We start from the raw sequence: 70,995 nt of genomic DNA on the forward strand, positions 1-70,995 counted from the left end.
GGTCTGGGCCAGGGAGGAGGAGCTCTGGAGGGCCCTGGAGGGGTCTGGCCCATGGAAGAGGAGCTCTGGAGGACCCTGGAGGGCCATGGGCCAGGGAGGAGAAGCTCTGGAGGGTGCTGGAGGGGTGTGAGCCAGGTAGGAAGAGCTCTGGCGGGCCCTGGAGGGGAGTGGTACAAGGAGGAAGAGTTCTAGAGGACTCTTGGGGGGTCTGAGCCAGGGAGGTGGAGGTCTGGAGGGCCCTGGAGAGGTTCTAGGCCAGGGAGGAGGAGCTCTGGATGGCCTTGGAGGGGTGTGGGCCATTGTAGAGGAGCTCTGGAGGGCCCTGGAGGGGTCTGGGTCAGATTGGAGGAGCTCTGGAGGTCCCTGGATAGGTCTGGCTAGGGTAGAGTAGCCATGGAAGGCCCTGGAGGGGGTCTGGGCCAGGGGGGAGGAGCTGTGGAGGGCACTGGAGGCATCTGGGCCTGGGATGTGAAGCTCTGCAGGGCCCTAGAGAGGGTCTGGGCCAGGGAGGAGGAGCTCTGGAGGGCCCTGGAGTGGTCTGGGCCGGGTAGGAGGAGCTCTGGAGGACCCTGGAGGGGAGTGGGTCAGGGAAGGGGAGCTCTGGAGGGCGTTGGAGTGGTCTGGGCCGGGTAGGAGGAGCTCTGGAGGGCCCTGGAGGGGTGTGGGCCAGTGTGGAGGAGCTGTGGAGGACCCTGGAGGGGAGTGGGTCAGGGAAGGGGAGCTCTGGAGGGCGCTGGAGTGGTCTGAGCCTGGGTGGAGGAGCTCTGGAGGGCCCTGGAGGCGTCTCTGCCAGGGAGGAGGAACTCTGGAGAGCCATGGATGGGTCTTGGCCTGGGTGGAGAAGTCCTGGAAGGCCCTGGAGTTGTCTGGTCCAGGCTGGAGGAGCTCTGGAGGGCTCTGTAGTGGTCTGGGCCAGGGAGAAGTATCTCTGGAAGGCCCTGGAGAGGTTCTGGTCCAGGGAGGAGGAGTTCTGCTGGGTCCTGGAGTGTTGTGTGAGGGGAGGTAGAGTTCTGGAGGGCCCTGGAAGGGTGTGGACCAGGGTGAAGGAGCCTTGAAAGGCCCTGGAGGGGGTCTGGGCCAGGGTGGAGGAGCTCTGGAGGGCCCTGGAGGGGGTCTGGGCCAGGGTATAAGAATTCTGGAGGGCCCTGGAAGTGTGAGAGCCAGGTTGGAGTAGTTCTGGAGGGATCTGGTGGTGTCTGGGCCAGGGAGGAGTAACTCTGGAGGGTTCTGGAGAGGGTCTGGTCCAGGGTGGAGGAACTCTGAAGGGCCCTAGGGGGTCTGGGCCAGGGAGGAGGGGCTCTGGAGGGCCCTGAAGGGGTCTGGGCCAGGGAGGTGGAGCTCTGGAGGGCCCTGGATGGGTCTGTGCCAGGGAGGAGGAACTCTGGAGGGCTCTGGAAGAACTTGGGCCAGGGAGGAGGAGCTCTGGAGGGCCTTGGAAGGGTCTGGACCAGGGTGGAGTAGCCTTGGAAGGCCCTTGAAGGTGTCTGAGTCATGGTGGAGGAGCTCTCGAGGGCCCTGGAAGGGTCTGGGCAGCCTGGCCCAGCTATGGAGGGCCCTGGAGGGGTCTGGGCCAGGGAGGAGGTGCTCTGGAGGGCCCTAGAGGGATTTGGGCTAGGAAGCAAGAGCTCTGGAGGGCCCTGGAGGGGGTCTGGGCCAGTATGGAGGGGCTCTGGAGGGCCACGGAGTGGTGTGAGCCAGGGAGGAGGAGCTCTGGAGGGCCCTGGGGTGGTCTGAGCCATGGAGGAGGAGATCTGCCTGGCCTTTGAGGGGTCTGGGCCAAGGAGGAGGAGCTAGGAGGGTGCTGGAGGAGTGTGAGCTAGGGGAGGAGGAGCTCTGGCAGGCCCTAGAGGGCTCTGGGCTAGGGAGGTGGAGCTCTGGAGGGCTCTGTTGGGGTCCGGGCCAGGTACGAGGAGATCTGAGGGCCCTGGAGAGGTTTTGGGCCACGGAGGAGGAGCTCTGGAGGGCCTTGGAGGGGTGTGGACCAGAGTGGAGGAGCTCTGGAGGTCCCTGGATAGGTCTGGGCTAGGGTGGAGTAGCTATGGAGGGCCCTTAATGGTCTGTGTCAGGGAGGAGGAGTTCTGGAGGGCTCTGGAAGAGTCTGGGCCAGGGAGAAGGAGCTCTGGAGGGCCTTGGAGGGGTGTGAGCCAGGGAGGAGGGACTCTGGAGGTCCCTGGAAGTGTCTGAGCCATGGAGGAGGAGCTCTGGAGGGTTCTGGAGAGGTCTGGTCCAGGGAGGAGGAGTTCTGGAGGTCCCTGTATTGGTGTGAGCCAGAGTGGAGGTGCTCTGGAGGGCCCTGGAGAGGTCTGGACCAGGGGGGAGCTCTGGAGGGTCCTGGAGGGGTCTGGGTGAGGGAGGAGGAGCTCTGGAGGGCCCTGGAGGGATCTGGACCAAGGAGGGGGAGCTCTGGAGGGCTCTGAAATGGGTTTGGGTCAGGGTGGAGGAGCTCCAGGGGCACTTGGAGGAGGACAGGCTTTCAAGGGGGCCTGGCAACTCAGTGCCTATGAGTCACTGTGGACAGTGACAGGCGTCTGGGCTTCCATAGTCAATGGACTTTATGGTAGGAATCTGCTCCCAGAGTCAGAGAAGCCTCTGGAGTGTGGCCCTTGGAAGGGTGTGGGAGGTAGCAGGGCATCCCCAGGAGTCCTTCTTATCCAGCAGAGACTCTCCAGCTGTCTGAGCTGCGCTGCCCTGTGCGTGCCCTGCCTGCATCACCTTCAGCTCCTCTCTTTCTCCAAGTCCTTTCTGTCAGTGAATCTGTGGGTGTCACTATCTCCACCTACTCTCTCCCACCCTGCTCCCCAAGCCTCCGACCTCATTCTGGGTGTCATTCATGGGCCCCAATGCTCAGTCTTCCCAACAGCCAACTGTGCTGATGGGCTACCTCATCCATACCCACTGGCCATCCCCAGTTCTCACGCCCCTGGGGGTTCCTCTCTTTCCGTTGCCCTAATGCACTCTATCTACCCACCTAGGAGGTGTCCTTGCACAGTGATATCTCAGTCTGTTCCTGCTCTATTGGAAGTGCTTTCGTAGCTCCCACCTCCTGCAGGAGGATGTGAAATTAGCCCTGGGGTCAGGAGGAATGCCAGCCAGCCATGTGTCCTAGGTCTTATACTTAAGGAGGAGTTCTGCTGCCTGGCTCCTGTCCTGCTGTCCTGTAGGACCCCACTCCTGCTGGGACTGACTCACAGATGCCTCCCTGTCTCCAGAACACCATGTCCCTCCTGGAGCAGGTCTTGTACCCCCACACCCTGTGTCCTGTGCCCTTACACCCTGTGCCTGGCAGACCTCACTGTGAGCAGACCTTGTGCCCTATGCCCTCTGTTCTGTGCCCCCACATCCTGTGCCTGGCAGACCGCCCTGTGGGCAGGTCCTGTGCCCTATGCCCTCTGTCCTGTGCCTCCATGGCCTGTGCCTGGTAGACCTCACTGTCTGCAGGTCCTGTGCCCTATGCCATTGGTCCTGTGCCCTGTGCCCTCTGTCCTGTGCCTCCATGCCCTGTGCCTGGTAGACCTCACTGTGGGCAGGTCCTATGCCCTGCACCCCCTGTCCTGTGCCTCCATGTTCTGTCCCTGGTAGACCTCGCTCTGGGCAGGTCATGCGCCCCCATGCCCTGTGCCTGGCAGACCTCACTGTAGGCAGGTTACATGAGCTCACGTTCTATGCCTGGCAGAACTCACTGTGGGAAGGTCCTGTGCCCCATGCCATGTGCCTGGCAGATCTCACTGTGGGCAGGTCCTGTGCCCCCATGACCTGTGTCTTGGTTCCCACATCCTGCGTCCTGTGCCCCAAGCCTGTGCCTGGCAGATTTCACGGTGGGCAGGTTCGGTGACCCCATGTCCAGTGTCCTGTGCCCCATTCTCTGTGCATGGAACACCAGGAAGTGGGCAGGTCCCGGGCCCTGCGCCCTGGGCCTGGTAGATCTCGCTGTGGGCAGGTCCTGTAGCCCTCATGCCTTATGCCTCGCAGAATTCACAGTGGGCAGGACCTGTGCCCCCACACTGTGTGTCGTATGCAGCCATGACATGTGCCTGGCAGACTTCACTGTGGGCAGATCCTGTGCCATCACACCCTCTTCCTGGCAGACTTCATTGTGGGCAGGTCCTGTGCCCTAATGCCCTGTGCCTGGCACACCTCACTGTGGGCAGGTCCTGTGCCCCATGCCCTGTGTCCTGGCTCCCACACCCTGTGTCCTGTGCCCCATGCCCTGTGCCTGGCACACCTCACTGTGGGCAGGTCCTGTGCCCCATGCCCTGTGTCCTGGCTCCCACACCCTGTGTCCTGTGCCCCATGCCCTGTGCCTGGCACACCTCACTGTGGGCAGGTCCTGTGCCCCCACACTGTGTGTCCTATACTCCCATGCCCTGTGCCTGGAGACCTCGCTGTGGGCAGGTCTTGTGCCCCCCACACTGTGTGTCCTATACTCCATGCCCTGTGCCTGGAGACCTCACTGTGGGCAGGACCTGTGCCCCCACACTGTGTGTCCTATACTCCCATGCCCTGTGCCTGGAGACCTCACTGTGGGCAGGTCCTGTGCCCCATGCCCTGTGTACTGGCTCCCACACCCTGTGTCCTGTGCCCCATGCCCTGTGCCTGGCACACCTCACTGTGGGCAGGTCCTGTGCCCCATGCCCTGTGTCCTGGCTCCCAAACCCTGTGTCCTGTGCCCCATGCCCTGTGCCTGGCACACCTCACTGTGGGCAGGTCCTGTGCCCCCACACTGTGTGTCCTATACTCCCATGCCCTGTGCCTGGAGACCTCACTGTGGGCAGGTCCTGTGCCCCCACACTGTGTGTCCTATTCTCCCATGCCCTGTGCCTGGAGACCTCACTGTGGGCAGGTCCTGTGCCCCCACACTGTGTGTCCTATACTCCATGCCCTGTGCCTGGAGACCTCACTGTGGGCAGGTCCTGTGCCCCCACACTGTGTGTCCTTTACTCCCATGCCCTGTGCCTGGAGACCTCACTGTGGGCAGGTCCTGTGCCCCCACACTGTGTGTCCTATACTCCATGCCCTGTGCCTGGAGACCTCACTGTGGGCAGGTCCTGTGCCCCCACACTGTGTGTCCTATACTCCATGCCCTGTGCCTGGAGACCTCACTGTGGGCAGGTCCTGTGCCCCCACACTGTGTGTCCTATACTCCCATGCCCTGTGCCTGGCACACCTCACTGTGGGCAGGTCCTGTGCCCCATGCCCTGTGTCCTGGCTCCCACACCCTGTGTCCTGTGCCCCATGCCCTGTGCCTGGCACACCTCACTGTGGGCAGGTCCTGTGCCCCATGCCCTGTGTCCTGGCTCCCACACCCTGTGTCCTATAGTCCCATGCCCTGTGCCTGGAGACCTCACTGTGGGCAGGACCTGTGCCCCCACACTGTGTGTCCTGTGCCCCATGCCCTGTGCCTGGCACACCTCACTGTGGGCAGGTCCTGTGCCCCCACACTGTGTGTCCTATACTCCCATGCCCTGTGCCTGGAGACCTCACTGTGGGCAGGTCCTGTGCCCCCACACTGTGTGTCCTATACTCCCATGCCCTGTGCCTGGAGACCTCACTGTGGGCAGGTCCTGTGCCCCCACACTGTGTGTCCTATACTCCATGCCCTGTGCCTGGAGACCTCACTGTGGGCAGGTCCTGTGCCCCCACACTGTGTGTCCTATACTCCATGCCCTGTGCCTGGAGACCTCACTGTGGGCAGGTCCTGTGCCCCCACACTGTGTGTCCTATACTCCATGCCCTGTGCCTGGAGACCTCACTGTGGGCAGGTCCTGTGCCCCCACACTGTGTGTCCTATTCTCCCATGCCCTGTGCCTGGAGACCTCACTGTGGGCAGGTCCTGTGCCCCCACACTGTGTGTCCTATACTCCCATGCCCTGTGCCTGGAGACCTCACTGTGGGCAGGTCCTGTGCCCCCACACTGTGTGTCCTTTACTCCCATGCCCTGTGCCTGGAGACCTCACTGTGGGCAGGTCCTGTGCCCCCAAAGTGTGTGTCCTATACTCCCATGCCCTGTGCCTGGAGACCTCACTGTGGGCAGGTCCTGTGCCCCCACACTGTGTGTCCTATACTCCCATGCCCTGTGCCTGGAGACGTCACTGTGGGCAGGTCCTGTGCCCCCACACTGTGTGTCCTATACTCCCATGCCCTGTGCCTGGAGACCTCACTGTGGGCAGGTCCTGTGCCCCCACACTGTGTGTCCTATACTCCCATGCCCTGTGCCTGGAGACCTCACTGTGGGCAGGTCCTGTGCCCCCACACTGTGTGTCCTATACTCCATGCCCTGTGCCTGGAGACCTCACTGTGGGCAGGTCCTGTGCCCCCACACTGTGTGTCCTATACTCCCATGCCCTGTGCCTGGAGACCTCACTGTCGGCAGGTCCTGTGCCCCCACACTGTGTGTCCTATACTCCCATGCCCTGTGCCTGGAGACCTCACTGTGGGCAGGTCCTGTGCCCCATGCCCTGTGTCCTGGCTCCCACACCCTGTGTCCTGTGCCCCATGCCCTGTGCCTGGCACACCTCACTGTGGGCAGGTCCTGTGCCCTAATGCCCTGTGCCTGGCTCCCACACCCTGTGTCCTGTGCCCCATGCCCTGTGCCTGGCACACCTCACTGTGGGCAGGTCCTGTGCCCCATGCCCTGTGTACTGGCTCCCACACCCTGTGTCCTGTGCCCCATGCCCTGTGCCTGGCACACCTCACTGTGGGCAGGTCCTGTGCCCCATGCCCTGTGTCCTGGCTCCCACACCCTGTGTCCTGTGCCCCATGCCCTGTGCCTGGCACACCTCACTGTGGGCAGGTCCTGTGCCCCCACACTGTGTGTCCTATACTCCCATGCCCTGTGCCTGGAGACCTCACTGTGGGCAGGTCCTGTGCCCCCACACTGTGTGTCCTATTCTCCCATGCCCTGTGCCTGGAGACCTCACTGTGGGCAGGTCCTGTGCCCCCACACTGTGTGTCCTATACTCCCATGCCCTGTGCCTGGAGACCTCACTGTGGGCAGGTCCTGTGCCCCCACACTGTGTGTCCTATACTCCCATGCCCTGTGCCTGGAGACCTCACTGTGGGCAGGTCCTGTGCCCCATGCCCTGTGTCCTGGCTCCCACACCCTGTGTCCTGTGCCCCATGCCCTGTGCCTGGCACACCTCACTGTGGGCAGGTCCTGTGCCCTAATGCCCTGTGCCTGGCACACCTCACTGTGGGCAGGTCCTGTGCCCTAATGCCCTGTGCCTGGCTCCCACACCCTGTGTCCTGTGCCCCATGCCCTGTGCCTGGCACACCTCACTGTGGGCAGGTCCTGTGCCCCCACACTGTGTGTCCTATACTCCCATGCCCTGTGCCTGGAGACCTCACTGTGGGCAGGTCCTGTGCCCCCACACTGTGTGTCCTATACTCCCATGCCCTGTTCCTGGAGACCTCACTGTGGGCAGGTCCTGTGCCCCCACACTGTGTGTCCTATACTCCCATGCCCTGTGCCTGGAGACCTCACTGTGGGCAGGTCCTGTGCCCCCACACTGTGTGTCCTATACTCCCATGCCCTGTGCCTGGAGACCTCACTGTGGGCAGGTCCTGTGCCCCCACACTGTGTGTCCTATACTCCCATGCCCTGTGCCTGGAGACCTCACTGTCGGCAGGTCCTGTGCCCCCACACTGTGTGTCCTTTACTCCCATGCCCTGTGCCTGGAGACCTCACTGTGGGCAGGTCCTGTGCCCCCACACTGTGTGTCTTATACTCCCATGCCCTGTGCCTGGAGACCTCACTGTGGGCAGGTCCTGTGCCCCCACACTGTGTGTCCTATTCTCCCATGCCCTGTGCCTGGAGACCTCACTGTGGGCAGGTCCTGTGCCCCCACACTGTGTGTCCTATACTCCATGCCCTGTGCCTGGAGACCTCACTGTGGGCAGGTCCTGTGCCCCATGCCCTGTGTCCTGGCTCCCACACCCTGTGTCCTGTGCCCCATGCCCTGTGCCTGGCACACCTCACTGTGGGCAGGTCCTGTGCCCCCACACTGTGTGTCCTATACTCCCATGCCCTGTGCCTGGAGACCTCACTGTGGGCAGGTCCTGTGCCCCCACACTGTGTGTCCTATACTCCCATGCCCTGTGCCTGGAGACCTCACTGTGGGCAGGTCCTGTGCCCCCACACTGTGTGTCCTATACTCCCATGCCCTGTGCCTGGAGACCTCACTGTGGGCAGGACCTGTGCCCCCACACTGTGTGTCCTATACTCCCATGCCCTGTGCCTGGAGACCTCACTGTGGGCAGGACCTGTGCCCCCACTCTGTGTGTCCTATACTCCCATGCCCTGTGCCTGGAGACCTCACTGTGGGCAGGTCCTGTGCCCCCACACTGTGTGTCCTATACTCCATGCCCTGTGCCTGGAGACCTCACTGTGGGCAGGTCCTGTGCCCCCACACTGTGTGTCCTATACTCCCATGCCCTGTGCCTGGAGACCTCACTGTGGGCAGGTCCTGTGCCCCCACACTGTGTGTCCTATACTCCCATGCCCTGTGCCTGGAGACCTCACTGTGGGCAGGACCTGTGCCCCCACACTGTGTGTCCTATACTCCCATGCCCTGTTCCTGGAGACCTCACTGTGGGCAGGTCCTGTGCCCCCACACTGTGTGTCCTATACTCCCATGCCCTGTGCCTGGAGACCTCACTGTGGGCAGGTCCTGTGCCCCCACACTGTGTGTCCTTTACTCCCATGCCCTGTGCCTGGAGACCTCACTGTGGGCAGGTCCTGTGCCCCCACACTGTGTGTCCTTTACTCCCATGCCCTGTGCCTGGAGACCTCACTGTGGGCAGGACCTGTGCCCCCACACTGTGTGTCCTATACTCCATATCCTGTGCCTGGAGACCTCACTGTGGGCAGGTCCTGTGCCCCCACACTGTGTGTCCTTTACTCCCATGCCCTGTGCCTGGAGACCTCACTGTGGGCAGGTCCTGTGCCCCCAAAGTGTGTGTCCTATACTCCCATGCTCTGTGCTTGGAGACCTCAATGTGGGCAGGACCTGTGTCCCTAGGTCCCATCCCTGGCAGACCTCAATGCAGGCACAGGGCTTCAGCTTTCAGTGATGATGCCAGGCTTTGGCCACCTGGTTAGCTGGTCTGTATAGTGTAGAACTAGGGCTGGCACTTCACATGTAATTTACTAATGAAAAGGTGCATGAGTGGAACATTTTTTTTTCTGTTTTGGTGATTGGATTGAAATCAGTGCACTCTACCACTGAGCCACATCCTCAGCCCTTTTTATTTTTTATTTTGAGACAGGATTTTCCATGTTCCCTGGGGCTGATCTTGAAATCCTCCTGCCTCAGCCATCTGGGTCACAGGATGACAGACATGTGCCACCCTGCCAGCTCCATTCTACTTTTTTAACAGATAGATTTACAGAAGTTTGATTTGGAAGTCCATCCATCTGGAAGAGAGAAGTGCTCATGATTTCTGAGTTAAGGCACCTGTGTTGGAACATTTGCTCCATTGTCAGGCTGCAGGGCCAGGCCCCCTGTGCTGGGCACATGGGGCAGTGCTCTGGGTCTCTCCTGATGCAGATGCAGAGGGGGTCCCTCAGGTCCAGCAGTGCCTGGAAGGAAGCCCTCAGGTGGTCTTGCCCAGAGTCCTGGCTGGAGTGCTTGGTTTGTTTGCCTTTGTTCCTCTCTGCCTCTGCCCTGCTCACATCTCCCCTGTTGACAAAAAGTACCCAGAGAGACCCTGAAGCCGCACACCACCCCTGGAACAGCTGGGACACCCTGGTGCATGTCCCTGCACCCCAGGCACATGTCTTGTGAGCCTCTGCTTCGGTTGGGGCCATGGTTTGCATGCTTAGGTCTGCTGTTGGTCAGCGAGGGGCCCATTCCACATAACCAAGCCCAGACTTGAGTGTCCAAGGAGGGCCCCTCCCTCTGCTGTGTGTGCTGTGAGGGTCCTGAGCACAGCACAGGACTGCCCAGTGTCCTTTGAAGGTGGATGCTCTCAAGTTTTGCCAGCACAGCTGGAATTTTCCTCTGAATCCAACATAGGCCTGGTGGCTTCTGACCACATGCAGTGTCTCTGGCTCTGGCTGGGCTGAGGGTGGCCCTGATCCTTGTGGAACCTGATTGCATGATGACATGGCTCTCACACAGCCCTCAAGCACTGGGAGGGGATCTGGAGTGTGGGCCTGATGTTGCTGCCTGAGCCTTCTTCTCGAGCCCTCAGGGGGAGCAGATGGAGGCTCCTCCAGGAGGCCGAGGGTCTGGGTTCCCCAGTCAGTCCTCTGAGCTGGGCCCAAGGTTGGCATGGGCACTGATGGTGGGTCTTGGCTGGGCTCAGGGCCCTCCGCAGATACCCACCCTTGAGTAGCTTTGAAGTATCTTTGATAGGGGACTGCTTAGGCCTCCAGGGGCTCCTCCTCTGTGCTGGTGAACAGCATGGGACGGGGGTAGGACAGGGACTGGAGAGTTGGGCTCTGGGTTTAGACCTTGGGGAGGACCTCCCAGCTCTGGCCAGTGTCCAGAGGGCTGGGTCCCAGGTACCATTTTCTGTCCCAGACTCCTTTCTTCCTCTGGCTCCTAACAGCTGGATATGGGCCATGGACAGGTCAGTCCCAGGTGGGTACTGGGTGGCTGAGCAGCTGCCATTGCTTGGTCATCCCTGTCCCACCTCCTCTGCCCTGCCCTGCTCTGAGCAGTGTGTTGCCTTCCTCAGATGTCCTCTCAAAGACCATCATGAGGCCCCAGAGGCCTGGTTGGAGGGCTGGAGGGGACTACACAGCACAGGCCCCAGGGTCCGGGTCAGTGGGGTGGGGACGGGCCTGCACTGTCTGCTGCACTCCCTGTGCAGGGTGTGCAGCCAGAAGATCTGTGCACTGAGGTTCCCACCTGCCACTTGGGGTTCCCTCTCCCCTTGGTGGGAAGGGGCTGTGATGTGTGTTGAACTCTGCCCTTGTGGGGCCCCTGGAGGGTCAGTGAGGGCTCCTGGGGTGCCTTCTGGGCATGGTGGAGGTAAAACACGTGGGGGCAGCCAGGACACAGGCCAGGGCATGAGGAGGTGCCCATACCCCTGCAGCCCCCACTGGCCCTGCTGTCTGCAGCGGCTGGGATCAAATGAAGGTGACGTGGGCCTGCCTAGGAGGGGTTCCCCAGGGCCTGGGTTGCCCTCTGCACCACCCTGCGCAGTGCCCACTTGACCTCCTGGTTCCGCAGGCAGTAGATGACTGGGTTGAGCAAAGGTGTGAGCACAGTGTACACCACGGACACCAGTTTGTTGTAGTCGAAGGAGTAGATGGCACGTGGCCGGGCATAGATAAAGAGGGAGGCTGAGTAGAAGATGACCACTACGGCCAGGTGTGAGCTGCAGGTGGAGAAGGCCTTCTGCCGGCCGCCAGGGGACGGGGTGCGCAGTACTGCACCCAGGATGGCTGAGTAGGAGAAGATGGTGAGCAGTAGTGGCCCCAGCAGGATGAGCAGTGCCAAGAGGAAGTCCACCAGCTCTGCCACGGACATGTCAGAGCAGGCAAGGTTTAGCAGCGGGGACACATCACAGAAGAAGTGGTTCATGACGTTGGGGCCGCAGAAGCCCAGCCGGGAGATGAAGAAGACCTTGCCCAGGGAGATGGTGAAGCCTGAGAGCCAGGAGCCTGCGGCCAGGAGGCTGCAGAGGCTAGGGCTCATGACGGCTGGGTAGCGCAGGGGGTTGCAGACGGCCACGTACCGGTCGTAGGCCATGACGCCCAGGAGTGTGCACTCAGTGCAGGCCAGCGCCAGGAAGAAGTACAGCTGCGCCATGCAGCCCGTGAAGGAGATGCGCCGGAACTCCGGTGCAGCCAGGCTGAACAGCATCTTGGGCACGGTGACAGAGATGTACCACACCTCCAGGAAGGACAGGTTGCTGAGAAAGAGGTACATGGGCTTGTGCAGCATGGGGCTGGTGCGGATCACGGCGATGATGACCAGGTTCTCCATGACAGTCAGCACGTAGGCCAGCAGGAACAGCAGCAGGAGGCACAGACGGAGCCCCACAGGGCCCGTGAAGCCCACCAGGATGAACTCCACCACCTCTGAGTGGTTGCCCCTTGCAGACATGGTGCCTACTGCCTCACCTGGGGGAGCAGAGATGGAGGGTAAGGGGCTAGGAGTGGTAAGAGGTTGAGCTCCCCTTGGGTGGGAGAAAGACTCATCCTTGATGTGCTCCAAGACTGGCCAAGCTCACCCTGGGCTCCGGGCCTGTTTCCTGCTGGACCGTGGAGGCCGACAGCCACCTAGCACAGACAACAGACAAGCGTCCAGGTACTGAGAGAACAGCTGAGAGAATGCCTGGCTGCAAGAACTTGCAAAAACAGTTGGACAACTGCACAGACCCCCCTCCCCGCCCCTGCCCCAGTTCCACCCCACCCCAGTCTGGCCCTCTTCCCCCTCCACATACAGCTCACACCCACTGCCCGTGGGGTGGGAGATACCTTGGCTGGGGTCATCCCAGGCCCAGGGGCTGGTGGGCAGGGCTGTCAGAATCAGGAAGGAGGACCTGGGGCTGTCTCAACACTATCAGGCAGACCCCAGGAAAGGTGGCAGGAAGGAGGCCTGGGGACGGCAGAGGAGTCGTGGGTTCAATGGGCAGGTGAGTGGCACTGGGCGAGATGGTAAGGGCCAGGGCCTACCCAGAGTCCTCGTCTGCAGAAGCTCCCCAGGGATTAAGAGGGTCCAACCCCACCCCTGGTGCTGCTGGCACCATAGGCTCTGCAGAGGGAGGTTGACCTTAAAGGAGTGGAGCCCAGAGCAGAGGTTGTCCTTGCCCCCATTGTGGAGGGAGCCTTGTCCCCAGCCAGGTCTCCCCAGACATGGCTGAGCTGCCCAGCTCAAAGTCAATCTGCCCTGTGGAGCGGGGTGGGGTTTTGCTGCTTACCTGGCGTCCTCAAGCCTAACCTCAGAGCAAAGCTCAGCAGTTTGCTGCACAAGCTGGTGTTTCCTGAACACACCTGGGCAGGCACAGCTGAGGAAACTCCAGACTTCTCCACCCTGCACTATCTGTGCTGCCCTCAGCTGAGGTGGCTGGCGACCCACCCAGAAGGCAGTGTCCACCGGCTCCACAGCTGTCCAGGAGTCCCAGGCTTCTCCTGTCCTAGGCTGTAGGGGCCTCTGATGCTGGTCAGTGAGCGGAGGAATCAATGGGTGCCTGCTCTGTGCTCCCTGGCCCCAGCAGCAACTTAGACCAAGATCCCTGTAGGGCAGCCCTCCTGTTTGGTGCCCATCCCGTGCCTGCTGTTGGCTGCCCAGATGCCCCCTCTCCCTCTCCAGGCCCTGTGTGTCCCCCCCAACCCCAGCATGCTGCTTGGGGCCTGGGAAGACCTACAGGAAAGGACTAGAGAGGCAGCAGAGCTCTGGGCATGGGCTCTGGGCAGCAGCTGGGTTCAAATTTCCCCCTGTCCTTAGCCTGTGATCTTGGATAGAACAGTCTGTGGCCGTGATGTGAGCCCTGGCAGGGCTCCACTTGGCTACAGGGACAGGCCACAGCCGGCTGCCCCGGCTGCTCACAGGGTCGGAGGGCAGGCCGTAAGGACAGGGCAGCCTGCAGGTGGCATTTCTTCTGCCCCATGGAGTGGGAGCAGTCTGGAAGCTCTGCAGGTGCCAAGCCCTGGGCGGACACGGCAGGATGTGCCCACTCTGAGCACCTGGGGACCGTTAGGGGTGCAGTGCTGCAAGAGGGTCTGGTTAGGCCTGAGTAGGGTCAGCCCTGGTGTGCCGAGGCCTCCCTTTGTACAGCCAGATCCTATGCTGCTATCTCTGAGTGGCCTGTCTAGGAGCTGGGCTGGGCATTGACATGGCTCTTGTGGCTCATGACAACCCGCTTCCACTCAGATCTGCCACCTGTCAGCTGAGGGCTTGGGACAAATACCTGCCTCCTCCAGTCGTCTCTGAAGGATGGAGGAAGTGTCACTTTGGTAGAGCTGTGGTTAGGGCTAGCAGCAGGTTGGCTCTCCTCATGCAAACTTGTGGACACAAACCAGAAGGTCCTGGCACTGCTGCCGGTGACCCCAGAGCGGCTGGGTCTGCTCCAGGGGAGTGTCACATCCTAAACTTGGAGACCCTGGGGACAAGCTCCAAGATACTCACACGCAGTACACACGCTGCACAAACCCCCAATATGCTCACCCAACATATGCACCCCAACTCAACACAGGGGTCAAATAACCTCATTCCCCACACTCAGATTCACTCACCATGTAGCCAGGTACCCACATAAGCATCATGCCCACATCCAGGCCACATACACTTGCCCTTGGCACCAGCCTCACGCAGGCAGCAGGCTCCTGCTGGGTAGACAAACAAGCTCCTCAAACAGAACCAGCCTGGGCACATGCGGGTGTCCCTGGACCCTGGTGCACAGGAGATACACACTGAGTTCAGCCTCTGGAGCCCCCACTCTTCCACAGAAGCAGGTAGGAAGATGCAGCTGTGGAACAGGGATAACCATGAAGCCACAGACACATCGACCTCTATGCTGACACCCGCCCAAGAGAAACATGCTTGCCAGCAGACCCCTACAGGCTGCCTGCCAGCAAAGCCACAGCACAGGCACACATGGGCGTGCTCAGGAGCATTGAGGTACATAGGAATGAGCAGGCTCACACAGGTATAGACACCTGTACAGGTGTGCAAACAGGTGAGCACACAGATGCACACTCAGACATACTTGGGCACATATGCAGGCATACACAGGTGCATACAAAAGCACATGGGCACACGCAGGCTCACGCAGGTGCACACAGTGCATGCAAATGCACACAGGTACATGCAGGTGCATGCACAGGTGCATACACAGATACACACATAGACACATGCACATGCAAGTGTGTACAGGTGCACGTAGGTGCATACACAGATGTGCCCACAGGCACTTGAAGGTGCATAAACAGGTGCACACACAAGTGTGCATACAGTCTCATGCAAGCACACACAGGTGTGCACACAAGCACACTCATGACACAAGCACTAGAACCCCTCATGTCTCACCTGTGCAGAGGCTGGTGAGGTTTTAGACGCGGATCTGGGTTTGAGCCCACCTGTGCCCCACTAGCTCTGCTCTGCCTGCCAGCTCACTTCTATACCTGTGAAGGGACTGGGGCTTAACTGTCCTTCCCGGGCTTTCCTTTCCATGCTGCTTGATGTTTAGGGACCCAGCAGACTTGCTTCCTCACCTTGACCTTGAGGACCTAGGGATTCAGTGTGAGAAGTGGTAGTGGTGGTTCTGAGGGAGTGAGGACCAGGGCTAGGCAAGGCTGACCAGGGGCCAACCACAGAGGACCTCTTACTCTCACTGAAGCCACCTGGATCTCCCCAGTCCACAGGAATCCCCAGAAAATGAGGAAAGTGGTGTTTGCTCTTGGATGTAGCACAGTCTCCCTGTGACCATCAGAGTCTGTTCCAAAAAGATCAGAGTTTGGGGAGTGCAGACCTAGAGGTGACTCCCCCCACAATAAAAGAGACTTGTCCATGTCAGATGAGGATGGACGGCAGAGACTGAAGCAGGTGCCTCTTCCTGTGTTCTGCTACTCCACACGTTGGGACTGGTACAAGAGTTCCTGTGCTGGGCAGGCCTGCAAACACTGTCCTCAGCCTGGAGAGGGCAGCCAGCCTGCCCCCCTCAGCCAGAGTGTGCATCCAAAGAATAAGCTGGCTGTGTACATGGAAAGCCCTCCTCTGCCCTGGCACAATCCCTTCCTCCAAGAACTCACAGGAGAGAGAAGCTGACTAGGCGGGGCTGGAGCTTGTGAAGGGAGTGGAGGCCACTCCTTACCCAATCCCCAGGTGACACATGGAAGGTCCTTCTTCCCTCTTCCCCTTCCCCTGTGACCATGTCTATTAGATTGGCTAGATCAGGGCAGATGGACACCTGCTCCCAATACTACTGTCCTGGCAGGACACAGCTGTGGGCCCCATCAGTCCTCTCATCCCCAGCAGGGGCCTGAGGAACAAACCCTTGGGTCCCTGGGCCCCCTGCCCACCCAGGCCCGGAGCTGTGGGTGCAGCTCCAGACTTATGCCGGCTTGTTCAGAGCAGTCCCACCTCATCCTCACCCTCCTATCCCTCCTTTCACTTTGAGGGACACGGGATGGGTTGAACTGTGAAGCGGGTACAGGTGCCAGGACTCTCTGTCCTAGGCACTGAGACTGCAGGAGGACCACAGTCCCGGGCTCTGTCCTTTTTTGTTGACTGTCTGCTGGAAGCCCAGGGCATCCAGGGTTAGCAGATGCCCTCTCTGAGTGCTCCCACTGGGTGGGCCTGGACTGATGCTCTGGGCTGGGGTGGTCCTTGGGTGGGGGAGAAAGTGTAGTTGGAGGTGAGGGAAAGGTGCAAGGGCCTAATAGGGATTCAGCTCCAAGTTGTGGCTGGTGGCTAGGACTGCTGACCAGTCCCTTGGAAGTGGGCAAGGGACTTGCAGTACACAGAGCTGAACTGGGTGCTGCCTTGCTGCAGCCCAGACCTTGGGGATACCTGGGGCCAGCACAGTGGTTTTATGATGTCCTGCTCCAGAATTACCTGACAAGTGCCAGACTCATCACTCCTCGGCCATGTCTGGGGGCTCCTCCTTTGTTGGGGTGGATACTGAACCCTGCCATGACCCCAGCTCTGCAGGGGCTCAGGTGTGGGAGGAGACACAGTGGGCTCATGAAGGGCAGCTCTGTGGCGCGTGAGGGGCAGACCCCATGCAGAGGTGCAGAGGGGCCTGCAGCACCACACCCACCGCTCGCTCTCCCACTAAGCTTCAGCCCCTTCTCAGAAGCAAGCCGCAGGGCAGGGTTCGACTTCCTGCTACACACCTCCTGGGCCTCCCCCAGCTGTGCTTTGCTCTGGGCTGTCCCCAACACCCAAGGAGGCTTCCTCTGGCCTCCAACCTCTTTCTCTCCTGGCTTCTGAAGTCAGTGAGGAAATGAATCTAGTCTCCTCTCCCATGAACTGAAGGCTGGGAGGCCCTGGTCTGTGCTGCCTTCTCCCTGTCTCCCTCTGCCCTGTGTCCTGTCCACATTCACAGGCCCACTCAACTCCACCACAGGGACCCCTCTTCCCCCGGGACGCAGGAACTGGCCTGCCTTCTGCTGCTGCCCATGTCCCCTTGGGCCACTCTCTGAGAAGTCCCCATGGGACTTCTATCCCCATGGGTCAGATAGGAGCAGCACCTCTGCCTCCAGCTCCTGTGTCCTGAGGGCTGCTCCTGTGGACCCCTCCTGCATTTGGATGTATGTCTTCTGGCTGGGTCTTCTGGCCCAAAGAGGTGCATTCCAGTCACTTCTGCCCTTCAGCATCTCTCGTTTTCTGCACGAAGGCCTTCCACATCTTTCATTGGTTAATTCCTAGATCTTTGACATTTTCGCTGCTTTTCTAAGTGGGACTACTTGAGAGAATTCATTTTCTGTTTGTTGCTGGGGTAGAAGCAGAATTGACTCTGGTCTATGGCTGCGTGTAGTAGATTTGCTGAGTGTCCTTGAGGTTCCTGCTTTTCAACCTCTGGCCTCTTTTGACTTATGTCCCTACCTGTCACCACCTCCACCGTGCAGTCACTCAGATGTGGTGAGGGGAGAAAGTAGGACATTTACTCATGTGTGTTGACTGATAAGCCTCAGGTGGAGGAAGTTCCCTCCTGTCTCTATTTTGCAAAGAGGTGGCTATTTATCTATTATCATAAATGGGCATTGCATTTTATACAGATGTTTTCCTTTTCATAAGATGGTGATGTGGTTTTTCATCCTTGGTTTATCCATGTGGCAGGTTAGATGGCCTCTTACATTAGGTTTTCCTAAGTGCAGCTTGGGACACTGGCCGTGGGCTGCACACATTGCTGGCTCTGCCTGTTCTGGGTATAGAGTTTTCTTTGTGGGAAGTCTCTCTTTAAAATGCTTTATGGAGGCCTATTTGACACACAATAAGCTGCATGTGCTCTGAGTGCACAATTTGATGAGTTTGGATATTTGAATACACCAGGAAACCACAGCAATCAAGATAGGGAGTTTCCCATCAGCCCAGCACTCCACATCCTGCCCTGCAGGAAGCCACCCTGTGCTTTCCGGCCTAGATCAGCTTGCATTTCCTAGAACCTGTGTAAGTGAGTCCCGGTGCACGCCCTGGGCCTGAGTCTGACAGGTGCTCTCCTTGCTCCTCCTGATCTGCATCCCTCTGCTGGGGCCCCTGAGCTGTCTGCACTTGCCTGCCATGGGCATTCGGGCTGTGCAGCTGTTGGGATGTTGAGCACTGAGAGTGGTCATGTATATGCCTTTTCATAAATAGATGTTTTAATTTCTGTAGGTACATGTCTGGGAGTAAAACCCCGAGTCCAGTGCGGTGTGTTTGGCTCACTGCCAGGTTCCAGACTGTTCCTAAGTGTCTTGGTATTGGAGTTGCAGCCGCCAGGCCCTCTCCATTCCTTGCTGTGTCAGCCTCCCCATTTTAGCCACTCAAAGAGGCGTGGAGTGGCTGTAATTCTCATTTCCCTAAAGACTAGTGGCATCTTCCCCATGTATTTGCCATCTGCACATCTTCTTTAATGAAGTAAAAACATTTTACCTATTATTTTATTGGGTTGTTGGTTTTTATATTGTTGAGTTTGAGTGTCCTCTATATCTTCTGAATATGCTTTGCAAATATTTTCCCCAGTCTAGAGCTGGTCTTTTTGTTTTCTTGACAGGCTATTTCAAGGAGAAAGCTTTAATTTTGATGAAGTTCAATTCCTTGATTTTTATTTCACATTTTTTGGTGCCATATCCAAGCAATCTTTGCATTATTCAAAGCCACGAAGATTTCCTCCCATACTTTCTTTGAGAAGTTTCATAATTCTAAGTTTTTACACGTAGGTTTATGAAGCTTGTGGAGTTAATTTTTGTACCTGGTGAGGTGTGGCTCAAAGCTGGGTGTTCTCTGACTGAATTGCCTTTGTGTCTTTCACAAAAATCAGTTTCCATGTTTCTGTGAGTCCTTTGGCCTGTTTAGTTACATTGGTCCATTTGCCTGTCTTGATATCAACTCCATACTTTCTTGGCAGATCTTTAACTGGTGGTGGAAGACCTTGAGGTTGGTTACTCTTATTCAGCTTCATTTTGGCTGCTCTAGGTCCTTTGAAGTTCCATGTGGATTTTGGGTTTTGGTTGTGATTGCATTAAATCTGTGGATGGGTTTGGTGAGAACTGGTGTTGGTAACAGGCCCTGGTGTGGGCGCCATCCTCTTGCTTGCCCAGGTCCTTCGCTGGCCCCATAATCCTGACATACTCAGGGTACAGACCTTTCACACCTTGTGGCAATGTATGTCCAAGTAGTTTGCATTTTGGTGATGGGAATGGTACTTTCAAATTTTAACTTGTGACTGTCTTTGCTCCTGGGTTAGAAGTAGGACTGATTCTGTAAGTTGACCTCATGCCACCTCATGCTGTTGAACACCTTCTTAGTTGGAAACATTAAGTGGGAACATAGAAGACAAAGAAAGATCTACAGCAAACTTCCAGAGCTGAATGTCCGAGATGAGGTTACTCAGGGTGGGAACATGTGCTTAGCAGATGCACTAAGTAATGACAAGAAAAGATGAACACAGTGGGCCAGGACAGGGAGGGCTTGGGAATTGAATCTAGAAAAGCACCAAGCAGAAATCTTAAAACTTTAAAAATAACATCTGCTATTAAAATTGTTGGACTGATTAATATGAGGAGGACATGAGCAGGAGGTGCATCATAAATGCTGTTGCTGAATTCCCAGCATATTGAGGTGAGTTAGGAATGTCTGTAATAAGGAAAGACAAGCAGTGGTCGCTGAAAAAAATACATGGTTAACCCAATGGGAGTAAGGAAGATAGGAGCAAAGAGCAGTCCTGCGCTGAACACACAACTGTGTGGCAGACCGAGAAGCGTAGACCCAGCCATGTCCACTAACAGGGGAGCAGGATTAGACAAAAGACATCCATGTTCATGGACTGGAAGAATTAATATCATTAAAATATCTACATCACCCCAAGTGATCTACAGGTTCAGTGAATCTCTATTAAAATACCAATGGTATTCTTCACACAAACAGAAAAGAGATTCCAATATGGAACCATAAGAGGCTGTAGATTGCCAAAGCAATCCTGAGCAAAAGGAACAAAGCTGGAGGCACCACACCACCTGCCTTCAAAATATATTACAAAGCAACAGTAACAGAACATCCTGGTATGGGCATGAAAACCGACACATCCTGGAGAACAGAGCAGCGATAAAGCCACATATTTGCAGCTAAGTGATCTTTGATGGAGGTGCCAAGGCCACATTTATTATTTCCTTTCAATAAATGATCTTGGGAAAACTGGATATCCACCTGCAGAAGAATGAATAAATGTAAGATCCCAAACTCTGAAACTCCTGAAGCAAACAGAGGGGAAATACTTCCTGGCCTTGTTTTGGACAATGATTTTTGGCTATGACCTCAAAGGAAAAGGCAACCAGATCTCAGACAGACAAATGGGAGTATACCAATTGACTTGGTCTGCCAACAGTAAGCTATCAACAGTGCAAAGAGACAATATTCAGAATTCAAAACATTATTTGTAAACTATATATTTAATAAGGGGTTAATGTCTAGAACTGGCAAGAAACTCAAGCATCTCAATATCAAGAAAACAAATAACTCTATTAGAAATTGGTAAAAGATCTGAATAGATGCTTCTCTAAAGAAGAAACACGAATGACCAAAAGTTACATATTAAAAAAGCTCAATATCATTAATTGTCAGGGGAATGCAAATCAAAACCACAATGAGATACCAATTGAAGTATGCTTATTTCAATTAATTCTGAATATTCTATCTTCTTTGCCATCTGATATAATTTTTAATTGTGTGATACTTCAATGCCTGCACACTCATGTGATGATAAGATCAAGGTTGTCAATATGTCACTCTCTTGAACATTTAGACTTTTCTGCTCTGTTCATAGTTGCTTATGTGCTTTGTGGTGGTGTAGCTCAATGCTTGTATGCAGTATGCAGTAATAAAATCAGGACAAGTGACATTTCTATCTCCTTAAAAATGCTACAATCAGCATGTCAGTGTCTACAGAGGATCTTCTGGAACCCGGACTGGATGACCCCGTCACCTGGGGAGAAGACATCATCTTCCCGTCTTTCAGCATGGGTCTTCTCACTTATGTAGACATTCCTTGATTGATTTCACCAATGATCTGTGGTTCTCAGTATGTAATCCTGCACTTGTGTTGTTAGATCTATCCCTCACTAGTAAATTTTTAACTAATATTGTGAATGATATTTAAAGAAATTGCTAAATTCCAATTATTCACTGCTAGTATACAGAAGTCCAATTTCTTTTTGTGTTTTTATTTTTGTATTCTGACCTTAATAAATTTAGTTATTAATTCCCAGGTCTTTTCTGTAGATTCCTTGATATTTTCCACCTAGATGATTATTTGACCTGGGAATAAAATGTTTTATTCCTTCCTTTTTAATCTATAATCTTTCTTCTTTTTTTTCCTGCCTATGCACTAAGACTTCCATTAAAATGTTGAGAAGAGCAAGGAGGAGACCCTTCCTGTGTTCCTTAGTTTGTGGGAGAAGCACTCAATCTCACCATTAAGGGTAATCTTGGCTGAGATGTTTAGTCCCTTGAAGGTAGCTATTCCCTTCTGTATCCAGGGTACCGACAGCTTTTATCTTCAATGGAAGACCCATTTATCAAGTGCGTTTCCAACACCCTGGAGATGATCATCTGCTGCTGCTTTTTCAGTCATGTGATCATTACATCAATTAATTTTCTGTGTTGTGCAGCTTCTCATTCCTGGGATAGATTTAACTTGGTTGTACTGTCATTTATTTACTTAGCAGACTTACTGCTCTGTAAGTTATACAGCATAAAAAAACCACCCAGTGAATGGCTTTAAAAACAAGTTTTTTTGAGTTGTAAATCTGCAACCTCAATCTAGTTTTAGAACATTTTCATCATGCCTGCATTTTTCATGTGTTGCTAAATTTGGTTAATATTTTGTCAAGATGTTTACGTCTTTGTGCAGGAGATAATATTGGTCTGCAATGTTTCTTGCAATATTTTTCCTTGTTTTAGTATCAGGTAATGATGACTCAGAGTATGCTGAGAATTGCTAAATTAGTTCCTCTTTCTAGAATACTCTGTATATTCTTAAAATCATTAAAATACTCTTAAGTATTTGGTGGAATTCCTCAGTAAGATGTTCTGGGCCATGAATTTTCAGTTTGGAAGTTTTTTTTAAAAAATATTTTTAGTTGTAGCTCGACACAATAACTTTATTTTGTTTATTTATTTTTATGTGGGCTGAGGATAAAACCCAGTGGCTCAAACATGCTAGGCAAGCACTGTACCACTGAGCCACAACTCCTTGCCCAGTTTGGAAGGTTTCAGACTAGGGATTCGAGTTCTCCAGTAGACACAGCATATTCGGGTACTTGGTGTCTTTGTCAGGGACTTTGGTCAGCTGCCTTTCAAGGACTTGGTCAGCTTCCTCTCCACTCACAGATTGATGGGCAGACGGCTGCGTCCATGTTTTCCTTATTATCTAGTAAGCATCCAGAGTCTTCAGTGGTTCCAGATCCTTGATTCTTGATGTTGGTGATTTGTGTCTTCTCTCTTCTTCCGTCCAACATTCTGGCTAAACTGTATATCCAGTTGGTTGATCTCAAAGAGCCCACTATCAGGATCATCAATTCTCTCCTTTCTATAATTTCTATTTTGCTGATTTCTGCTCTGATGTTTATTTTCTTCTGCTTCTTCTTTTCTCCAGTTCCCTAAGGGAAAACTTAAATTATTGATTTTAGAGCTTCCTTCTTTTTGAGTAGAAGAATTTAATGCTACTAGTTTCCCACTAATTCCAGTTTAGTTGCATCTCACAAATCTCCATATGCTGTATTTTCATTTTTATTTTGTTCAAAAGGTTTTCTGATTTCCCTTCAGGCTTTATTTTGTCCCATGGATTATTTTGAAATGTGTGGTTTAATTTTCAAATATTTGGGAACTACCTAAATAAATATGGTGTTGATTTTAAGTTCAATTATAATAGAATCAGAGAGCATATTTCATGTGATTTCTATTCTTTTAAGTTTCCCAAGACTTATTTTATGGCTTAGAGTCTGCTCTATACTTGTGTTTTTTCATGCTGAAAGAAGGGATATGAGGTCCTTTCAGGACACTTCATCCTCTTAGAAGGGACCCTTTGCCACATCCTCCTGCCCTGGCCTGTGTCTGCGGCTCCTGTTCTGGACTCCTCATGTGAATGGGAGTGGTCCCTATGTGTCTGGGTGCTTTAACTTGACATGTGCTTTCAAGGGCCATACACACTGCAGCCTGGATCAGTGCTCATTCTGCTCATGGAAAATGACATTTGTGGAGTGGACACGCCACACTTTGCTCACCACTCATGAGCTGCTGCATACTGGACTGTCTTTTTGTTGGTCATGTACAATGCTGCTGTGAAAATTCCTGTACAGGTGTTTGTGTGGACTTAAAGTTCCATTTCTCTTAGACACACACCTAAGGGTGGAATTGCTGGGTCACAGGGCACCTTATGTTGTGCACTAGTCTCCAATTCCACCTGCAAACGATGAGAGTTCTGCTAGCTCCATCTCCTCACCGTGCCTCATTATTATAGCTTTTATTTCTTTGCTAAGATTTCTGCTTTTGTCCCATCTGAAACAAATTTGCAATTTGCAACTTAATGTGGGAGCATTTTTCTGACAGTTTTCAAACCCTCTCAGGTAGTTCTGACATGTAGTCCCACTTGATATAGGCATCAGCTGATAGTCTTTTACACCTTAGATTTCAGCTTTCTCAGTTCTTGATGGGGTGAGTGATCTCAGTTGTCCCTGGGCGTTCTGCTCTTCGCTCAGGAGACTCTGCATCCTCTCACATCTATTCTTTGAGCAGGCAAGCATCTGGCTGGCGTGTGATGCTGCCTGCTCCATGGGCTTTTGTTTCCATGCAGCTTAGTCTCCAAAACCTCCCAAAGTGCCCTGGTTTTTCTCACCCTTCTGTGCTGCTGAGACTCTGCTCAATCCTTAGGGAACCATCCATGGGGGCAAAGGCGATGTCCTGGGCTGTCTGGGCATGGTCTTACCGTTTGTGCTATTGCTGGGGCTGAAGGGAAGAGCCTGGTTGTGGTGTGCAGAAACATGGGCTTGTTGCTGCTGGGTGTGGGCAGATTGGCCACCTGTCAATCATGGGGTCTGGCTTAGGCTCCCCCTCAGCAGTTGTCAGCAAGGGAGGAAAGCCCCAGCAGGGGCCCCTTGCTTATGTCTGGTGGCACATGGGGCCAGCGAGGCCACTGGTTGCTCTGCTTACAGGGGGAGACAGCTGCCAACTTGCTCTGGAAAGGCCCTTGCTGTCCCCATTAGCCCAGGCCACTGGTGGCTCCCACATCTATATACTCAACTTTGGGCCACAACCTCCGCCCTTGCCCCAGCTGAGTGGTGAGAGCTGGCTGGAGCCACGAGGAATTATGAGGGCAGCTCTCTGGACCCTGGGGCTGGGGTCCTTTCTTCTCACTCTCAGGGCAGCCCCCCTTGGTAAGTTTCTCCTTCCTCATCCACAGGACTTTCTGGAGACAGTGGCTCTGTGGATGCCCAGGCCCTGGGACATGAGTATTCCCTGCTGTCTCCATCTGTCTGCCTGGCTCTCACTAGCCCCAAGGCCGATGGGACATCCTGGGCAGGAGGGATATGGGCTGCAAAGGGCCTGACCCTGAGAGGGTCCAATTGCAGGATAAGCTTGGAGCTCAGGCACGGGTCTGGGTTGGTGCCTGGTTCCATGGACCCAGATGGACTAGTGCTGATGAGACCTGGGGGCACTGCTGTCCCCTGGGTTAGGGCTGGGGCCCACAGGGCAATGAAGGCAACATGGAGTCCCAGGAACTTCCAGGCAGGGTAGTGTGTGTGTGAGGGGCTGCTGGATCAAGAGCAAGAAGCTTCAGAGGAGACCTGCCGAAGGGACAGCATGTGAGGCTGGAGGTGACAGTGAGCCCAGGCTGAGTGTGCAAGAGTGTGCACATGGGAAGGCATGGTGGGCATCTACAGGGGTCTGCAGCTTTCAGGGCCCTTGAAGCTGAAGGAGAAATAATGCATTGGCTGGGCTGCTCCAAGGCCCAGGAGGGAGGTCACCCGATGCTGCACAGAAGCCAAGTAGCGGCAGTGGAGTTGGGACCTGATGGCAGCAGGGTCAGTGGCAGAAAGGGCAGGGTACTGACACCTGCAGAGGTCAGTGGTGTGTTGCTGTGCCTGGGGTCACAGTTGAGGGCTTTGTAGTGGTGTTCAAGATGGCAGACCAGAGTTTGATCCTTCCATGATCTGGGCAGGAAGTGATGAGGAGGCTCTGAGTGGAGGGGTGCAGGGCAGTGATGGTGGAGGACCCTGCAGCAGACACAGTTTCCCTTGGGGCATCTCCCTCGCTCTGAGCCTACCACCCTATGGGACCTTCTCTCTTCTGAGGGTGCAGGGTCCACCAGGGGCCCTGGAGGTGGGTCTAGGGCGTCTGGGGGGCAGGCTGCCAAGACTGGAAGAGTGGTGGGGTTTCAGAGACTGCAGTATCTCCAGTGGAAGTGGAGACATGACATCTGGGAGCAGCGGTGGGTGAAGACCCAGCCCAGCTCCTGGCCTCCAAGGACAAGGGAACTTCCTTACTTTGAGGGGCATCACTGTGATGTCGGTTCTCCAGGCTACGAGGGGAGCAGGGAGAAGAACTGGGGGAGATGTGGGGGTAGTGGGCTGGTCTCCATGTGACCCCTGCTGTCATTTTTCCAGAATTGCTTTGGGGCTGCTAATTTGTGGAGCGAATCCTTGGAAGCAGCCCCAGGTGGATTCAGGCTGGTTCCTCTCCCCACCAGACCCAGGGGGCATTCTGCCCTCTAACCAGTCCTGTCTGTCCCAAGGTAGTCCTGGTGACCTGCGGCTGGCACACAGACAGAGTGCATGCGATAGAGTGGTGCAGGTCCGACGTGATGGGGAGTGGGGACACCTGTGCAACCAGGAGTGGACACTGGCGGAGGCCTCTGTGGTCTGCAGGCAGCTTGGCTGTGGCCCTGCAGTGTGTGTCCCGCTACCAGGAGAGGTGGCTCGGCCCTGGCTGCACAACGTGTCCTGTCGGGGTCATGAGTCCTCCCTCTGGGAGTGCAGCCTGGGCGCATGGAGTCAGAGCGCATGCCCCCATGAGTGGGTGGTGGTTGTACTCTGTGCCAGTGAGCAGGGGCAGGGGAGGGGGAGGCTGGGAGGAGGTGTGGAGGGGTGTGGGGGTGGGTGTGGAGGAAGCAGTATGAGGCTAGGGAGGACCTGGGAAGGGATAGACCTGGAGGAGAGGAAGGGTGGGTTTGGGGCACTGGCAGGGACTCCTGGTTGGGGCCTGGAACACCCTGACTGCAAGTTGCTGCCACCTCTTCTCCCTGGTTAGTCCCTTATGTGTTGGGATCCTTTGATATTCTTTCAAATACTCAGATGCTATGTGCTAATCCAAGGGCTGGTGCCCAGCTGTGCATGGACTGGACAAGGGTCCTGCTCCACTGAGCTTCGGCTGCCAGTGCCACAGCTTTAGGGAAGCAGGGTCGTTTTTAGGGCGGCAGCCACCAGGCTGGGGTCCTCTAGGAGGGCCCCAGAGGCACACAGGCATGCACTCATGACTTTCCCTTGGATGTCTGGCTTGACATGGTTCAGCCGTGTCTGGGTGCTTTGTGTGGCCTGGAGCTTGTGAGGACCCTCATTGCATCAGGTCACTAGAGTAAGAGCCCCTTGAAAAGGCCCTACAGGGTCTTGGGGATTCATGTGAAGCCACCATGGAGGCCTTCTTAAAGCATGCTGAATACTTCAAGGGGGTGACCCAGAGCATTGAACGGGATTGAACTTGTGTGATACCAGGTCTCTGGACTCTGAAATCCGGCCCTCTCTGGATTCCCTGGAGAAGGGGTAGGTAGGTTTGCACTGTCATTCCTGCCTCTCAGACCCAAGAGAGTGCCTGGTAGGCACTGCCATGGTCAAAGGCAGTGCATCTGGAAATACCTGTTACCAGGGCGTATGCAGTCTTCAAATGTCGGTGTGCCTAGTGGAGTCTGAATCTTCTGTAACGTGGGCCTGTGCTTCACAGATGGCACTTTCCAGGAGATCCGCCTGGTGAAGGGTCACAGTCCCTGTGCAGGACTCCCTGAGATCAGGAATGTGAATGGGGTGGACCGCCTCTGTGGCTGGCACATGGAGGAGGCCACAGTATTCTGACAGGAGCTGGGGTGTGGCCCTGTGCTCCAGGCCCCCCGCCAAGGTGTGGACATCGTCAGGAAGTACATGGTTTGCAGGGGCACAGAGCCCACCATCCACAACTGCAGACTCGACAACAACCTGCGCAGTGGCTGTGACCTCCAGCTGGATGCAGAGGTTGTCTGCTCAGGTGAGTTGTCATGCCATGCTCTCAGGGACCCTCAGGTGATGCCAGGCCCGGGCACTGTGGGGGTGCAGGGGTGCCAGGGATCCATCCTGCCTGAGACATTGGGTGCAGACCATTGTGGGTGTAGTGGGAGGGAAAGGCCTGTGTGCTCATGGCTGGTCCTCTCTATCGACATGTGGGAAACTGGCTCTCAGAAGGGACAGTGAGTGGGCAGGGAAAGTCAAGGGAAAACAGAGAGGACTGTGTGAAAAATCTGATAATCTCTAGCTCAGAGTTGCCTTTGGCGGGACCTAGAGATAAAGGGCCCTGGAAGCTCTTTAGTATAGGCTGGCAGGTGGGAACCCAGCAGGCCACAGGTGTGCTGAGGTCTATGTGCTGCAGCCCACAAGAGTGGAGCTAGTTTCTGGCGACCCAGCGAGATGCCAACTCAGCATACCCAGGCCAGGAGTCTTTGCTGAAGGTGCAGGGCTGACCAGTTTCAGCTGAGATAGCTACAGGCTAAAAGCATTTGGTGGACAGCAAGTCAGTTCCTCCCAGCCCTGTCTCAGGTGTATGTGAGCTGCACTGCTTACAGCTCCTGGTTGAGTATGAGGGGCACAGACTACCTGCCGTGGTGCCCACAAAAGGCAGTGTTTATGGCCTGAGGGGACCTTGACCTTGCCTTTGAGATTGTAGATGGACTTGATACCATCACCCTGACAGGCAGAGGCTGTGACAAATGTGAGTGCAGAGCAGGTGACCCTGCCCTCTGGCCTTAGGTATAGGGTGGATGGGCCTCCGTGTGCCAGATGACTGGACCCAGATGACATCCCTGGTGTGAGCCTCCTGTGGGTGTGGTTGAAGGTGTTAGCTCAGGGCTGTTCATTGGACAATACCTATCTCCACCTGAGAGGATGTTGATTCCTCCAGGACACCTGGAGGCCCGGCTGGTGGGCGGTGAGCATCCCTGTGCTGGGCGCCTGGAGGTTCGGCGGGGCCTGACCTGGGGCACTGTCTGCCACACGGACCTGGATCTGCCCACAGCCCACGTGGTGTGCCGGGAGCTGCAGTGTGGGTTGGTCATCTCCATCGTCCACGGCACCCTCTTTGGCCAAGGCTCAGGGCCAGTGTGGACAGAGGCCTCCCAATGCCTGGGCAATGAGTCCCTGCTGTTCCACTGCCAGAACGAGCCCAGGCACCAGTGCATGCATGACCAGGACGTGGGGCTCAGGTGCTCAGGTGAGGCCTGGGGCGGACTGCAGAAGTCCAGCCCAGGTCTTTGCTTGCCAACATTCCTCCATGGGCCCCACCTGTGACTCTAAGATGAGCCCCTAAGGGTCCTGGGCAGGAGTGTATGTGTGCTCAGGGACCGTTTGGTTCTGCTGGTTGAAAGGAGGGCAGGAAAGGAAGGGGAAGGATTCTGGCCATTGAGAGATGTGACTCAAGGGCTACACTGCAGACAGGGGGCTCCTCTGCAGAGTTGTAGGACCTGGAGGCTGATGCTCTGGTAGGTGGGGGTGGACACAGCGATCAAGGGTCCATTCTGTGTGCAGCATACTGGGTGCAAAAGAAAGAAATGGCCAAGTAGAGCTGCTTTTAGGGTGTGTGAATCTGAGGCCACAGGACTTCATCTCTCCCCAGAGTTCCAGCTGGTCAATGGCAGCAGCAGCTGTGGGGGCTGTGTGGAGCTCCAGGTGCAGGGGTCCTGGGCACCCCTCTGTGCCATGCACTGGGACTTAGCAGATACAGCCGTCCTCTGCCACCACCAGCAACGCTGTGGCCACACCTCCAGGAGGCCACTTTGGGGAAGGAGGAGCTCCCCTGTGGCCAGATGTGTTTCACTGTGTGGGGACAGAGCCTTATTTGTGGAATTGCCCAGTGAGCACGCTGGGGGCCCAGGCCTGTGCCCCAGGAAATTCGGCCTCTGCCCTCTGCTCAGGTGGGTATGAGGTAGGACTGTGGAAGAGTAAGCGGAAGGTCAGCAGGAGGTTGGAAAAGCACAGAGTATGGACTCCAACTGAGCTGAGAGTGGGCAGGGCTTTGTGGGGATGGGCTTTCCTGTGACCATGGGAACCCTCTTGCTCCCTGCCAGGTCTCCCAGACGCCTTACGTCTGAGGGACGTTCAGAGCCGTTGTGATGGCCGGGTGGAGATGGCCCTGGATGGCATGTGGGGCCGTGTCCTGGACAACGCCTGGGACCTGCGGGCCGCCAGCATGGTGTGCCGGCAGCTGGGGTGCGGAGGGGCAGAGCGAGCCTACGACGCGCCCACCCCTGGCCGTGGTGTGGTCCGGGTATGGTTGAGCCGTGTGCGCTGCGTGGGCTCCGAGACCCACCTGACCCAATGCAACATGTCCACGTCCCAGCGGGTGCCCTCAGGGGTTTCACAGGACGTTGGCGTCGTGTGCTCTGGTGAGTGTGGGAACAGTTGTTCCCCCAGCTCCCTGGCCCCCAGAGTGCAGGCACTCCTGACTCAGTCTCTCCGCAGGGAGCCTCCGGGTACGGCTGGCCGCTGGGCTGGGTCGCTGCGACGGTCGTGTGGAGGTGCTCCAGGGGGGCGAGTGGGGCACCGTGTGCGATGATGCCTGGGACCTACAGGACGCGCATGTGGTCTGCAGGCAGCTGGACTGTGGCCACACACTGAGTGCGCTGGGGTCCGCCCACTTTGGGGCTGGGGCTGGCCCGATCTGGATGGACGAGCTGGCTTGTGTGGGCCATGAGTCTGCTCTGTGGCAGTGCCCGTCTGGGGGCTGGGGACGGCATGACTGTGGGCACAAGGAGGACGCTGGGGTCTTCTGCTCAGGTGAGTGCCTTGTCTTTTAGTGTCTTCATGGGGCAGTTGGACATCTAGGAAGCCTAAGGTCACCTTGTTTGGAATTCTGCTTCTCTATGTTGCTGCCCTCTTGGTGGGTCACTCTTGGGTCACAGTTTGTCATTATTCCCAGAGACAGCCAGTGTCATGGTGACCAGTCACCCTCAGGTGGACAGCAGCAGGCGGTGGGCATGCATGGAGCTCCTCCCCCTCTCTGGCATTGCTTTGTGCAGATGGAGGGCAGCCTCTGTTCTGTCGTGACCCAGCAGGCTCCAGAGAGAGGGAGAAAGTGCTCATCTCACGCGGCGGCCAAAGTCCCAGCAGCCTCCCTGCAGTGCTGCTCCTAAGTTATCTTGATTAGTCAGATTTTTTTAATTAGTTTTGATCTTGTTGGAGGCAAGATATATCAAATTTTCTCTAGTTATCCTGTCATGGTTATATGAATGTTATAATCGCCACTTGAGGCGTGGTTTTTTTAAGTTAGTTGTAGATGGACATGCACCTTTATTTTATTTTTATGTAGTGCTGAGGATTGAATACAATGTCTCACACATGTTAGGGAAGCACTCTATCTCTGAGCCTCAACCCCAGCCCATGAGGTGTGATTTAAAGGGTCTCTAGGCTCCACTCTGGGGCTGTATCAACAACCCTGCCACACATCAGCCAGGGGGACATATCTGGACTTGGATCCATCAGGATTGATGCCTATTTAGAGCATGAAGCTCTGGACTAAATCATGGTTCTGACTTATTTTTTTCATGTCATTAACCAATTTTTTTAAAAATGGTATTTTAAATTGACACACAGTAAGTGCATATTCACTGGGTGCAGTATGACATCGCAGTGCACAGTGTACAGTGTGTCCTGACCATGCCAAGGGACTGGCAGAACTGTCACCTCAACGTGGCCCACCTCTTGGTCTTGGGAAGATTCCAGTCTTCTCTACTTTCTACTTTGAAGTATTTAGTTAAGTGTATCAGCCATGGTCATCCTGCCTGCCAGGGAACATTGGGAACCAGCCCTCCCGTCCAGCTGCACCCGGCAGCCGGGACCACCCTCCGTCCCCTCCCCTGCAAGAGTCTGGTGGCACACTGGCAGTTGTGGCTTGCCTCTTTTCTGTGTGGTTTGAGGCTTCTTAATATGGTGCCATTCCATCTGCCTGTGTGTGGCCCTGTTGCTCAGACCACGGTCCTGGCTGAGCTGTCTTCCTCCAGGAGGGCGCTGTTGGGTCTTGTACCTAAGTGTCTGTTCCATCCTGAGCTTGTCTGGTGTCTTCCTCCTGTGTGGTGCCCAGTGCCCTGCACTTTTATGCAGCACACCTTCCTTCTTACGGGGTGTGCTTGTGTCCTGTAGAATCTATGGCTCTGAGGCTGTGAGGAGGTCCTGGTGGCTGTGCTGGCTGGCTGGACGTGCTCTACAATGGGCATGGGGTTCTGTGTGCAGCAATGCCCTCAAAGACATCTCCTTGATTATCATCTGAAAACAGCTGGGGTGTGGGGATCAGGGCTGGCTGGAGAACAAGCCATTCCAAGGGGCAGGTTCCAGCATCGCCTGGGTAGATGACATCGAGTGCCGCAGGCTACACAGCTCCACTCTGTGGCACTGTCCTTCTGCTCCCTGGGACCCACGCTCCTGTGCCCTGGGAGAAGAGGCCTGGATTACCTGTGCAGGTGGGCATGGCTCTTCTGGGTGTCCTGAAAAAGACTGTTCTGAAAGTCACAGATAGGGCTGAAGTGAACTGCAGCTCTGACCTGGAGCCTTGTGGATCTGTCCACTGTGCTCTGTAGCTGCCTGCCCACTCCTAGGCTTAAAGGTGCTGGTTGCTTCTCTACAGGATTTTCACCAACAATGGCGCAGGCTTCAGGAGAGATGCTCAACTGCTCATCCGTGCTCAGTTGCCCAGGTATGCCTCTGTCCCTTATGTAGATGAGCCTGCTCATGCCTACTGTGGCCCAGAGGTAACCTCTGCCCCTTCCAGAGGAGGGCGCAGTGCGCGTGCGTGGCGGCAAGGACGGCTGCTCTGGGCACGTGGAGCTCTGGCACAGGGGCTCCTGGGGCACTGTGTGTGATGACTCCTGGGACCTGGCAGACACAGAGGTTGTGTGCCGCCAGCTGGGCTGCGGCCAGGAAGTGGACGCCGTGCGGGGTGCTGCCTTTGGCCCTGGCTGGGGGCCCGTGTGGCTGGATGAGGTGGGGTGTCGTGGCAGTGAGGCGTCCCTGTGGGGCTGCCCGGCTGAGCCCTGGGGACACGGAGACTGTGAGCACAAGGAGGACGCGGGTGAGCGCTGCTCAGGTGAGTGTGCGAGAAACCCAGGGGGAGAGGGTGCCTGGAGGGCGTGTTCCTGTGTCCACCTCTTTTTCTCAGCCACTCCCCACAGGGTTCAGTTGGGTGCTCCTGGCACAGGCTGCCCCCTGGATCTTATGATGCTCTAGCAGAGGGTGGCCGGGTGAGCCCCTGGGCCCTGACAGGTCTGTGCTGCTTAGAGCATCTCTGCCTCCCCATCCTGGTGCTCAGGCTGGTATGTCTCCTGCAGGTGTCCCTGGGACCTCTGCATCTGGTAGGTGGCCTCCTGCCCACCCCCCAACTCCCAGTCCTTGGGCCCCTAGAGGGCCTGCAGTGGGTGGGGCTCAGCTCTGACTGTCCTGGGGGCCTCTGGGAGCAGGGGCCTGGTCACACCCTGTTCAGGTGGTCCAGGCCCCTCCCTGAGGAAAGCAGCTGTCCTTCCTTGGGCCTGGGTGGGTGGGGAGCCTGTGAGGGGACCAAAGCCCAGGCCCAGGCCCTTGCTGGCTGTGGCCTTGAGGACACAATGGCTCTAGGTCTACAGCAGAGCAGAGACAGGGGCAGAAAGGCCCATAGGAGCTTTTCCCTGTGTGCATGGTGGGTCATGAGGCCTGTGCCCTGATCCTGGGCCTTCACACCGGGGCATTTTTCCATGGATTTTCCTGGCTGAGCCTTCCATCTAGGCCCTTTTACAGGGACATTTGTTTTAAGCCCACTGCTGGGGCCTTGGCACTTGGCAGTCCTATCTGTGTTCTCTCCCCTGAGCCTTGAATCCTAGGCCTTCACCCTGAGCTCCTCCACCATGGGACCTCTGGCCATCTCTGGGGAGCAGCTGCCTGTCCAGGTGGCATTGAGACCCCTCCCCCATGCACACTGCCCCTGCTGAGAGGCTGAAGTCATCCAGGTCCAGGGTCACAATGCCCCAGGTAGCCAGGCACTCAGGAGGCCCTGCCTCTCACTGCCCACAGCCCTTTCCCTGGCCCCTCCACCTGTTGCTGAGGGCTGGACCTTGCCTGAAATCGCCTGCCTGGTCCTTGGCTTTGTCCTGTGCCTCGTCTTCCTGGTGCTAGGTGTCCAGTGGTGCCACAGCAGTGCTGCCTGCATGGGTAGGTGGATGACTGGGCATGGTGAGCAGGGTCCCTGGGAGCAGAGGCTGGGGGACGCTCTGGGAGACACCAGCATTGGCAGACCCTCTCTGTTCTGGCCACCCTCCTGCATACTGCAGGTGTCTTCCTAGCAGCCACTGTTGGGAGAGTTTCTGTGGAACCACTCACGAGGTGTGGGTACCCAGGTGTCACTATGTTTTGAGAACAGATCTATGAAGAAAATCCTCTTTCCTGGGCACCAAAGTGTCCCCCATCCATCCCTCATCCTTGTCCTTGTAGCTGGGGCCTGTCATAGTGTGTTCAGAGCCTGGGACTCACCCCTTTCCCCAGGTCCCTTTGATCAGTGCAGAGCAGGGTGTGACTGAAGGCCATTGCTGTGCAGGGGCAGATGGAGAGGAGCCGGGGTCTCAGCATGCCTGAGAGCCTCCGGTGCCTGGGGGGGGGTGGTGGTGGTGGTGGGAGGCTCCATCTACAGGAGCGTTCATTCTGTAAGGTTGTTGCCTTTGCAGGTTCTGGACTGTCGGGGAACCAGGCCTCAGAGGGCGTCTATGAGGACATCGAAGCTGTCCCTGTGAGGGAGAAAGATGAAGTGTCCCCAGAATTCAGGGGGCCCATGCAGGAGGAAGATTATGATGATGCGGCAGAGCCTGAGGAGGGCCACCATGATGAGGGGGAGGAGTCTGGGGCCTTGCTGAGCCCCACAGGTGTGCATCTTTGCGCCCTGGGGTCCGTGGCACTCTTCTTGCTGTACTGCTCCCATGTGCAGGGCTGTGCTCTGGCCAGCGCTTACATTTAAAGATCCTGAGTGCTGCTCTGTGTCTCTGGGTCCTCACTGCCATCTTAGGCACGAGGCATTGGAAAGTGCCCTGTCCCTCAAGGCTGATGCTTAGACTGGAATCTTGCAGTGGGTAGGATGGTGCTCAGTAAAGTCCTGCCTGTCTTTGTTTCCTGTTGGAGCTGTGCCCTTTGTGCCTTCTACACCAAATCCCTGAAGGCTGAAAGGGAGGCGGCGGGTGGCTGGTGGGGTTGTGTCTTTGTTAGCACACATCCCAGAGTGCCCCACCTGCTGCTCCCAACCTTGTCTCTCTCTCTCTATGGCTTCCTCTGCCATGGGGACCAGGAGCTGAGCATGGGGGCTCTGAGAAGTCCCTGAGGACCACAGTGTACATCTCTCTCCTTAATCACAGGTGACGCTCCTTGTAGCCTGGTTCCTGGAGCTCAAGCTGGGAATGAAGAAAGTGGTAGCCCCTGGCCCAGCCCATGATGACCATGAGAGGACCCTCTGGGACTCTGAGCTGTGTGTGCAGAGCATGAGATGAACCTGGCAGGCGGGTCTTTCTTGCCCTCATTGTTAAAACAGATGTTGTTCAAGTCCCTTTGACCTCACTCATACCTCACTAGTCCCTCCAGGACATTTATCAGGCCCCATAATGGCCAAGGTGTATCCTGGGCCCACTTCTCTGCCTCTCCTTGACCTTTGTCCTCCTGTGTGTCCCAGGCCTGGCATGCTTCTAGCCCATGGTGGTTCTAGCAGCTGTCCTGAAATGTTGGGTGAAGTTCCCCGAGGAAGGTGCCATGGTGACCCCCTCTGATCTACAGGCAGGGACGTCCTCCCTCAGCGGGAAGCTAATGCACCTCAGGTCCATCTTTCACAAGTGTGCTGGTCTGGATCCCAGCACATGCTGGACACTTGGTCATGTGATCAATACATATGTGAGAACAGCTTTCCTGACCCCCTTGAGCACTCCCATCCAGGACCACGTGCTCCATGTCCAGCCTGCCCTGGCCACTCCCATTGAGGCCACGTGCTCCATGTCCAGATCAGTCCTGGTCACTCCCATCCAGGACCACGTGCTCCATGTCCAGCCTGCCCTGGCCACTCTCATCAAGGCCACGTGCTCCATGTCCAGATCAGTCCTGGTCACTCCCATCCAGGACCACGTGCTCCATGTCCAGACCTACCCTAATCACTCCCATTGAGGCCACGTGCTCCATGTCCAGATCAGTCCTGGTCACTCCCATCCAGGACCACGTGCTCCATGTCCAGCCTGCCCTGGCCACTCTCATCAAGGCCACGTGCTCCATGTCCAGATCAGTCCTGGTCACTCCCATCCAGGACCACGTGCTCCATGTCCAGACCTACCCTAATCACTCCCATTGAGGCCACGTGCTCCATGTCCAGATCAGTCCTGGTCACTCCCATCCAGGACCACGTGCTCCATGTCCAGCCTGCCCTGGCCACTCCCATTGAGGCCACGTGCTCCATGTCCAGATCAGTCCTGGTCACTCCCATCCAGGACCACGTGCTCCATGTCCAGCCTGCCCTGGCCACTCCCATCCAGGAACACTTTCTCTTTATCCAAAACGTGACTTGTATTACTCAATAAACAATCATGGTACCAGGGAAAAACCTAAGTAATCCAGTAGTCGAACTTGGTCCCCCCAATGCCCTAAGCATTTCCATACTGAGGTCACATGGGCCTCTTATTTATTATTAGTCTACCATCCCTTTGCTGTAGATTACTCCTCTAATGTGATTATGAAACTCCTTGCCCAGGATACTCTCTGGGGTCTCATAGGCAGATTTTGTTGAAAGCACTGATTCTTGGGCCTATTCATGTGGTTGGATTGGGTGTGGGGGCTTAGCCTCTCTGTCCTCATATTGTGTCCATGTCCTTTGCTGCCTTCGCCTTTGTATCAGAGTATAATCAGCACCACATGTAGACCTTTAAACTCTTGAGAGACATTTTGTGAAACTATAAGATGGGGTTAACTTGACCCAGGCTTGCCTCACCTCCCCCCCCCCCCCGTTAAGGCTAAAGACACCATGAAGTGATATGCTGTACCTTAAAGGGAATGACAGGAGGTGGCATCTAAGTTCCTGGAAGATTTCTACCTATTCCCTAAGAAGACATGATGTTAGCCTACCCCTCCACTCTCCAGTTTTGTGAGCAAAACTCCATTTTCATCCTCTGGCCACTGAATACAGCCTTTCTTTTCTATCATTCTTCTCTTAGACAGGGTTTCTCTGGGGATGAACTTATGAGTTGGTCAATGTCCATTGCTTCTTGCTCACCTCCATCCCAAACCACGTCCACCCTGTGCGCCAACCACCATGGAGTCCTCTGTGAGCATCCACTACGGGACTAAACCTCTGTGGCCACGCATCTCTGGGAAACGCCTTCTGGCACCTGCTTTTTTGCCACCTGGAATCTGCTTCTTAAGAGTGAATCTGTCTGTGGTCTGATGAGAATGGTCCCTGACAAAGTTACAGTGGAGAATGGATCCTTGTGGTGTTCCCATGTAGTAGAATTTACCTTCCTGGTGTCCTGATGGAGAGGTGGACCCTACAGGAGGGCTGATGTAGGGTGGATCCTCCCAGTATCTTGGCCGGGAGTGGACCCTTCTGGTGTCCTGATGTGGAATGGACCCACATGGTGTTCTAGTGGGGAGTGGACCCTCCTAGTGTCCTGGTGGAAAGTGGATCATCCTGGTATCCTGGTTTGGCGTGGACCGTCCTGGTAGGTCCAGGTGGGGAGCAGACCTGCGTGTTGGGCAAGAATACTGAATATAGGGTGCGGTTGCCCCACAGTCTACTCTGGGTGACTTGGTGTGTGGTGGCTCTCCAGCTGTCCATGGGATCATTCATACTGATGACCTTCATGGAGTGTGGGCACTGGGCAGGACTTGGGAGGACAATGTGGTGTCCATGCTGATCAGCTCAGCAAAAGCTTCAAGAGTCCCACAGCAGAAGAGGGCCTGGCCCTCGGCTCCTTGTTTCCCCACGGGCTGAGGCCGGATGCTGGCTGCAGGCCTCCCTCTGTGCTGCCCTCCCCTGCTCTGGAAGGATCAGAAGCCCCCATCTGGAGCAGGAGGGGCCCAGCTCCTTTCTTCAGGAGAGTGGGGAGTTTGTGGGAATCCACCTAGAGATCTGGCACCTGGCTTACACTGCGGGGTCACATGAGAAATTGCTTTGTGTTTTAGAGACTGGGTTTCTCACTGACCAAGTATGTGCTGCTCCAGCCAGTGGGCATCCTGGAGCTGCTGGATGGGAAATCAAGCTGTTGGGGATGAGTTCATGAGGGCTGGGAACCCTCCACCCTGTTCTGGGCCAGAGTCTCCAAGCTTTTGGAATCACTCCTTGTGGTTGTGTGAGAGTATTTGGGGTGTGGGGTGCTGGGGGGACTTGACTAGGGCTGCCGTTCTGGCTTCCTGCCCATCACGGAGCTCAGAAAAGGGAGGTGAGACAATTTTGGGAGGTGGGGCTGGTGAGCTCCACAGATTGTTGAGAGCCCGGGCCAGGTCAAGATGGTGCCTGGTATTTTGCCAGAAGGGGCGGTTCCTGCTGCCTTGGGTGACCGCTATTTTTGAGTTCTCGCGGAGTTCCCATTGAGCTCTCTCAGAGTTCCTAGAGAGTTCGCATGGGTTGGTTGAGTTCCGGTTGAGCTCTAGGAGTTCCTGGAGGGTCGCGTGGGTGGCATTCGTGTGAGTTTGAAAATAAAGTTCGTTCCTGCTTGAATCTACAAGTGGCTGACCTCCCGGTTGTTTGTGCCCAGCCAGACTGCGGCAACAGATCTTGCCTTCTGCATCCTGGCCTGGCAGGCAAGGCATGATGGACTTGGGGTCTGCTTGAAATTGTGTGTGTGTGTAAAATAGTGTGAACGTGTATGTGTGAATGTGTGTGCATGTTGCCTGCACATGTGTGCACCTGAGTGTTTGAATTCCCTGGGTATTGAGAGCATGCGTGTCCATGTGTGTGATTGCATGTCTGTGTATGTGTATGAACAAGTCATTGGTGTGCATGAGTAGTGTTGGTGTGCTGGTTGTCATGGGACCAGCACAATGTCTGGATGGCAGGTGAGATATGCCGCAGGGTGAGGGGCTGGCGAGACTCTGCTGGACACTGGTGCTGGGCCAGGTCTCAGGTCTCTGCAGGCCCCATGTACCCCACAGATGGGCATCTGGCTCATGTCTGTGGTTGAAGATTAAGCCTGGCTTGAGTGGGGGCTGGTCCTCACGCCTCAGATATACGGAGGCTGGAGTGCGGAGGTTAGCCCATCCCAGGGGTCATGGGGCTTTGAGTCCTGGAACTGGGTCTGGCTATGCTGCCTCTGTCCTGCTAAGGCTGCATGTCTTCCTGCTCTCTGGGTCCAATTTTCTCCTTGGAAAGTAGGTGTGGAAGGAGGGAAGCAGCGGGTATGACCTCACCCAGGCAGGCTGGCCTGGAAGGACCAGAAACCCCTGTCCTTGCCTTCTGCCCTGGTGCCCTTGCTGTGGTACCTGGGTAAGACCCGAGTTCTCTGTGGCTGGCTGTCCTATGGCCAGCAGTGCCAGGGTCAGCATCCTCTCCGGCAACTCCACACCACAACACACACACATAATGTGCCACACACAACATACCATACATGCGCCACACATACATGCCATACCCTTCACATACTACCCCACACTGTGCCACATAAAGTACGCACATGTACACACATGCACCCACACTGAACACCATATACATGTGTATACACATCACACATATTGTGTCATACACACCACACATGTACACACATACTACACACATGTATACACATACCACAGTACACTGTGTCACACACATACCAACATGTATACACCCCCACACACTGAGTCACACACATGCCATACAAAACAAGCACATTCACCCACCCACATACATGTCTCACACATACACCATACACACAACATGTACACACCATACACACTGTGTCACACATATGCCACACAAGTATACACATACATACTACACACTGTGTCACACATGGACTATACCCATAACATGTGCACACACACAACATGTCATACATACCACACCACACCTACACACTACACACACCACACACACCATACCTACACCACACCTACACCACACACAGCACACACAGCACACACATCACACAAAGCAAACCTACACACACAGCACACACAACACATACACACCACACACATCACACACACCACACACACCACACACACCACACACCATACCTACACCACACCTATACCACACACACACAGCACACAAACATCACACACATCACACAAACATCACACACATCACACACACCACACACACCACACACATCACACACACCACACCTACACCACACCTATACCACACACACATCACACACATACACACACCACACACACCACACACATCACACACACCACACCTATACCACACACACACATCACACACATACACACACCACACACACCACACACATCACACACACCATACCTACACCACACCTACACCACACACAGCATACACACACCACACACACCACACACCACACACATCACACACACCATACCTACATCACACACAGCACACACACCACACACATCACACACAACACACACATCACACACAGCACACACAACACACACAGCACACACATCACACACAACACACACAGCACACACATCACACACACCATACCTACACCACACACAGCACACACACCGCACACATCACACACAACACACACACCACACACATCACACACACCATACCTACACCACACACATCACACACAGCACACACATCACACACAGCACACACATCACACACATCACACAAACATCACACACATCACACACAGCACACACACCACACACATCACACACACCACACCTACACCACACCTATACCACACACACATCACACACAACACACACACCACACACATCACACACACCATACCTACACCACACACAGCACACACAGCACACACATCACACACAACACACACACCACACACATCACACACACCATACCTACACCACACACAGCACACACAGCACACACACCACACACAACACACACAGCACACACATCACACACAGCACACACATCACACACAGCACACACAACAGACACACCACACACAACACTCACAGCACACACATCACACACACCATACCTACACCACACACAGCACACACACCACACACATCACACACAACACACACACCACACACATCACACACACCATACCTACACCACACACAGCACACACACCACACACATCACACACAACACACACACCACACACATCACACACACCATACCTACACCACACACAGTGCACACAACACACACATCACACACAACACACACACCACACACATCACACACCATACCTACATCACACACAGCACACACATCACACACAGCACACACAACACACATACCACACACAACACACACAGCACACACATCACACACAGCACACACAACACACACAGCACACACAACACACACAGCACACACATCACACACACCATACCTACACCACACACAGCACACACACCACACACATCACACACAACACACCTACACACACACATCACACACAGCACACACACCACACACATCACACACAACACACCTACACACACAGCACACACATCACACACAGCACACACACCACACACACCACACACAACACACACAGCACACACACCACACACATCACACACAACACACCTACACACACACATCACACACAGCACACACACCACACACATCACACACAACACACCTACACACACACATCACACACAGCACACACAGCACACACATCACACACAGCACACACACCACACACACCACACACAACACACACAGCACACACACCACACACACCACACACAACACACACAGCACACACATCACACACACCACACCTACACACACACACACCACACACACACCACACGTGTACCACTGAGACTCTGCCCAGGTTCTGATGAGACCCTTCTCTTCGGGGACGCATGGCGGGGTCTGTCGGCAGGGTCTCAGGTGACAGGAAGCCTGGTGGTGTTAGCAGGGTGGGGAGTGAGCTCATGGAGCAGCTCGCGGCCTGGCTGGGGTAGAGACGAGGAACGGGCACACTGGAGAGCCTGGGCAGTGACACTAAGGCCAGCCATTAAGAGGGGAGGGGCCAGAGAGGCCGGTGGCCCTGGTCTTCATCCTCTTGTGACATCTAGACAAAGCCTTCATTGCTGAGATGGGACCAGATGCTGTGGGGGGCGGTTCAGGGGGGACGCTGTGGGATGTTGGAGAGGTCAGCAGGGCCAGGCAGCCCCAGGGCAGGCTTTCCTTCTGGGGATCCTGTCCTCCCTGCTGTGGCCTGAAATCTGGGGGTGCAGGGACTTTGGGGAGATACAGAGCCTGCTGGCTGCACCTCTGAACCACGGGGTGTCATAGCCTCCCTGTTCGGACAGGCAGCCCAGAGGCCTTGGGTATACCCAGGTGTCCCGCCCCTTCCGCGTTCAGGCCGCCCCCCAGCAGGGGCACCTGTTGTTGGGGAGGAGTCCCCTGGCCAGCCACAGTAGTCCTGGGAGCTCTGGGCACATGGGGGCGAGCTCGGGTCTTCCTGACGGGTACCTTTGCTTCCTGAATCTTGGCTCAAGTCCCAGGTCCTCTGAAGGGAATTAATAAGGGAGCAAGAGGTCAGTCCTGCTGGCTTGGGGGTGCTCTTGACAGGGCCCCAGGTGGCTCCAGGGGCTGTGCTGCCTCACCCCACTTTTGTTTCTTTCTGTTTATTCTCCAGTTTCTGGCCTGGTCTGGCAGCGGGGCCTCAGGTTCGCTGCTCTCCTCTGGCATCTGAGAAGCCTCCTCCCTTCCTTGCACCCGCCTGGTGCTGCCTGGGCTTGGTGGTCTCTCCAGAGCCCCACTGCGTGACGGGGCATGACTGCCCTTGTGAGGAGGTGCCTGGCCAGGCTGCCTGGTCTTCTCAGTGCCTCCCTCCCGGGCCTTGGGGCTCTGGACAGTCTGGGTCACTTGTGAAGGAGCTGGAGCGGCTGTGCTGCTGCCTCCGTGTCCTGCTTTGGGTGGAGGCTTCAGTGGCCTCGTGGAATGTGCTGGGAGGCTTTGCCTCTCTCCTTCCTGGTGGGAGAGCTTCTATGAGCCTGCAGTGATTTCACCTGTAAGACCATTTGTCTATTTCTGGAGGAAATTTTAGATGGACTTGTCGGTTTCCTTCATGGGCCTAGGACCGTTCAGGCTTACTGTTTCTTCTTGAGTTGTTTGGTGAGTTATACTTCTCTGGAAGTGTGTTCATTTGACGTAAGTTTAAATTTTCCAGCTTGAAGCTGTGGAGTCCTCTCCTTGTTGGATCTGAACTAGTGTCTCCAGGTAATTGATCAGCAGCTTCTTTTTCTTGATCTTGCTATAGACTTATGATACTTCAAAAATCAAAGAAAAACTTTTTATATTTTCTGCATTATTAAATTCTTCTTTTATCTACTTCCAATTTTCTTTCTTTTATTGTGGTCCTTTTTCTCACTTAAAATTTCAGCCTATTCATTTATTTCTAGCATTTATTTTTTCACATTAGCATTTAAGTAGTGAATTTCACTTTATGTACTATTTTCTTGGAATTCTGCATGATTTTTCATGTAGCAATTTATTATCATTCAATTGTAAATATTTTTAAACTTTCATTATGTTTATTTCATTGACTCTTAAGTTATTTAGATCGGTAATTTAAAACATTCAGATAACAAGGATTCTTATCTTTTTCCCACTTTCATTGTGGGAAATTTCAAACATCCAGCCAAGTGGAGGGTTTGCAGTGAAAACCCACTTGTGCAGTGTTTAGATTCCACGTTCCACATCTACCTGCCCCTCTGCCTTACTGACGCCAGTCTGTTCACCTGGCAGGTCACTTACCTCTATGGCTGTTCACGCCACCCTGGGACACAGAGCTCCCCCGAGAGGCTCCAGCATGCTACTGCGCACCACGCTTGCTCAGCTTTTCTTTTGGTGTGTGATTTAGGGAGGCCACACTCCTGGCTGTATGAGTGTGCCTTGAGTTTGTCAGATGCCTGCGCCAGGCAGCCAGCTGGTGCCTGTCAAGTCCAGAACGTAGTCCTCCCTCCACAAGGCTCTGCCCCTGCCAGCTGCCCCCACCTGCAGCCACAGCTGGAGTCTTCCCATGTGAGAGAGTTTGTCACCTCGAGGAGCTGGCGTGATGGGAAGTGACGTCTCGAGAAAGCACTGTTGCAGAGACCGGTGTGGTCCTCCTCTTGTCTGCTGCTCTGGGCTCTCCTGGGCCAGTTTGTTCTTCCTCTTTCTTTCTGAGGGCTGGCTGGGCTATTTAGCTTTTTGGGTATTATAGATAAAGCTGTTCAAGCATTCCTGTGTGAGTTTTTGGGCCTGTATGTTCTAATTCATCTTAGGTGTGGGCGTGCTGGGTCCCAGAGAAGGACAGATGCTGCCTGTCCTGCTCCTGAGCTGTCCCACTCCCACACAACAGCAGGAGCCCCTGGAGCTCCACCTCCTCCAGCGCCTGGGGCCATGCTCCTCTCAGCAGCTCTCCAGTGCCTGTGTGGTGGCATCCTGACCCTTTGGGGTCAGGTCTTTTGCCATTATTGTAGCTGTTACTTATGGTTTGGATACAAGGTGTCCCCTGAGAAATGCTGCTGTATTAACACAGCAATGTTCGGGATGAAAAGAGTAGATTATGAGGGCTGCAATCTAATCAGTGGGTTAATTCATTGAAGGATTAATAATCTGAATGGACTACCTGGTGCTAACTGTGCACAGGTAGGGTGTGGCTGCAGGAAGTAGGCCCCTGGGGGTGTGACTTTGGGGTTCATACTTCATCCCTGTCCCTCACTTGCTTTCTTTCTGCTTCCTGGTTCTTGTGAACCGAGCAGCTTTCCTCCACCACACTCTTCCACCAGGAGGCTCTGCCTTATCTCGGGCCCAGAGCTATGGAGCTGGCCAGCCATGGAAAGAACCCTGAAACCCTAAGCCTGCACTTCCTCCTCTTGGTTATTCTAAGTTGTTGGATATTTTGGTCCTGGCAATGAAAAAGCTGAGTAACATGACAAACACCAACTTAAGGAAGAGGAAAGGTTGTCTTGGTTTCTCCTGTGGCTGAGGGTTTGGGAGGTTCAGTTGATGGTTGGGTGGCCCTGCTGCTTTTGGGCATTTGGAGGGCAGCACACTGTGGTAGCATGTGTGGTGGAGGAAGCCCATTCACATCACACTAGAGAGTGCAAAGGAGGGGTAGGAGGGGGTTGGGGTCCCCCCATTCCTTCCAAGAGCAGCCCCTGATGACCCAGCTTCCTTCACCCCCTAAGGTTCCATCTGCTGCCAACAGCTTCACAGCCAGGACCAGGCCTTTGACATAGGGCCTTGGGCATCACTGAAGATGCAAATGCAGTGTCAGTACAGCTTGAATTAATGACGAGACTTCTATAACCCACAGTCTGTACACTGAAGGTCCATAAGGACAAGGTGGCGTCAGCCGTGGCTCGCGGTGCATGTGGAGGCCCTTCAGTGGTCTCCCCTGGGCACCTCTCTCAGGCTCAGGCCAGCATGCAAGGATGTTCCTGCTCTTACTCTCCTGGAGTTGCTTTCTGTGATTTCCCACTCTGCTGACTCCCTCTGTTTGAACACCTTGAACCAATTAAAATAAAGCAAACAAGAAAACACAGAGAAACACTGCAGAGTTCTTCAAAGGGGAAAGGAACCGTCTCATGGTGCCATGTTGGTGGCTTCTCATGAGCAGAGTGCTTCACATCATCCTTTGTTGCTCTTGTCTGGGTTTCTCTTGGGTACAACCTGGGAGGTGCATCTGCTGGGTCTGGTGGTGACTTCAAGTGAGCACACTGGGAGCTGGACACTGCTTCCCATCTCACCTTCCCACAGCTGTGATCTGGCTTTACATGCCCTTGTTGACACTGAAAGGAAAGTGACCATGACACTCGGAGCGACCAAGAGATCTTTATTGCAGTGGTGTCTGATTGACAGGATAAAGAGAAAAAGAGAAAGAGGGCAGGGAAAGAGAGAAGAAAGAGAGAGGGAGAGAGAAAAGTGAGAGAGAGAGAAAGAGGGAGAAAGGAAAGAGAAGAAAGAGAGAGAGAGAGGGGAGGGCCCTTCAGGAGAGAGTTTTTATAGCCCAAATCTAATGGTGTCTTTGGGTCTGCAAGCTGCCTTGTTGGTGTACAGTGATTGGATCATACGGTATTTGCTAAGGGTGTCATCTTCTGCCTTCAGGCAGACAGGGCAGGGGCTAAATGTGGGTTTCTGTTGCACCAGACGGGTGAGGGCTGAGTGTTTAGCCTTGAGTGGGGTTGAGTGTTCAGACTTGAGGCAAACAAGGGATAAGGAACCAGACGGGTGAGGGTGAGGGTCGAGTGTTCAGCCCACACTGCAGCTAACATTTGTTTAGCCTGCTCTGCAAATAATAAACATCTCTGGCTGTCTCATGTTAAAATCAAGATGTCCATTCTGGTGGCTGTGAAGTGCTATCTCCTGTGGTTTTGGCTGAGATTCTCCTGCTAACTCATACTGCTGAGGGTCTTCCATGTGCTTACATTTGTGTACATTCTTTGGAGAAATGTCTGTTCAGATCCTTTGCCCATTTTAATTGCGTTATTTATATTTATATTATTGAAATGTAAGAGCTGAAAACATTCTAGATGCAAGTCTTTACCAGGCACATGCTTTGCAAATGTTTCCTGCTATCCTCTAGGTTGTTCTTTGACTCTCAAGAGTGTTCTTTGATGCAAAAGCTTTTAAAGTCCAATCTATCAATTTTCTTTTGTTGTCTGTGCTTTTGTTGCCAAATCTCAGATCATGATTCACCTCTATTTTGGCCTGAGCATTTTTTTTATAGTTTTGGCATTTAAAATTAGGTATTTGACATTTTAAAGGGATTCTTAGAAATGGTGAGTCAGGGGTTGGACTCCGTTCTTTGGCATATGGGTATTCAGTCAGTCATACCAGTACTCTTTGTTGAAAAGACGATTCTTTTCCCAATTGAATGGTCTTGGCACCCTTTAATTATCAAAAGTCAGTTGACCACCATGACCAGGATTCATCTCTGTAGGTCCAGCTCTGTTCCGTCGGTCTGTATACCTAGCTGTATGCCAGCACCACACATTTCTGTGGCTATAGTTTTGTACTTTCCAGTTTTGAAAACTGCAAATGTGCATCCTTTCCTTTAATTATATTGTAAAGATTTTTCTGGGGTATTCTGGGTTCCTTGAGCTTCCTTATGTATTTTAGGGTTAGTTTGTTGATTTCTACAAGGAAGTCAGCTGGAATTCAGGTAGGGATTGCTCGCAGTCTCTGGAAATACGGGGGTGGGGGGGAGCTGCCTCCTCCACCATGTCAAGTCTTCCCACCCATGAACATGGCACCCTTGTGTCTCCTGAGCCCTTTCGTTTCTGACCATGTCTGTGGTGTTGATCTGTCTGTACGTGTCTGGTACCTTCTTGGTCAACTCTTCCTAAGCATATTTATTGTTTTTCATTATATTATAAACGGAATTGTTTTCTGTTTCATTATTTTATTTTTTTGCAAGCTACTGCTATTTTCATATTGATCATGTGTCCTGAGCCTTGTGAATCGGAGCAGAGGGTCTGCTGGCTTTTGTGTGTCGTTTTCTATCTGCAGGGTCTGGTCATCTTAGGCCAGAAGTGGCTTTCCTTCTGCCTTCCCATTCTGCTTTATTTGTCACCTAACCAAAGCCTCCTGCACAGCACCCAACAGGGGACCGGAAGGCAAATCCTGCCTTGCTTGTGACCCATGGAGGAGACACCCTGCCACCCTCCAGTGCGGGGTTGGCTGAAGGCTTCTCTGGGTGCTCAGCCTCGGGGTGAGGAGGGTTGCTCTCTTCCTGGCAGGTGTAGGAGACCATGTGGGTTTCCTGATTCTCTACTGGAGAGGTGCCACACATCCACTGATTTCACAAGGTGGGCAAACCCTTGGCCAGGGCAGCACACGCCTCGGTATCGGCTGCTGAGGTTGGTTTGGTATGTAGTTTTCTTCGTAGTGTTATCTTTGTCATGTTCTCATATGGTAACACTGGTTTCAAAAGAATGAGCTGGGAATTGTCCTCTTCTGATTTTGGAGGAGATATCTGAAGGACTTACACTAATTTTTCATTAAATGTTTGGAAGAATCAACCAGTGAAACCATATGGTGTGGGGCTTCTCTGTTGGTGTTTCGCTTTTTTCAGTTACTAATCCAATCTTTTTTATGCTTGTTTCTTTTTCTTCTTAAATCAACTTTGAAAGTTTGTGTCTTTCTAGGCCTTCATTTGTTTTATTCAAGTTGCCTAACTCTTCCATATAGAAACTCAACCACACAAAGGTTGGTTGAGTTTCTACACACTTGCAACAAACAATCCAAAAATGAATCTTGGAAAAAATTCCATTTATGACAGAATGAAAAAGAAAAAAATACTTAGGATTTAGAATGAAAAACAATAAATATGCTTCAGGAAAAAAGTATCCAAGGAGGACCAGATATATACCCTGAACATTGCAAAACATGGTGGAAAATGAAAAAAAGTTTAAATAAATGCAAAGGCATCTGTGTTTACAGATTAAAAAGGCTAAATGTTGTTAAGATGGCAACACTCCCACAAATTCATAGTATTCCTTCATAACACTTCTTATTTCTGCAAATTCTTAGCAATGTTCTTCCTTTTGATTATAATTTTTATAATGAGAGTTTTCTTTTTTCTTGGCCAATGCAGCTAAAGTTTGTCAATTTTGTTCATCTTTTCAAAGAACCAAATTTGAGCTTCATTGGCTTTATTAATTTTCTATTCTCTGGTTCATTTATTTCTGCTATAATTTTATGATTTCCTCCTTTCTGTTCACTTTAGATTTAGTTTCCTCTTTTTCCACTTTGTGTCTTAAGATGTAAAGTCAAGTGATTTTTTGAACCCCCTTCTTTTATTTTTTTTAACATTAGTGTTTACAAATATGAATTTTCCTCTGAACTCTGCTTGGCTGCAGTCCATCATTTTGTTAGGTCTTGTCTTCCTTTTCATTATTGTCAATATATTTTCCAGTTTAGTTTGTACTTTTCTACTGTTTTCCAGAGTGTGTGAGCTTCCCGAGCTTCTTTAGGCTCCTGATTGTTGCTCTCTTCCCTGCTGACCATGCCACACTTGCTGATCTCTGTTTGGGCACTGTGCTGTTTGGTGTGTGGCTGAGGACATTCCTGTCCTGTCCTGTCCTGTCCTGTGTCCTGGTGTCTACAGCATGATCTGCAGGGGCAGCAGGACTGCACTCACGGGAGTCTCTCCCACCAGCTGCTGCCATGTCTCCCTGCTTCCATGCCCAGCGTACCCTTTCTGGTCTGGGGGCCAGGTGGGGGACAGCCTGCAGGTATCTCTGATACAGAGACAGGGCTTCATGCTACAAGGTTTCTTCTGATCTCCAGGAGTGGAATGGTCTCTGGCCATCACTCACCCTAAGTCTTCTCTGTTGCTGCAAGGGGTAGAGGACACTGCAGATGCAGGGCTACTACGCCCTGGGCCCCATCTGCCCTGTTCTGCTCTGTACCCCTGTCCCATGGGTCACCTCTGCCGTTGACTGTCCACACTTCCCACCTCACAGCTGGCCAGCCCGGCCACATGACCCAGGCCCACAGCATCGCCCTTGCTTCCATGCATGGCCCTGCTTCCTCAGGCTCTGACTTATGCCTGGAGCTGCCCCTCACCAGCCCATTTTTCAAAACACCGAGGTACCACTCTCCCCTGAGGGCATGTTCCTGTCTGTCATTGTGTGTCTGACTACCCTGTGCCTGGAGAAGGATGTTCACTCTGTTTCTCAAGGCACAACACGGTCTTCCCACCAAAAGCTCTCCCCTGGACAGGTGCTGCAGCAGGCTGATCCTCACTGGAGGGCTGCCTTGTGGCCCCGAGAATCCTGGATCCACTGGGGAAGAGACATATGGTTCTGAGGTTCCTGGCTGCCCCAGGAAGCCCACAAGGGCAGGCCCTGGCCATGTTCTCATGGACTGGTTACTCCAACCCTGAGGCCTATATGCTCAGATACAGCTATTTATTTTAGCTCATGAGCTGACTGACCTTAACTCAGCATTGCAGGGACGTTTGATCTCTGATTATTCTTAAATCAAAAATCAGGCAGAGTTGAAGGGTACAGGGCATCTGAGCAGATCAGAGGGCTGTGCAGATCCTGTGCTGCACCTGCCGCATCTGCTGTGAAGTAAGGTTAGTATCGATGGTCAGAGGAAACACACGCTGTCTGCTTCGGCCGAAGGACATCAGGGGGTTGGAAACAACAGGATCAGTCGTCCTCAGGTCTGTGAAGTCAAGGTCATGTTAAGTCAGCAGAGGTCCTGTCTTTGGTTCTTGGCAACGACTGATGTCTGAATGTTAGTTTCTGCACAGGGATTTTCTTGTACAGGTTATCTTTTCCATTCTGGCTTCTCAGTTCTGGATGCATTCTCCACCAACCTGCTGTGGAGTTTCTGGCCACACAGGGAAGGGAGCTTGCTGCCGTGAGCTCACCGTGGCTTGCCACCTGTGCCAGGTCCCCTGAAGGCTGGCAGGGGCTGGGCTCAGGCTGTTGGTGCCCACGCGCACCTCTGTAGACCCTCCGGATGCTCTGTCCTCAAGGCAGACTTGAGAACGTCCACAGGGATGCGACAAGCAGCACGTGCCCTTGTCTTTCTCCCCCAAATCCAAGAAACTAGACAGACCCCAACCAAAGGGAATCATACAAGACACCCAATAGCATTCCTTACACTGCCAAGTTCACCCAAAGCAAGGAAGTGATCACAATGATCACAGTGATCACAATCAAGAGAAGCCTAGGGAGACGACGGGCAGGAAGGGAACTGGAGCACAAGGGTGCATCAAAATGGGCTCACTGACACAGCTTGGGAGCCGCTGAGGACAGAGGAAGCTGGGTGGGGCTCACCCTCAACACTGCACCTGCAGCCAGGGTATAATAAATCCCATTTTCCTGCAGGACTCAGTCAAATGTGGCTCTTGTGCCCCTACCACCCCTAAGGAAGAGACTCATGAGAGGGACTCTTGGCAGTGTCTTCATCCTGGATCCCGGGCCTGTGACCTTTAGACCTGGTTGCATCCCAGTCTGGGGACCATGCCTCTCAGGAATCCATGTTTACTTCCAGATGGGTAATTACTCCCCCAGGACCACTCCTGGGGGTACCCCAGGGTCCCTAGCAACAACAGCATCCAACTCAAGGGGGTGAGGTCCACTGAAGGTCAACAGGAAACCCAGGTGACACCTAGCAGGAGGAGGCTCTAATCTCAGAGCTGCAACCCTCATCCACACCAGGTGCACAGCTCCGGGTTAGATAGGAAGCAGCACCAGTCCTGCCATCCATGTGAGTCTGTCCCCCTACACCTCTTTCCTTTTGGACTACCCATCTATTTATTGAGGGAGGGAAGGCTGCTTCTGAAAAGAGATGTGTTTTTGCCCTGATCTGTTTTAATGTTAAAAGAAAGATTTCATACTGAAATCACTTTGCTCTCATCTTTCATGGTTTCCATTTGAGATTGCAAATGCCCAGGGGCTTCACAGTTCTGCTCTGAGCTCTGGGCTGTTGGTCAGGCCTGTGGCTTGGCCTTTGGGTCTTTAAGGGAGCCACATGGTAAGGCTGTCCAGAGTCACCTGCAGCCTGAAGAGCTGCAGCAGACAGGCTGTGGGGCTCAGTGGTTGCAGCCGTTGGGGGCTTCAGAGACTGGTATTGGCTCATGGCAGGCCTTGGCTCTTTGCTGAGAGGCTGTGTGTATGGTGTGGGTGCTGGACAGGCCCAGCGGGGACCTGCATGGAGGAAAGCTTTCCAACCCTCCACTCTGCAGGGGTGAGTGTGGGGCCTTTGAGGGTATGTGGGTGGCTCAGCTTTTGCAGTTGAGGAGGGTCAAGCTGACCACAAGAAGGGCTGTCAAAAGCTTGGAGCATCCTATTCTTGAGTTCTGCCCATAGGAAATAAGGTCCCCACCTCTCTGTAAATCAGCAGTGTCTGTTCATATCTGGGTAGACATGGACCTCCTTATTTAGAACAGTGTGTGGTTTGAGCTCTTTGTTTTTAGGTAGCTCACAGCCCACCCATGAGTGTCCAGGGTAGGTTCTTCTACCTCCCACTCTCATGGGGATGCCTGGGATTTGGGCTGACACAGGAAGGGAGACGGGGCTGGTCTTATTCACCTCATGCTGATTGACCCACCAATTCCTTGACCTGAGCAGACCTCATCCTGCTGTAGGAGGCCTGGGTGGTCAGAGATGAGTGGTGGTGGACAGGTGTGTGTGTGTGTGTGTGTGTGTGTGTGTGTGTGGTCTAGGAACCAGATGTGTCAGTCAGGATGTTTGGGGTTAGGCTGTAGCTGGGCATACGCTGTGCCTCCAGCCTGGCATAGCTTGATGCTTACTGGGGGACAAGCCTAGGGGAAGGGTCTCCCCACTTCACAAGGGTTTGCCCTCCCTTGGAGCCACCTGGATGATCAGGATGGTAGGCTGTGGTCTCTATGAAAGAACTATGTCCGGAAAAACCACAGCCTGAATCTGAGAGCTGAGGACATCTGCCCCCCGGGAGCAGGCTATAGCCCTCTCTTCCTTGTGATCCCTGGGTGTGTCCCTCCCCTTGGAGAGTACTGCACATGCCTCCCTCCCTGAAGCCTGGCCCACCCCAGCCAACATGACTCATCCTCTCTGGGGCCCTGAGGTTGAGCCTGGTGGCAGCTTTGCCCTCAGCAGGCCCAGTGGAGGCTGGCACATGATGCACACAGTGAGCGCCATATCTCTAGATATTGTAGGACATGTTCAAAATCAGCGTGAACACAAGCCCATGCTGTGCCTTCTGTGGGTTATGGAGGGTGCTGCCTGGCACAAAGAGGCAGGGGGTGCTGTTCTGGGTTGGTGTCTACAGAGAGAAGAGCTGATGCTCTGTCTCCCTGGAGGCAGGGATGATGTCACCATCTTTATTGTGTGCTTTCTGCAGCAAATGTGCCCTCCGAAAACATTCCTGGTTTCAGCAGGACCTGTTCAAGAGGCCAAGTCGGTGTCTCTGCCCTGTGCCCTGTCTGCCAGCCACAGCTGTGTTCCAGTGGCCCCTGGGACTCGCCCACCAATGGCAGCCAACAACCACACAGCTGTGGTGGAGTTTGTCCTGCAGGGTTTCTCTGGAGACCCTGGGCTCCAGGTTCTCTTCTCAGCCTTCTTTCTCCTCCTCTACCTCATGGCTCTTGCAGGAAATGTCATCATTGTCATGGCCATTGGCCTGAATCCAAGCCTTCACACCCCAATGTACTTCTTCCTCACAAACCTGGCCCTTCTGGACATCCTTTGCACGTCCACTGTACTCCCCAAACTGCTGGAGGGCCTGGTGGCCACCCGGAGCACCATCTCCTATGGGGGCTGCATGGCCCAGCTTTTCTTTCTGACCTGGTTTCTGGGGGCTGAGCTGCTGCTGCTCACAGCCATGGCCTATGACCGCTATGTGGCCATCTGCCAGCCACTGCACTACCACGCGCTGATGAGCTGGCCCATCTGCATCCTGCTGGCAGGCAGTGTGTGGGTGACCAGTGTGGTGAGCACATCTGTACACACAGGCCTGATGGTACGACTCTATTTCTGTGGTCCCAATCAGATCCGCCACTTTCTATGTGAAGTCCCCACGCTGCTGCTACTGTCCTGCAGTCCAACTGTGCTGAACAATGTCATGATTGTCATCGCAGATGTCTACTTCGGCGTGGTCAACTTCTTGCTCACCATGCTGTCCTATGGATGTATCATCGCCAGCATTGTGCGCATGCGCTCAGCAGCGGGCAAGCGCAAGGCCTTCTCCACCTGCTCCTCCCACCTGCTAGTGGTCACGCTGTACTACTCCACCGTCATCTACACCTACATCCTCCCAGGTTCTGGCTCCTCCTCAGAAAATGGCAAGGTGGTTGCTCTGCTGTACACAGTGGTCAGCCCCACCCTGAACCCTCTCATCTACTCTCTGAGAAACAAGGATGTCAAAATGGCCCTGGGGAGGGTGTTTGCCTGCACCTGGTAGATGAGGGAAGGCAAGTGAACTGTTCCAGCTAATCCCAATGTATGACTGAGAATCTGATGCCGTGGCAAGGAGTGAGAAAATGATTCATGCAGTAGATCTATAATAATGGGACTCCCATAGGGCCGCCGTCCTTCCGTGTGATGTGCAGACATCTGAAGCCTGAGGGTGGAGGCCCTCAGGGTTTACAACAGGGAGAGTCAGGAGAGCTGGGAGAATGGGGAGAGCAGGCCACTGCTTCTCCTCCCACCCTGGTTGGGCTGCTGTCCAGTTGGAAGCCCCTGGAGCTCCTCTGTGTGGAGTGCTGCTGGCCGTGTCCTCCTTCAGGGTTCAGGCTCAAGGGATTGCCGTGGACCAGACTTACCCACCCTGTCCACAGCCTAGTACAGTGTCTCTGATGGCTGGTCTTGATATCCTGCTTTGGAAAGCCACCCAGACCGGGCATCCAGCTCCCTGCTCTTGGTGTGGTCTTGCAGAGGACTGGGGAACCCTGCTCCTCACGGTGACTGTGAGGTGGCAGAACTGCAGTTAGCCTCCCACACCAGTGCCCTGAAGAGGTAGTGGTTGTACTTACTGCTCTTTTCTGGGACAGGAACACCCTGTAGCCAGGACATCTGCCGCTGAGGCGGAGTGCTTGTGGCTCCCACAGCATTGCTTCTGGGTTTCCTTCCCTCCTCCTTCCATCTTACCCTCTGCATCTGGCCTCTGAGGGAGGGACACCGAAGGGCTCAGGCAGTCAGGACAGATGGTGTGTGAGGAGGTTGGGGGCAGGGCCAGAACAAAGAGCAATTTCCTGCTGGTAAAAGTGCTAGGGACACAAGTGGGGGACCCAGTCACAGAGACTACTATACTTGTGCCCCCAAGCAGGGGACCCTATAGAAAAAACCAAGCGACACCCGGACAGTGGGGGCACAAGTCAACAGTAGTGAGGAGAACGTGGACAGGGAGGGAGATAAGGAGAGGAGGAAATTCCAGAGACCGTAAGAACAGGCCAAACTCCCCCATGGACTCCCAGCTCTGGGCCCTTGTCTTCAGAGAAGTCCATCTCTGTCGCTTTTTCAATGAACCTGCCGCTTGCTTGCTGCCTCTGGGTCCTGTTCTTCCATTCTTTGCTGAACAGAGTCAACAAATCCACACCCCTGGACAGTAACTTGAATGCTACTGTTCTTGGCTTGCCTGAGATGCCCTCTCCTTCTCGTCTCCTCCTGGCACTGTCTTCTAGGCTGTGACACTCCCTGCCTTCATTGTCACTGTTTGCCAGTGACAGCCAAAGTGCCGACACCTCTGTGCCTCTCCTCTGAACCCCACCTGGCTCTGTAGCTGCTCTGCTAACGCCCAGCTCACATGGCTGGTATAAGGCCCTATGTCCGCCTTCAGCCCTGTCTAGTTGTGACAGCCAGTTACTGACACTTCTTGACTTCTTTCCTGGATGCTATGTGCAACCCATCCTCAAAGCCTGTGGACCTTGCCCTAGCCCTGCCTCCCAACCCTTCCACTGGCACCCCTTGCCATTCTTGAGGTATGTTTCTTTATACCTGTCGCAACATTTACAAAAGGTTTCAAGCACAGCAGAGTTGGCAGAACCCTGGAGTGGACACTCAAGCACCCATCACCCAGCTTTTCTACCTGTGATTCCTTGCTACATTTGTAAACTTTATTTACTCCCATGCCAAGTTATCTGTTTTTGTGCATTTCAAAGCAAGCTTCAAACATCAGTACATTTTGTGCGGGGTTACTGGGGATGCAACCCAGGAGTAATCTACCACTGAAATATATCCCAGTCCTTTTATTTTTCATTTTGAGATGGAGTCTTGCTATGTTGCTGAGGCTGGCCTCCAACTTGGGATCCTCCTGCCTCATCTGGCGAGTCACTGGGTTTACAGGTGTGCACCACCATGACAGACATCAAGACACTTTTTAAGTATTTCTGTGTGCATACCATTAGAGTTCAACATGTATTGACAGGGCCCTTTTTTTACTTTTAAGGTAAAATTTTCAAACAACGGACTGCATAAGTAAGGGCTTGCATCACTGTTTTGACACATGCACACATTAGTGTGAATCACACCCAGCAGACAAGGGTGACACCTGGGAGGCTGAAGGGTTCCTGCTGCTGTTTCCAGGCTGCCTAGGGCCGCCCTCATAAGTGCCATCACATCTCTGGTCCTCTACTTCATTATCGGCATACCTCGCCCTCTACTCGACCACCTGGCTCGCCCTGCCCTGTACTTCACCCCTCATGCCTCGTTCCACCTGTAGACTCTGCTCCCTAGCTCCACCTGCCTCATCCTATCCTCAGTCATCCTGCCTGCCCCGTCCTCTGCCCTGTCCTCCTCCTGCAGGCCAACACTGCTCTCCTACTCATCCTGCTCCCCCATTCAGCCCTCTCTGAGTCCCCTGTCCTCCACCACAACTCCCCTCTGTTGTCCTTCCCCCTGCCCCTGAACTCTCCTGCAGTCATCTGGTGTTTCAGCCATAGGCCAGTTTTGAGCCTTTGGGAGTTCCTGTAAATAAGGCCACACAGGCCACGTTCTCTCATGTAAGGCCTATTTATTGCATAATATTTCTCAGATTCGTGTGTGTATAAGTGGTTTTCATTTCTGTTAACATTATATTCTATGAATACAGTGTTTTTTTTTATCCGTTCGGGTGTTGATTACTATAGACTCTAATTCTTTGCTATGAAGAATAAATCCTCTCTGCACAATTATGTACAAGATATCCGATGTCCCTGTTTCTCTTGGTGTGATTGTGGGTGGCATTGCTGGGTTGGCATGTGTATACTTAGTTTTATTAGGTATTTTCTTCCAAAGCAATCATGCCATTTTAATATTGCCAGAGATTTATAGTTGCTTCATAACATCACCTAGACTTAGTGAAAAAAACTTAAAAAATGAGGTGGTAATTATTCAGTCCTTTGCCCACAGCCCTCAATCTTGCCCTTGGGGTGAAGTTATGTGTTTGGGATTGTCTGGCCTCTGGATTTCTTCTTTTGAAGCAGATAAACTTCCACAAACCTGCTCTTTGCTACTGCCCCATTGACATCCTACAAACTTTTAGAGTTCTGTTTTCACTTTCATCAGCATCACAAGGCTGACACACCTCCCTTTTGTATTCTTATTGATGTGTTATTTAGAAATACATGATTTAGTTTCAAATATGTGGGCATTATCCTGAAAGCTCACTTTCCCTGACTTTAATTCCACATGGTCAGAAAACATACTTTGTGTGACTTAAAGGCTTTAAAACTTGCTGAGGCCTGTGTTAAGACCCAGTGTGTGGTCTTTCTTGGTGAAGGTCCCCAGGGTCTTGGATAGAACATGCGTTCTGCTGTTGTTGGGTGGAGTGTGCTGTAAGCCTGAGTGATGCTCCCCATGAGGGCCTGGGTCTGTCCCCAGGTGCTGGTCAGCTTCCCAGAGGGTCCTGAGCTCAGGCACTGGTTCTGCCTAAGTGGGGAAGTGGCTCTCCCTAATTGGTCCCTCAGGGCCTGGCCCCTCCCTGTAAGCCCTTGCCTCTGGCTATTACAGATGAGACAGGGCCGGTGATCCTTGTCACAGGTCTCTTACTGTCCCCACACATAGCTGCAGATGTCTCCCACAGTTCCTTGCTAGTTTTATTTTGAACCTGTTCTGTTTCCCAATGAAACTTAATGACTCTTTTTCATGGTAATGAGAAGCAAGTTTCTTGAGAGGACAGGTGAATTTCAGGAATATTTTTACCACATTCGTAAGTACCTGCTCTAAGGGGATGCTGATTCTTTATATCCTGTGTTTGACGAGAGATGATGATGTTTTGATAACTGTGGTGCGGTGCTGAATTCTACACTGACCACAGCCATGAGATCCCTCTGGCTGTGATTTCTGAGGGGGCAAGTTCTCAAATCCCAGGTGAAATGTCACTTTCTTATCTCACTGAGCAGCCTGGACAAAACGTAGCATAAAAATCTCTGGTGCTGGCGGGTGCTCAGTCCTGCCTGCAGACAGGCTTGCTCCTCCAGCTTCAGCAACAGGGGTTCAGTGAGGTGACCATGATTGCCAATGCACAGGTCATTGTGAGGACCTGGGTGGCCCTGGGTGGGTGCTGCTTGGATGTGACCCGGGAGCATTTGGTCAGTTCTTCTCATTCCTCACCCACTGACCCCTGAGGACAATTTTCCCGAGGACACAGAGCTCAGGTCTCTGGGAGTTTGTGGGTGACCCCCTCCCCAGTCATGCTTGGTGCCTGTGGGCTGTGGAGCCAAGCAAACTGAGCAGGAGGCCAAGTCCTAAATGGTGCATTCCCTGGGATGGGTGAGGATAGGGGGTCGTTTCAGTGGCTCTCCCTGCAGAGTCTGGGGCTCAGAGGCACATTTATACCCCCCAGGGTACTGAAATCCTGCCTCTAGTGGGTCTCACACAGCTGAAGGGAGGAGTATTCAGAACAAGCAGGGACAGTGGCCTTTCTTTCTTTTACAGTGGGGGATCAGAGGTGTGGGGCGGAGCAGCTGCCAGGTCTCCACACCCAGGCCCTTTGGGATGAACCAGACGCTGGTGACCGAGTTCATCATCCTGGGATTTTTGGAACCTCCTCGCCTGCGAGCACTACTCTTCCTGGGCTTCCTCGGCTTCTACTTGGCTGCCCTGTCGGGAAACCTGCTCATCGTGGTGGCCATCAGCACCAGCCCAGCTCTGCACACCCCCATGTACTTCTTCCTGGCCAATCTGGCTGCAGTGGATATCCTCTGCACCTCCACCATTCTATCCAAGCTGCTGGGCAGCATGGTGGCTGGCAGGACCATCTCCTATGGGGGCTGCATGGCGTAGCTCTTCTTCTTCACATGGTCAATGGGGGCAGAGCTGCTGCTTTTCTCAGCCATGGCCTATGACCGCTTCGTGGCCATCTGCCAGCCATTGCACTATGGTGCACGGATGGGCTCTCGGGCATGTGCTCTGCTGGCCGTGGCTGTGTGGGCCATCAGCCTCACCAACACCAGCGTGAACACAAGCCTCATGCTGCACCTGCCACTCTGCAAGTCTGGCGTCGTTGAGCACTTCTTCTGCGAGATTCCCCCACTGCTGAGGCTGTCCTGTGCCCCAACACGTCTGAATGAGGTCATGGCCTTCACCACGGACGTGTTCTTGGCCATAGGCAACTTCTCGGTGACCATGCTCTCCTATGGCTGCATCATTGCCAGCATTGTGCGCATGCGCTCAGCAGCAGGCAAGCGCAAGGCCTTCTCCACCTGCTCCTCCCACCTGCTGGTGGTCACGCTGTACTACTCCACCATCATCTACACCTACATCCGCCCCGCGTCCAGCTACTCACTGCGCAAGGACAAGGTAGTGTCCATCATCTACACCTCTGTGGCGCCCACCCTGAACCCGCTCATCTACACTCTGAGGAATAAGGACGTCAAAGTTGCACTCAGGAGACTTCTGTGCTGCTGCTGAGCCCACCAGGCCACCAGCTCCCAGCCCTGCGGGGTCAGGGGTCCAGGTATGGCAGGGACACTCAGGGGCCCACGCCCAAGGACCACCGCAGGGACAGCACCCCACCTGGGGCTTCCCCAAAGCCCTTCCCCCAGACCCGCTATACTGTTGAACAAGGGGGCAGGCGTTGGGGTGCCTGTGCCCTGTGCTATAAACACATTTAGGAAATCATCAAACGGTGATTTGTGCCCTCATGTTGACTTGTCCCCTCCACGGTGGCTTTTCTGGTCCTTCCACGCTCATTTGTTCCAGTCATGCTGCCCTTTCTGTCCCCTCCTATTGATCTATCTCCTGTGTGTGGCTTGTCTGTCCCCAAGGCCATGATGGTTTCATGTCTCCGTCACTGTTGACTTTTGACCTCCCCTGCAGACTGCATCTCTTTGTTGACAAGGACACTGTGTTGTCCTTATCTCTGACCAGGCACAGGGCAGGTACCCATAAATATCAGTTGACTGCCACGAGGATGAAGGGAGCCAAGATATGTGCACCACTTAGGTCACTAGGACTAGGCTCAGAAAGGCCAGGCAGAGGCAGTCTGTGGTGTGGTTAGTAAGGGAACGGACAATTCTCTGCTTTCCCCTAACCTGAAACACTTCCTGTCCCTGTGGAGAGTGGACGGGGCGTTAATGGTGGTGAGGGGAAGAGAGTGCACGACATCAGCCTGCTTTGCTGCTTGGACCCCAGGGGAAGAGGGGCCACAGGAGGGCATTCAAGGGTGAACCCTAAGCCACCCAGGGCTGTGCTGCGGGGTGTTCATAGCCACCATGGGCCTCCAGCCAGGGCATCCTCAAGTGGCCCAACACACTAAGTCCTGCTCCTCTGGCTTCTCGGGCTCCCTCTGGGACAGAACCCTGAAGAGGAACCATGAGTCTTTTCCATTAGAGACATTTCATGCAGTGAAGTTAGGAAACCTAGATAGGCATGAAGGAGATCACAGGAAGAGCAGAATCATGGTGACTGCATCCAGAGGGTCCTTCCTTCACATTCTCCTCTCTCAGTCTTCCCATGTGCACAAGCCACACACAGATTATGATCAACTTGGTGTCAGTCTGCACACAGGGTTTTTCACACAATCCCTTCAGTTCAGAGAATGTGGCCTGAGTCCTTACAGGTCGTTGCAGATTTTGCCACCAACTCCTGGTGGAGGCTCTTTGTGGCAGCAGGTTTAGGGTGCAGCTCCCCACGGGCCACTGCCACCTCAGACTCCACCTCTGCAGTGCTGGATGGCACCCTCTCCCCAGGCCCTGAATGCAGTCTGGGCACTTGGTGAGCAACCTGGCTTTTCTCTGACTTTAGAATAAAGTGCACACATGTTCAAGGATATTCGGGAAAAGAAAAATTAAAATGGAGGCCATGCACTGTTTCTAGCATCACATAGACTGTCGTAACGAGAATGTCCACAAGTGTTTCAGGTGCTGGAGAATGATCACAAGGAGACAGGAAGGAGAAAGACTTAAACCTTGACAATTTGAGTCATCATGCAGCTTTTCCATGAGGAGCCTTTTGGGCAGCTGTAGGAGGTTGGAAGTAGTTGGAAAGCCCAAGTCCTGTTGGCTTAAGGACCAGGGGCAGAGCTGTGGCCCCAGGGTAGTTGGAATTGAGGAACCACAGGTGCCAGGGACATCCAAATTAATATCTAGTGTTTTCTCTTTTCTATAGAAATACTTTGGCATCCTGATTTCTTTTTCATAAAATTTTCTCCTGATGTACAGAAATACCACTGACTTTTATATGTGGATTTTGTATCCTACAATTTTCATGAATGTATTTTTGAATTCTAATAGATTCTTAGGCATCCTGGTGGCTTTGAAGACATGATGTCAGAGAAGTCAGATGCTGTTATGGTTTGTATGGCCCATGTGTCTGCAATGCGGGAATGTTCAGAGGCAAGTCCACTGTGAGTGCTGTACCCTCATTGATTGATCCATCCCCTGTTGGATCAGTTTGAATGAACCACTGGGTGGTGATTCTAGGCAGCTGGGCATGGCTAGAGGAAGCAGGCATGGCTATAGGAAGCACCTCTAAGCAGTCCTTCCAAATTATTACAGCTGATGAGGTCAGAGCCCTCCTGGACCAATCACTTTCCAAGGCGTCATCTCTGGACATGGCTGCCTTGGGGCCCACACCTTCTCATGTGAACCTTGGAGAACACTGGCGATCCCAAACATTACCTTCTCCCCCTGGTCCCACAGGCCCATGGAGTCCTCACAGTGCCCACGCCTGCAGTCCTTCTCCAAGTGTGCCCAGCAGCACTTCCTCATTCCTCTCCTGCCCTCTGCACAGGAGGAGTGAGAGCACCTGCAGACATTGTGCACACATGTTCCTAGCAGCAGTACAGACAATGGCCCCACTGGCAGCAGCCTGTTGCCCTCTAGCAGGGGCACAGATGTTGGCCTGTTGATGTTTCTTACACTATAGCTTCTCTTGTCCACAAAGAGGCCTGAACTCTGCTATTTGCCACAGTGGTGTGCAATAAGAGGTGACTGTGTCTAGGGACACCACACAGAACCCCACCCAAAGGAAGACTGCACCCTGGATGTTTCCATTTCATGAAATCTTGGAGATGCAAGCACATCTGCAGGGCCAGGAGGCCCAGTAGTGGGCCTGGGGGAAGGTTTCAGGGACCGTGGGGAAGGGGAGCAGAACTGCCTGGCTCCTGAGTGTGCTCACTGCCTGAGGCCAGCCGGGCCTCGGAATTGCACCTCTCCTAGAACTCCCCACAGGGACCCTGGAACCTGCCTCTCACCATGTCTGAGTTCTGCTTCAGACAGAAGCTTCCAGGTGGGCTAGGACTCGGGGTGGAGCTGGTGCAATGCAGGAAGCACCCGGAGAAGGGAGGAGAAAGTCCCCATCCCCTGACAGGGCACAGACTCTCGAAGGTACAATGCTGCTCATCACAAGAGAAGAAGACCAAAGGTGAACTGGCCTTCAAGTACCAAATGGCAGCTCTTCCAAAGAAGCTTTGAGGAAAAGGAGGCAGGACCTGGATGTGGAGGGAAGCTCTCCCTGCAGGGACACCTGGCGTTATCTCCCCATCTCCATGTGACAGAACTCTCCTTTCTTGGTCTGTGAAGGAAAGTCACGACTCCTCAGTGAGGGTCAATAAGGGGAAAGGCCGTAGGGGACGTGGCCAGTGAGGCAGATGTGGGCAGGAGACTGTAGCTCTAGAGAGGGGCAAAGGACTCTGGTCAGATGTCCAAGGTAGATAGGTTACATCACTTGCTGGTGACCAGAGTTCCACATCTAGTGCTGCCCAGGTGACCAAAATTTACCAGTGTCCACAAGAGGCCATCTGAGTAGATTCACTGAAACTTCACAGAAGTTGTTCAAAACTGGACGCCTGGCAAATGTCCACAGTGCCTACGTGGTTTTTAATATCGACACAGATCTGGACACCATGGTCCGAAGCTCCCCATCTCTCCTTGTCCTGTGCTGGAAACTCCCTTAGTGGGTATCAGACCTGGGGGTTATTCCAGCATCAGTACCCTGCTGTGCCATGGAGGACCACCACTGACTGTCCTTGCCAGGTCCTTCCTGGTCACCAGTGGTTACTGTCCCACTCTGTTCTAAAGGGGGAGAAAATGAGTTGCTTCTTTGGTGTCTGCCAGGTTTTATGTAACCTAAGGACATTCAGGTCCAACTACTCAGCACCACTGTAGGGAGCCCCTCCAAACGCATGCACCTTTAAGACCTGATCACACTGGGACCTGAACGATCACTCTAGTGTTTCGTGGTAGTGCCATGACTCGTGACTTGGGCTCTTCCCTCACTTGGATAACAAGGTGTGGCCCTAAGAGTATGCAGCACCCAGAGGAATTGAGCTACACTCACCTGTTCCTTTGTAATCCTACCCCTTTGCCCTTTTTGGGGTAGGATGTTCCATGGAACATCCCTTTGTGTGTTCCCTATATAAGAATAAAAATTCTGGTAGCTCTCTCTCTTTCCAAGGACACTTAAGGTCACAAAGCCATCTCTGGATTATTGAAAAGGTAATTCTGTGTGGTTGTGTGCTTTCTTTGTTGTTTTCTTGAGTTATTGGAATAGTCAGATTTTGTGAACCCAGCGTTAGGTCGCCATCAAGGACAGTTGGCAATTCACCACGGTGTGTCCACACAAGGAACTGCTCACTGTCAGGAATCCTGAGTGACCACACAGTTACCACTGAGGGGCAGGGTTCAGGCCACTCACACTGTGTCACCAGAACAGGAAGAGGGAGCACAAACAAGAGCCTGGCTGCAGATCCCTTTGCCTGGAACCCCAAAGAGGCAAAGCAGATAGAGTATTTTAGAAGTGCCTTCAGTGTTGCTGGGCAGGGTGAGGGCTGAGGTTGGCCTGCCCAGGAGGACAGAGCTGTTGGCCATGCTGATGGAGGGTTACGTGGCACACACATTCATCAGAACTCTGAACTGAGTTCTCATGGGAATGAGCCTCACAGAGCTGATGTCACTTGTTCAGGAACAGGAAGGATGCAGAATGATCTTCCAATGCGGGGACCAAGCACTTGTGGAGAGCGCTGAGCAAGCCAGGCAAAACCACCCAGGGTGAACCCCAGGCATGCTGTGTGGAGTTTCAGGGGCAGCGGCCAGGATGAAGAGCTGAAGGATCTCCAGGTGCTGAAGCATGTGCTGAATTGCTGACATGTGGCAGGAGAGGGGGGCCAAGGAAGGCCAAGGCCCTGTCTGAGGCGCCCTGCTGTCCTCCAGCCTGCTCTGCTGCCTTAAGGTGGACTGCAGATCAGAGGCAGGAGGCCTCTGGGGGAGGCTCATGAGCCTGGGACTTTGTGCACAGGCACAGTGGTTTCCAAGGAGCCTCCTAGGAAGGTGCCGTGGGCAGGGTGCTGTGGGGCCCCTGGGGAGGACAGCACTGCTGCCCTGACAGGCCAAGGTGCAGCTGCCTGCTTCTTCTGGACACCTGCAATGCACACACTTGCTGCCCAGGAGCTGGCTCTGTGAGTGGCTCCCCAGGGTCCCCAGACAAGCAGAGCCTAGGCTTCCCCGAAGGCAGGCAGCAGACACTAGTGCAGGACAGAGTTGGAGAACATGAAGGTTCCTTTGTGGGAGCAGAGCCTCGGTGGGAACCACAGGGCCGAGCTGGGCCACAGCCCCTCCAGAGCACCCCTGAGCACTGTGGGCAGCATGGTGAGTGAAGCCTCAGCCCTCCACCCTCAGAGCTCCCAGCAGGAAGTGCAGCTTCCCAAATGGACTCCGCCTAGAAGTGTGTTAGTGCCCACAGAGCCCTCCAGGTGCAGTGACAGCATTGTCCCCAGGCCTGGTCTCCTTGGGTGTGGTGCTGACAAGCAGCACTGTTCTGACCTCAGGATGTGGAGGAGCACTTGGGTTAAATTCCTGCAGAACAGTCAGATGCCAGCTGTCCAGGCAGAGAGCTGGTCCATACCTGATCTTCTGCCTGAGCCCAGACTGGCTGCCTCACTCCCCTGCCTGCCAGCCACTGTGCTCCTGGTAGGAAAGGCAGAGTGCTGGGCGAGTGGAAGACCAGGTCCACAGCCACACACTGTGGGCCCTCTGCTCCCCCATGGACTCCTGAGCCTGTGAGGGAGACGCTGTGAGGGGCAGAGTCAGGTGCTGTGCCACAGCCCAGGCTGGGGGCAGAGAGACCTTCCACCTGTGCCTGGGTGAGTGTCAGACCCCTTCATGTCAGGCTGGCCATGCCCTGTGTGGCCAGAGCACTGGAGGTGCCTGTCTTTTGTTAGGAGGCAGGGAGAAGGAGTGGGTGAGGGCATGTGGGGAGTGCTGGAGCTGAGGTGACCCTCAGAAGCAAGCCCAGTGTGCACGGAGACCTCAGGCTGCCCCTGGGTGCTGCAGGGGCATCCACCTCACCAAAGGGAGGACACAGGCAGCCTTGGTCGTGGTGGAGTCAGGTCCTGTGGGCATCAGAGCAGGCTTGCCCAGACTCTGGTGCCAGCTGCTTCCTGAGGGCAGTGGAAGGCTGCTGGACACCCCTCTCAAGAGCACTGTGCCATTCCTATTCTTCCCAGTCCTCAGGGGCAGAGGGCATCTCCACACTTGTTGCAGGGGACAGAGGAGGCAAGACATCAAATAGGAACAAGAATCAGGTTATTTAGCTATATCCAGGTTCAGAGGGCAAAGCTTTCACTGTAATCTATCGATCCCCCTGAACCCTGGATTCAGGCTGTTTCAGAACTCTATACCCATCATGTAAGGGGAGGGGCTCAGAAGCTCACAGTCCACAGATGTTCACATTGAAAACAGCTTTTCCTTTCACTGTTCTGCACAAGTTAACCCTTCAAGGGCAGGGCCTAAGAAGGGTGAGCTTCTTCTCCCCTTTCTTCCCTCCCCCTGCCAGCTGTTACTGTGGAGCCCCATTGGTAACTTCTTCTCTTACCTTTGGAATGTAAACATCTTGTGAAGCTCCAGCCCAAGGCCAAGGGACTAGTTAATAGGACCTGTTTTTCTTAGCGTGCTCTGTGTTTGTAAGCACACTTCTACAAACTATTTATATATGTAGTTATTTATTTTAGATAGTTCACAAATGTTTGTGAAAATCTAGTAAAGGGGCATTCAGCACCTGGAGTGCTGATCTCTTCCAGGCCAAGTAAGATAGAGCAACAGGAAATGAGAAGTTTAACTACAGTGAACTCTTTTGTAGAGATTCTTGTGCTGAAAGTCCTAAGATCAGTTATGGTGAAGATTTCTGGAGAAGCTTAATTAAAGTTCTCTGTGGAGGAGGGGTGCCACTACACACTAAAGCCTGTCCCTTTCCAAATGCGGGCTTGGGAACGAGGCTGCAGTCCCTGACCATCAGCCAGGACCCACACAAAGGGCCTTGGGTGTGGATGCCGCCCCCTCTGCCTGGCTGTGGGTGTAGGTGTGGGGTCCTCTCTGGCTGTTCATCCGTTTCCTGGAGGAGAGGATGAGACACTGGCCTCCTGAGCCAGCAGGGAGATGTTCTTATTCTGGCCAGAGCACAGGGATCAGACTGACTGTTGATTTCTTAGCTTTTAGAAGGGCCTTTCTGTTCCTCTCCATCATATCTGCACGTGTCCCATGGGGAGTATGTGGCTTTTTGGCAGGTTGGTAAACCCAGGCTGGAAGCCTCCAGGTGGGCAGTGTAGCTGGAGGTGACCATCACCCACCTGTGCGCCTGTTCAGTTCACATCCTTCCCTCTGTGTTGTGTCCTCTAGCACAATCCCCAGAACTGTAGCCTCATTTCTCTCCCCCCGCAGGGCATGGCCAGTGTGCCCCAGGACCCGCATGTTGACTTGGTCACATGGCAAGATGCTCCAGGCGAAGTCGTACTTTTCCTGTGTGGCTACTTTGGGAACAGCCCTGCATCCAGTCCTGGGCTTACCCTCCTACATTCCTGGTGATAACGACTTTCTCATCCACTCTTAGCTGGACATCTGCAGGACCAGTCCTCCTCTGCCTCTGAGGGAGGCAGCCTGAGTGTGACCTGGCGCAGCTCAGTCAGGCCACAGTCTCCTGACATTGCTTAGTTTTTGCTCCCCAGGGCTTGGACTTCCAGGAAGAGGCCTTCTGTGGCCTCTGTCCCTGTGACATGCCACATCACTCATGGGCAGAGTGACACCCGGGGTCGTCTCATGCTGTCCCTTTCTCAACCCTGCACCCGACCTGGGTTCTTTGCTGGCTGGTGCGTGGTATCAGGAGGGCGTGGATGCCCGCTGCCTGCCCTGCGCTTGTCTCCTAGTGTCCTCAGTGCACACAGGCATGTTGGATGTTTGTGAGTGGTTGTCACTCATGTGGTTCACACTCCATGTCATCTGTTGGGACGGGCGTTCCCCTGCAGTGGTGGAGGTTTTGAGGTTCTTCCATGTCAAATCCTGTCAAGCCACACCTCATGGAGCCATTTAGGACCTGACTCCTTCCTCCTGTGTCCAGTGACACCTGCTCCCCTGGTCAGTCTGTCCCCATTTTGGGGATTGGTAGCCGCCCTGTTAATTTTACTCATTATCATTCTGCCATTATGAGTTTTTCTTGTGGCTGACATTTCTCCCAATCCTATGTTCCTGTTTTCATTAGTTCTTAGCCAATCTATGAGAAAATGAAATTCTTCCCTGAGCTAGGGAGAAGACAGAGTGTAAGTAGAACGGGTTAGGGCCTTGGATGCCAGGCTGTATGTGTGTGGCCCCAGCTGACTACTTTCAGGTAAATTCCTTTCGATGGTTTGAATGTGGGACTTCTGCTGTAGATCTGTGTAGCAGAGGGTGTGAAATTGCACAAACATAGTATATTTCTGGACTTGGCGGAGCTTGTGGATAGGCGAGTCTTATCTCACTACCACAAGTGAGGTAGATACACAGTAGCCAACAATACCCCCATGACCCTTTGATCTTACAAGTTACTGTCAGCCTCATTGTCCTTGGAATACCTGATAACAAGCAGCCAGAGTAGCTGTGCTGACCTCCAACTCAATGGACTACTTCTGAGGTGCTGCCAGCAGACCACCCTCAGTGCAAGCAATAAGATGGAACAAAACCTGATGGTGTCCAGGGAGAAGCGCAGGTGGAGTTAACAGTCTTCTCCATCATTAAGACAAGCAAGTGAAAGAAGAAAAATGTTCTTCAGTTAGGATAGAGATCTGCACAGCGCTGTCACCGTAGAACACGCAGCTTTTCAAACCTCAGTCGAACGTCCTTATACATGGAGCTCAGCTAGGCCAGTCCTCCTCAGACTATCTCTGTACATTCAGTTTCTTATCAATCTGAAAGAGCCGGTGCTTTTTAAAAACATTCAATTAAAAATCGATTACTAGAAACAGGATTGTGTGCTTGGAAAGCTAGTGGCCTCAAAGTGTGCTGTGCCTCTGCCCCCTCTAGCCTAGTCCCACCCCTCAGAGGGTTGCTGCACCACACTGTGTGCCCACACCAGGCCAGGGGCACACCTCACAATCCTGCAAGCCATGCTGTCTAGCAATAGGGGGGTGAAGTTGGTGTGAAACAATGGCTTTGTTTAGAGTAAATAAGAGTCTAACTTGAGCCAAATCTGAGTGACTGCGGCCTGGGAACGTGACTCTAGTCACCGGAACTGCAACCTGTGCTGTGAGGGGATTACATGGACGTCTCTAATCACAGTGAGAGAAGGTCATAGACCCTCACATTTACCCCACGTGTTGGTGGGGGCCTCTGAGGGCCACAGCAGGGGAAGATCACCTCTGTATCCAGATGCCACCTCACAGTGCCCTTGGCTTTGGGGCTGGTGGGCTGGAGGCCTGGTAAGCTTAGCCATTCATTCCAAGGGTTTCATCTAGAGACCAGGAGTCATTGGCAGAGTGGAGAGTGAGTGATCATGGAAGGGGCTGGGCAGCCCCAGGACGTGGCTCTGCACCCACAACTGGATGTCTCCAGGAGGAAGATGCTCTCCTCAGTTCAGCCAGGCATTCTGCAGGATCTCGAAGGAGGTGCAGCTTCCCCAGGAAGCTAAGGTTTATGGAAGATAAATACCAGCACAATAAATATAAACTAAAAATCCCCAAGAAATGGTTTTGATTTCTAGAGGTGCTATTGATATTTTAAGTGAGAGAGAGCACACGATCTTAACTAGATTCAACTAGATGCAACTAGATTCAACATATGTTTAACATTATTGAATCTGGGTAATGGTGATGGGGCACATTATACTTTCTTTACTATTTTTCCACATGTGGAATTTCCTCTACTCAAAAAACAAGACCTCATTGCTACAGCATGGGTGAATGGGATGGAAAACTCAATGAAGGAAATATTAAGTATCAAACTCAGGAGGCAGGACAGAGAAGGACTAGAAACAGGATAGAGAAGGACTAGAAAGCAATGAGCCAGATGTCAGACCCAAAGTACACAGTGTGATGATCCCAGGGAAGGGCAGAAGTCAGAGGACAAGGATGAAAGCAGAGATGGCGAAATGCAAATAGATGAGACTCTTCTTCAAAGTGTAGTGGAATGGGCAAACTTGAGGACAAAAAAGTACAAGTAAACAGCATTTTGGATGAAAAGAGGGCACAGTGATAAAAACAACAAAGGCTGGCAGTATAACACCAGAGCTAAGGAAAGGCAATGGATTTAAACTTAAAAGGAATCACAAAACCCTGAAAAAAAAATAGACTTTCCTACAGCCAATTCAAGAAGAAATATAAAGCCTGACCAGTTACACCCTTAAGTAAACTGAAGTATAAATGACTTAAGAAAGCTTTATTACAAGTAAAATTATGAGGTGGTCTAAAAAGTGAGTTATTTCCAACTTTCAAAAAGCAGATTATTTTTCCTATACAAACTTCAAGAGGATGAAACCGAGTGGACAGGCATCACATCTTTCGATGAAGTGTGGGCGACCCTGACAGGAGAGGGAGTGCAGGAGTCAGCAAGCCACACAGTGGCCACAAGCCCACCCTCTGGGCACAAGTGCACAGCAAAGACATATTTTAAGCTGAGAGAGAGCACAAGATCTTAACTCCATAGATGCAACTAGATTCAACATATTTTTAACATTATTGAATCTGGGTATCCCAGGGCTTCCAGACCAGCTCCACACTGGAGAACACACAAGTGCTGTTCACCACATTAGCACACGGGGGAAATGCTTGTTAGGATGCCTTAGAGTCCACACTAAAGAGTGCTTGGAAACTTTCAGGGTGGTAAGGACTCTAGGGCATGTGATCGTGAAGGAACTGGACTGGGAAGCTGGTTCCTGCCCTCACCTCCAATCTTTAGCAGAGGGTCAAGGCAGAGTGATGGTGGTTGAAGTAAAGGAGTGAGCTCATGAAGCATGGAGGAGACCTACCACGCAGTGGGCATGGAGCCCAGCCCGAGTGCTCCCCCTGCTGGGGAGCCATCCACCACCACCAACCATGTGAGTAACAAGGGGTACAACACCTCTCTGCTGAGTCCTCCAAGTTCTCTGTATTGGTGAGTAGTCGCTGGGGTGTTTGCAGCCCTGAGGCTGAACAAATGCTTAGAAACATTTAATACAATTCGATGACAATTGCTAACTTAGGAATTCTTTAGACTCAAAATAAAAGGGAACATTTTTTAAAATTTACTTTTTAGTTGTAGGTGGACACAATTTTTTAAATTTTATTTTTATGTAGTGCTGAGAATTGAACCCAGTGCCTCACACATGCTAGGCAAGTGCTCTACCTCTAAGCCACAATCCCAGCTCAAAAGGGAACAATTTAAACTTCCATTAGGATATCTATCAAAACCCTGCAACAAGCATTAGTCTTAAAGGAAAATTCTAAGAAGATCCTCATTAAAATAAAACTTAAAGCAACAGTATACTGAGGTTCTATTCATGCAGTAAGACAAGAAGCGACATTTTAGAAATAAGGATTGGAGAAGAGAAGGTGAAACTCTCGTTTGTCATGGATGATAGGACTGTCTTCTGAGAAACCTCAAGAGGATCCATGCAGAAATCATGGGAATCAGAGAGCGCATGCAGCAAGAAGACTCTGGATCAACAAGCAGAAAGTGGTGTCACTCCACTCCAGCAATAGGTAGATGGAAAAGGTGATTCACACAGAATTCTGTTTTAAGAATCTCAGTTGCCTAAGGATAACTTTAACAAAAATGTGTACAATTTATATGCAGAAAATCACTAAAAGCATTTTAAATGGCTTAAATTAATGAGAATTAATTGTGTACCATAGATAGGAAGAAGCAATACTTAAAGATAGTTCGCAAAATCTATGTAATTATAGTCAAAATCCTAAACAAATTTTTGAGGAATTTTAACTGAATCTTAAAATTTATATGGAAGAACAAAGGGCCAAAACACTCCATATGTATATATTAAAATATATAAAATATATGTCTACTTATGTCCTGGCAGGATTCACCCTATTCATTTTAAGACTTAACATAAAGCTTTAGTTATGAAAGCAGTGTGTAGAAGGAGGAATTGGGGATCAGAATGAGGTCCTGGGATATTTGTAGTTACATGGAAAAGCAAAATTTTATCCTTAGTCCTCACCGTACACAAAAGTAGATTCTACAAGGATTTCAGTGCTAAATGTAAAAGTAGAACTTTACAGATAGGAAACTATCTTTCCAGAGTAAGGAAGAATCTTTAAATTTCCCCAAAAGGGCTAACCCCCAAATTAAAGACTGATAATTTGAGAATACCTGTTTGAAAGGAAGGGAAGGAGGGAGATAAAC

The 70,995-nt window shown here is 53.3% G+C and overlaps 3 protein-coding genes across 3 annotated transcripts; 2 read left to right on the forward strand and 1 right to left on the reverse strand.

Moving 5' to 3' along the window:
- Positions 1–11,099: 11,099 nt before the first annotated feature.
- Positions 11,100–12,056, reverse strand: LOC308634539 (olfactory receptor 226-like; the record flags this gene model as incomplete). The annotated part of the gene is made up of 1 exon (XM_081268398.1): positions 11,100–12,056. One exon carries the CDS (start codon positions 12,054–12,056, stop codon positions 11,100–11,102), a length of 957 nt encoding a protein of 318 aa, XP_081124524.1.
- A 12,400-nt stretch (positions 12,057–24,456) lies between these two features.
- On the forward strand, positions 24,457–34,872 carry SCART1 (scavenger receptor family member expressed on T cells 1; the record flags this gene model as incomplete). Its single annotated transcript, XM_081268265.1, is given in 19 exon segments — positions 24,457–24,527; positions 25,886–26,187; positions 27,084–27,208; positions 27,212–27,380; positions 28,287–28,595; positions 28,998–29,121; positions 29,123–29,295; positions 29,449–29,766; positions 29,843–30,157; positions 31,520–31,539; positions 31,543–31,588; positions 31,591–31,643; positions 31,647–31,836; positions 32,001–32,069; positions 32,145–32,459; positions 32,701–32,724; positions 33,416–33,553; positions 34,063–34,257; positions 34,757–34,872. Coding segments are annotated over 19 exon segments (3,072 nt in total).
- A 17,600-nt stretch (positions 34,873–52,472) lies between these two features.
- Positions 52,473–58,828, forward strand: LOC308634450 (olfactory receptor 2B11-like; the record flags this gene model as incomplete). Its single annotated transcript, XM_081268266.1, is given in 3 exon segments — positions 52,473–53,398; positions 57,904–58,198; positions 58,202–58,828. Coding segments are annotated over 3 exon segments (1,848 nt in total).
- Between the last annotated feature and the right edge of the window lie 12,167 nt (positions 58,829–70,995).

Source organism: Spermophilus citellus (genome assembly GCF_964194105.1).
Source record: "Spermophilus citellus genome assembly, chromosome: 15".
In the NCBI taxonomy this organism is placed as follows: Eukaryota; Metazoa; Chordata; class Mammalia; order Rodentia; family Sciuridae; genus Spermophilus; species Spermophilus citellus.